Source organism: Loxodonta africana, chromosome 7 (genome assembly GCF_030014295.1).
Source record: "Loxodonta africana isolate mLoxAfr1 chromosome 7, mLoxAfr1.hap2, whole genome shotgun sequence".
Classification (NCBI taxonomy): domain Eukaryota; kingdom Metazoa; phylum Chordata; class Mammalia; order Proboscidea; family Elephantidae; genus Loxodonta; species Loxodonta africana.
This window is the reverse complement of record NC_087348.1, coordinates 90271450-90343538: the sequence shown is the minus strand read 5'-3', so window position 1 is coordinate 90343538 and position 72089 is coordinate 90271450. Positions and strand designations below refer to the sequence as shown.

Here is a 72089-nt window from a genome sequence, read left to right as displayed (position 1 = left end):
GTGGGTTTGGTTTTGGTTTGGTTTGGAATGTGACTGAAGATAATAAAAACACTTGGACAAACGAAAGAATGGGGGATCGTTCATGTGGGACAGTGCCTCCCTGGAAAGAATCTAAAGCTTTAAAAGACTTACTTTAGAAGGAAAAACCTTCCTATGTTGTAATTCTCTTAAGAAATCGCCCTGAGCTTTCAGTGAGGAAATTCACCTACAGGTGATGTGGAGGTCTTGTGGAGTCATCCGGGCTCCAGGCAGAAGGTGTCAGCTCACTGAGCGCAGCACTACTCTGAGCTACTGTAAGTGAGAAACACAGAGAGAGGCTGCTTGGTGCGAACTGCTTAGGTTTTGGTTACCAGCCAAACTCTTAACCACTGAGTAACCAGGGCTCCTTTGAGTGAAACTAGGGAAGGCGGAATGCTCTGAGGTCAAGAGATCAGGCAGAGACAGAATTATAGCCCTGAGTAATCACATAAAGAGACGGGTACACCCACTTGATAAATGCTGATATTCTAAATACATCAGAAGGTTTCCTCCCCCATAAAGGGAGCCAGCTAAAGGACAGAGGTTCCCAGAAATGAGTGATTTACTTAGGAAGTATAGAGCCAGGGCCTGGGGAGAAAGATTTTAAATTGTGCTGCGACACTCTTGAAAGAAGTGCTGAATATGCAGGCCTCTGAAGCTGAGAGGCAGAGAAGGAAGGCCGAGAAGTCTCCCGGGCAACATGAGAGTAGCTGGGCCTTCTAGGTCAAAATTTCCACTCTGCACCCACAAGCACCCACTGTGGACACACTATGCACACATTAAAAAAAAAAAAACCATTGCTGCTGAGTCGATTCTGACTCATAGCAACCTTATAGGAAGGACAGAGTAGAACTGCTCCTTAAGTTTTCCAAGTAGCAGCTGGCAGATTTGAACTGCCGAGCTTTTGGTACGCAGTTGTAGCTGTTACCACTGTGGCACCAGGGCTCTAAATGCACACATAACAAAGAGAAAAAGCCTCGGAAAATGTGCTGTGACTCTACTGACTCTTGCCAAGAGTAGCACAAGAAGATGCTACTGAACTGGGAAACAGAAGATGCATTTCTGGGAAGAAATGAATATGATCTCAGCCTTGGGAAGGGTAGGACAGAATGGAACAACATTAAGATATTAGTGTTCTGAAATAATATTTTTCTGTGAAACAAAGATATAACCATAAGCCTGAAACTGCATTATGTGAAGCGTCTGGTGTTTGGAGTTGATTTTTGATTCATAGAGACCCCATGTGAAACAGTAGTGTTTTCTATGTTGTTCTGTTTCCATTAAACTGGTTTTCCCTCCCCCTTATATTATCATCTTTTTTTTTTTTTTTAAAGTAATTGCATGGAGTCTTTAAACAATAAGGCATCTCAGGTCCTCAAGAAATTCCAAGCATTATTTCTCAGGAAAATAGCAAAGGCCAAAATACATTGGGTAAGGTTAAATTCTTTGCACAAGATAAACTTTACGCAAGTTTTTGGTTAAGAGATGTCATGTCACCAAAAGGAATTTGCACAATTTCGTAGTCACTGTCTCCCCTTATTCCTGTTTATTTGTTCTTGGTTGCATTCCACATTGGTCAGTAAGCTTTGTGAATTTTCCTATGTACTCAGAGCAATCTGTCCATTTCTCTGGTCCTCAGTTTCTCTATTTAACAATGACTCACCTCTTGGTCATACTGTTAAAAAGTTTGAAAGTTTGAGTAAGAATCTGAATCACCATTTAGTACAGAACTTCATGTAAGCAATCTGAAGTCTGATCCTGTCCTTCCAGCAGCATATGTAGAGTAATAATGTTGGATATTATTTGTAATCTTAGAAGCTGCTCACATGTACCTATGATCCTTGAGATTATGCATTTCAGGAAGACTATTACAGTGAAGGAAACCCTGGTGGCGTAGTGGTTAAGTGCTATGGCTGCTAACCAAAAGGTCGGCAGTTCAAACCTGCCAGGCACTCCTTGGAAACTCTATCAGGCAGTTCTACTCTATCCTGTAGGGTTGCTATGAGTCGGAATCCACTCAACGGCAGTGGGTTTTGGTTTTATTATAGTGAAGAGCCCTGGTGGAGAAGTGCTTAAGAGTCTGGCTGCTAACCAAAAGGTCAGCAGTTCGAATCCACCAGCTGCTCCTTGGAAACCCTATGGGGCAATTCTACTCTGTCTTATAGGGATGCTATGAGTCAGAATCGACTTGACGGCAACTGGTTTGGTTTTTTATTATAGCGAGAGTGACTAAGAGGACAATACCCAAGGTTTGAAAATTTCTCTGAGCCGAGGACCCGAAGTACCAAGATTTAGACAGGAGAATAAAACCCTTGGACTTTCCGTTTTTACTTTGCCCCATTTGGCTGCTTGTTGTACATGGGCTTCAGGGTAGTAACTTTGATGAATTTTGTGCTGGTGTCTTGTATGGACACAGCATTGTTACCCAATCAAAGCACAAGCACCTCCCTGTGAGGTCATCCCATAATCTAAAGCTTGTCTATTCTGTAAAGTCATTTCAGGAATTTCAGATTATCCTTCAGATAGGGTAAGGCTGGCTTGTCTGAGTTGTGACAGAGTCTTAATTCTAATGCTACCTTGTCTAACGCCGTTTGTAACCTTAAAGTGTTTCTTCTCATGCTAGAAATTCTAGCTCCTGAGACAAAGGGAGCTAGTCTCATAATGGAGCATCCTGTAAGTTTGCTTTTGGTTAAATGCTCTTTTCTGACTTCAACTTAGTGTTACATCTAAACAAGAAATAGTTTGTTCTCTTGTTTCTACAGAATGGTCTCTCATACTCCTATTTTTTCCTTGGCTAAATGATTGTGTATTTACACATGCTGTTGTTATTGTTGTTGCCAGGTGCCTTCGAGTCGGTTCTTACTCATAGTGACCCTGTGTATAACCTAATGAAACACTACCCGGTCCTGCATCATCCTCACACTTATTGTTAAGCTCGAACTCATTGTTGCAACTGCTGTGTCAATCCATATCGTTGAGGGTCTTTCTCTTTTTTGCTGACCCTCTACACTACCAAGCATGATGTCCTTCTCTAGAGACTGGTCCCTCCTGATAACGTGTCCAAAGTATGTTAGACAAAGTCTTGGAATCCTCACTTCCAATGAACATGCTGGCTGTACCTCTTCCAAGACAAATTTGTTTGTTCTTTTGGTAGTCCATGGTATATTCAATATTCTTCTCCAACACCACAATTCAAAGGCATTGATTCTTCTTCAGTTTTCCTTATTCTTTGCCCAGCTTTCACATGCATATAAGGCAATTGAAAACACCATGGTTTGGGTGAGGCACACCTTAGTTCTCAAAGTGACGTCTTTGCTTTTAAAGCTTTAAAGAGGTCTTTTGCAGCAGATTTGCCCAATGCAATGCATCTTTTGATTTCTTTTTTTTTTTTGTAGTTTTTTTTTTTTATTAACTTTTATTAAGCTTCAAGTGAACATTTACAAATCCAATCAGTCTGTCACATATAAGTTTACATACATCTTACTCCGTACTCCCACTTGCTCTTCCCCTATTGAGTCAGCCCTTTCAGTCTCTCCTTTCGTGACAATTTTGCCAGCTTCCCTCTCTCTCTATCCTCCCATCCCCCCTGCAGACAAGAGTTGCCAACACACTCTCAAGTGTCCACCTGATATAATTAGCTCAGTCTTCATCAGCATCTCTCTCCCACCCGCTGACCAGTCCCTTTCATGTCTGATGAGTTGTCTTCGGGGTTGGTTCCCGTCCTGTGCCGACAGAAGGTTTGGGGAGCTTGGCCGCCGGGATTCCTCTAGTCTCAGTCAGACCATTAAGTATGGTCTTTTTATGAGAATTTGGGGTCTGCATCCCACTGATCTCCTGCTCCCTCAGGAGTTCTCTGTTGTGCTCCCTGTCAGGGCAGTCATTGATTGTGGCCGGGCACCAACTAGTTCTTCTGGTCTCAGGATGATGTAGGTCTCTGGTTCATGTGGCCCTTTCTGTCTCTTGGGCTCTTAGTTGTCATGTGACCTTGGTGTTCTTCATTTTCCTTTCCTCCAGGTGGGTTGAGACCAATTGATGCATCTTAGATGGCCGCTTGTTAGCATTTAAGACCCCAGACGCCACATTTCAAAGTGGGATGCAGAATGTTTTCATAATAGAATTATTTTGCCAATTGACTTAGAAGTCCCCTCAAACCATGTTCCCCAGACCCCCGCCCCTGCTCAGCTGACCTTTGAAGCATTCATTTTATCCCGGAAACTTCTTTGCTTTTGGTCCAGTCCAATTGAGCTGACCTTCCATGTATTGAGTGTTGTCTTTCCCTTCACCCAAAGCAGTTCTTATCTACTGATTAATCAATAAAAAACCCTCTCCCTCCCTCCCTCCGTCCCCCCTCGTAACCACAAAAGTATGTGTTCTTCTCAGTTTTTACTGTTTCTCAAGATCTTATAATAGTGGTCTTATACAATATTTGTCCTTTTGCCTCTGACTAATTTCGCTCAGCATAATGCCTTCCAGGTTCCTCCATGTTATGAAATGTTTCACAGATTCGTCACTGGTCTTTATTGGTGCGTAGTATTCCATTGTGTGAATATACCACAATTTATTTACCCATTCATCCGTTGATGGACACCTTGGTTGCTTCCAGCTTTTTGCTATTGTAAACAGAGCTGCAATAAACATGGGTGTGCATGTATCTGTTTGTGTGAAGGCTCTTGTATCTCTAGGGTATATTCCGAGGAGTGGGATTTCTGGGTTGTATGGTAATTCTATTTCTAACTGTTTAAGATAACGCCAGATAGATTTCCAAAGTGGTTGTACCATTTTACATTCCCACCAGCAGTGTATAAGAGTTCGAATCTCTCCGCAGCCTCGCCAACATTTATTATTTTGTGTTTTTTGGATTAATGCCAGCCTTGTTGGAGTGAGATGGAATCTCATCGTAGTTTTAATTTGCATTTCTCTAATGGCTAATGATCGAGAGCATTTTCTCATGTATCTGTTGGCTGCCTGAATATCTTCTTTAGTGAAATGTGTGTTCATATCCTTTGCCCACTTCTTGATTGGGTTGTTTGTCTTTTTGTGGTTGAGTTTTGACAGAATCATGTAGATTTTAGAGATCAGGCGCTGGTCTGAGATGTCATAGCTGAAAATTCTTTCCCAGTCTGTAGGTGGTCTTTTCACTCTTTTGGTGAAGTCTTTAGATGAGCATAGGTGTTTGATTTTTAGGAGCTCCCAGTTATCTGGTTTCTCTTCATCATTTTTGGTAATGTTTTGTATTCTGTTTATGCCTTGTATTAGGGCTCCTAGGGTTGTCCCTATTTTTTCTTCCATGATCTTTATCGTTTTAGTCTTTATGTTTAGGTCTTTGATCCATTTGGAGTTAGTTTTTGTGCATGGTGTGAGGTATGGGTCCTGTTTCATTCTTTTGCAAATGGATATCAAGTTATGCCAGCACCATTTGTTAAAAAGACTATCTTTTCCCCAATTAACTGACACTGGGCCTTTGTCAAATATCAGCTGCTCGTATGTGGATGGATTTATAACTGTGTTCTCAATTCTGTTCCACTGGTCTATGTGCCTGTTGTTGTACCAGTACCAGGCTGTTTTAACTACGGAGGCTGTATAATAGGTTCTGAAATCAGGTAGAGTGAGGCCTCCCACTTTATTCTTCTTTTTCAGTAATGCTTTACTTATCCGGGGCTTCTTTCCCTTCCATATGAAATTGGTGATTTGTTTCTCTATCCCCTTAAAATATGGCATTGGAATTTGGATTGGAAGTGCATTACATGTAGAGATGGCTTTTGGTAGAATAGACATTTTTACTATGTTAAGTCTTCCTATCCATGAGCAAGGTATGTTTTTCCACTTAAGTATGTCCTGTTGAATTTCTTGTAGTAGAGCTTTGTAGTTTTCTTTGTATAGGTCTTTTACATCCTTGGTAAGATTTATTCCTAAGTATTTTATCTTCTTGGGGGCTACTGTGAATGGTATTGATTTGGTTATTTCCTCTTCGGTGTTCTTTTTGTTGATGTAGAGGAATGCAAGTGATTTTTGTATGTTTATTTTATAACCTGAGACTCTGCCAAACTCTTCTATTAGTTTCAGTAGTTTTCTGGAGGATTCCTTAGGGTTTTCTGTGTATAAGATCATGTCATCTGCAAATAGTGATAACTTTACTTCCTCCTTGCCAATCCGGATACCCTTTATTTCTTTGTCTAGCCTAATTGCCCTGGCTAAGACTTCAAGTACGATGTTGAATAAGAGCAGTGATAAAGGGCATCCTTGTCTGGTTCCCATTCTCAAGGGAAATGCTTTCAGGTTCTCTCCATTTAGAGTGATATTGGCTATTGGCTTTGCATAGATGCCCTTTATTATGTTGAGGAATTTTCCTTCAATTCCTATTTTGGTAAGAGTTTTTATGATAAATGGGTGTTGGACTTTGTCAAATGCCTTTTCTGCATCAATTGATAAGATCATGTGGTTTTTATCTTTTGTTTTATTTATGTGATGGATTACATTAATGGTTTTTCTGATATTAAACCAGCCTTGCATACCTGGTTTAAATCCCACTTGATCATGGTGAATTATTTTTTTGATGTGTTATTGGATTCTATTGGCTAGAATTTTGTTGAGGATTTTTGCATCTATGTTCATGAGGGATATAGGTCTATAATTTTCTTTTTTTGTAATGTCTTTACCTGGTTTTGGTACCAGGGAGATGGTGGCTTCATAGAATGAATTGGGTAGTATTCCGTCATTTTCTATGCTTTGAAATACCTTCAGTAGTAGTGGTGTTAACTCTTCTCTGAAAGTTTGGTAGAACTCTGCAGTGAAGCCATCTGGGCCAGGGCTTTTTTTTGTTGGGAGTTTTTTGATTACCATTTCAATCTCTTTTTTTGTTACGGGTCTATTTAGTTGTTCTACTTCTGAATGTGTTAGTTTAGGTAGGTAGTGTTTTTCCAAGAATTCATCCATTTCTTCTAGGTTTTCAAATTTGTTAGAGTACAGTTTTTCGTAGTAATCTGAAATGATTCTTTTAATTTCATTTGGTTCTGTTGTGATGTGGTCCTTCTCGTTTCTTATTCGGGTTATTTGTTTCCTTTCCTGTATTTCTTTAGTCAGTCTAGCCAATGGTTTATCAATTTTGTTAATTTTTTCAAAGAACCAGCTTTTGGCTTTGTTAATTCTTTCAATTGTTTTTCTGTTCTCTAATTCTTTTAGTTCAGCTCTAATTTTTATTATTTGTTTTCTTCTGGTGCCTGATGGGTTCTTTTGTTGCTCACTTTCTATTTGTTCAAGTTGTCGGGACAGTTCTCTGATTTTGGCTCTTTCTTCTTTTTGTATGTGTGCATTTATCAATATACATTGGCCTCTGAGTACTGCTTTTGCTGTGTCCCAGTGGTTTTGATAGGTAGTATTTTCATTCTCGTTGCATTCTATGAATTTCCTTATTCCCTCCTTGATGTCTTCTATAACCCAGTCTTTTTTCAGGAGGGTATTGTTCAGTTTCCAAGTGTTTGATTTCTTTTCCCTCGTTTTTCTGTTATTGATCTCTAGTTTTATTGCCTTGTGGTCTGAGAAGATGCTTTGTAATATTTCGATGTTTTGGACTCTGCAAAGGTTTGTTTTATGACCCAATATGTGGTCTATTCTAAAGAATGTTCCATGTGTGCTAGAAAAAAGAGTATACTTTGCAGCAGCTGGATGGAGAGTTCTGTATAAGTCAATGAGGTCAAGTTGGTTGATTGTTGTAATTAGGTCTTCCGTGTCTCTATTGAGCTTCTTACTGGATGTCCTGTCCTTCTCCGAAAGTGGTGTGTTGAAGTCTCCTACTATAATTGTGGAGGTGTCTATCTCACTTTTCAATTCTGTTAAAATTTGATTTATGTATCTTGCAGCCCTGTCATTGGGTGCATAAATATTTAATATGGTTATGTCTTCCTGATCAATTGTCCCTTTTATCATTATGTGGTGTCCTTCTTTATCCTTTGTGGTGGATTTAAGTCTAAAGTCTATTTTGTCAGAAATTAATATTGCTACTCCTCTTCTTTTTTGCTTATTGTTTGCTTGATATATTTTTTTCCATCCTTTGAGTTTTAGTTTGTTTGTGTCTCTAAGTCTAAGGTGTGTCTCTTGTAGGCAGCATATAGATGGATCGTGTTTCTTTATCCAGTCTGTGACTCTCTGTCTCTTTATTGGTGCATTTAGTCCATTTACATTCAGCGTAATTATAGATAAATAAGTTTTTAGTGTTGTCATTTTGATGCCTTTTCATGTGTGTTGTTGGCACTTTCATTTTTCCACTTACTTTTTTGTGCTGAGACGTTTTTCTTAGTAAATTGTGAGATCCTCATTTTCATAGTGTTTGACTTTATGTTAGTTGAGTTGTTACGTTTGTCTTGGCTTTTATCTTGAGTTATGGAGTTGTTATACCTTTTTGTGGTTACCTTATTATTTACCCCTATTTTTCTAAGTAAAAACCTAACTTGTATTGTTCTAAGTCGCCTTGTATCACTCTCCATCTGGCAGTTCAATGCCTCCTGTATTTAGTCCCTCTTTTTGATTATTGTGATCTTTTACCTATTGACTTCCATGATTCCCTGTTATGTGTATTTTTTTTTTTTAATTAATCTTAATTTGTTTGTTTTTGTGATTTCCCTGTTTGAGTTGATATCAGGACGTTCTGTTCTGTGACCTTGTGTTGTGCTGGTATCTGATATTATTGGTTTTCTGACCAAACAATATCCTTTAGTATTTCTTGTAGCTTTGGTTTGGTTTTTGCAAATTCTCTAAACTTGTGTTTATCTGTAAATATCTTAATTTCGCCTTCATATTTCAGAGAGAGTTTTGCTGGATATATGATCCTTGGCTGGCAGTTTTTCTCCTTCAGTGCTCTGTATATGTCGTCCCATTCCCTTCTTGCCTGCATGGTTTCTGCTGAGTAGTCTGAACTTATTCTTATTGATTCTCTCTTGAAGGAAACCTTTCTTTTCTCCCTGGTTGCTTTTAAAATTTTCTGTTTATCTTTGGTTTTGGTGAGTTTGATGATAATATGTCTTGGTGTTTTTCTTTTTGGATCAATCTTAAATGGGGTTCGATGAGCATCTTGGATAGCTATCCTTTCGTCTTTCATGATGTCAGGGAAGTTTTGTGTCAGGAGTTCTTCAACTATTTTCTCTGTGTTTTCTGTCCCCCCTCCCTGTTCTGGGACTCCAATCACCCGCAGGTTATCCTTCTTGATAGAGTTCCACATGATTCTTAGGGTTTCTTCATTTTTTTAAATTCTTTTATCTGATTTTTTTTCAGCTATGTTGGTGTTGATTCCCTGGTCCTCCAGATGTCCCAGTCTGCATTCTAATTGCTCGAGTCTGCTCCTCTGACTTCCTATTGCGTTGTCTAATTCTGTAATTTTATTGTTAATCTTTTGGATTTCTACATGCTGTCTCTCTATGGATTTTTGCAACTTATTAATTTTTCCACTATGTTCTTGAATAATCTTTTTGAGTTCTTCAACAGTTTTATCAGTGTGTTCCTTGGCTTTTTCTGCAGTTTGCCTTATTTCACTTGTGATGTCTTGAAGCATTCTGTAAATTAGTTTTTTATATTCTGTATCTGATAATTCCAGGATTGTATCTTCATTTGGGAAAGATTTTGATTCTTTCGTTTGGGGGGTTGGAGAAGCTGTCATGGTCTGCTTCTTTATGTGGTTTGATATGGACTGCTGTCTCCGAGCCATCACTGGGAAACTAGTTTTTCCAGAAAATCTGCTGATTGGTACGCTGGCTCCAGGCTCTGAAAACAATCGCTGCCTCCCCGTATTTGTTCGTTCTCCGTCTCTAAATCTGTGTTTGTTGTTCAGGGTTCGTAGATTGTTATGTATGTGATCGATTCACTTGTTTTTCCGAGTCTTTGTTGCAAGAGGGATCCGCGGTAGTGTCCACCTAGTCCGCCATCTTGGCCCCGCCTCTCTGAATTGTTGCGTTTTTAAATACATTTTAGATATTAGACTCATATCGATCAGCTTTTTTGTTGTCATGCCTCACAGTATGGTTGTAATGGGAATCTATAAAGTATCATATAGATAACACATAAACTAAGTCTGCAAAACTTCATCATTGAGAGAAACCTCAATAATTCATTATCCTTCTTCTTTGAACACATACTTTGTTCCGGTTTGTGTTCATTATGTGCACCTACATTAACTTATTTAAACCTCAGAAGCCTAAAACATAACAACTGATGTTGCTGTTGTCCTTAGTTGCCATGAAGTCGTTATGACTCAGCGTTATTTTACGTAAAGCAAAGTAGAACTTTGCCCAGGCCTACGCAATCTTCATGATCATTGGTAGTTTGCATCCGTTGTTCTATTAGGTCAATCCATTGCGACGAAGCTTTCTTTGTTTTCGTTGACCCTTTCCTAGCAATTGGTCTTTGCTGATGAAGTGACCAAAGCAAGCAAGGTGAATTCTTGCCACCCTGCTTCTAAGGAGTGTGTGGGCTTCATGGACTTCAAAGAAAGACGTTTGGATGTAGAATTGACTGGTAATTTCAGCCTTCACCCCTTCAAAGGTGAGGAAAAAATACTTGTTGAGCAAACTTTGACAAGAAAATGAAATGGGAACTCCTCTGGGAAACTCGCCCTGAATTCTCTGAGTTTTAGGTCATTAGGTAAGATCTACATGATCATATTTAAAAAAAGAAAGAAAAAAGAAAAACCCAAATCTTTACCATCGAGTCAGCTCTGACTTGTCTTGTCCTTATATGACAGAATAGGACTGCCCCTTAGAGTTTCCAAGGAGTGGATGGGTGGATGGTAGATTTGAACTGCTGACCTTTTGGTTAGTAGCCGAGCTCTTAACCACTGCACCATCAGGGCTCCACTGTGCACATAGTTCTTATTAAAAAACTCAGCAGTCCTCCAGATAACGTTCCCCATCTTCTACAGTCACTGTCAAATTATTCAGGAATTTTTCTGAGATTTACCTCTACGAATTAAGTTTAATCACTATTTCTGATGCATCGTTGTTTGACTTATCTATGGAATTACTAATATGATAGATGAGGATTCACCTCTCTTGCACATTCCCCTTCCTCTCTTTCCATGTTCTCAGTATAGTCATTACTCACTGTTGGGTAAATCAATATTCACTCATCAGTTCAGATATTGATTGAATGACTCCGGGGATTGCCAAAGAGAAAAACTGAGGACCAGAAAATTTTACAGATGTCTCTCAGTACCTGGAAAAATTCGCACAGGTCACCGACCGTTGTGGAATGTACCCAAGAACACATAAAAAGGAATAAGGAGACACGGTGCCTATCAAATTGTGCAAATCTTTTTTGTGACATGACTTCAGCTAACCACAAACTTGCTTAAAGTTTGCCTTGTAGAAAGAATTTAAATTTACCCAATGTTATTTAGCTTTTGTTCTTTTCTCTGAGAAAAAAACCTTTGGAATTTCTTGAGTAACTGAGGTGTCTTTTTTATTTGATACCTCCTGACAACATCTGAGAATTTGTTCTAATGAATCCAGGCTGGCCTCCCCCCCCCCCGCCAAGTACCACCTGGTGGCCAATATCAACTAACCCCAGGAAGGGCAGGGGGCATGATTCAAATTCATCATGCTAAGGTTAGCCTTTTAACTTAATTTTGTTCTACATTTCCTCTCTCTTCTCCTTACGACTTGTTGTAACTGGCCTAAGATGAATCTCCCTGTTTGTCTGAACAGAGAGGTCTTCCTGTGTGCACGGAGATTAACTGATTGAGTAAACACTGTGTGCTTTAATTTCTTTGTGCTACTGTTACTGTTTTGTGTTGTGCAGTCTAAAATTGTGTTTGTCATAAAAAGGAGAATTATAGAGTAGAACACAGACCTAGGCTCCTTCGTCCTGTTGTTCGAGCTAGCCTCAGAGACAGGCTAGTCTGAAGTTCCTACCAGACCAACTTCCATTTGGACAAACTTTATTGTGGGTCACCTATAAAACTGCATGAGGTTTGCCTTCCATTTTTTTTGTTCTGAGAGCTTGCCATTGATCCAGAGAAAGCCTGCTCCCTGGTTTTCACTTGAGAGAGGATATAGACTCAGTTTTCTGTTTGGAGGTTGCCAACAATCAGGATGTGGCCCAAGAATCAAGATGCATAAGCATCTCATTCCTTCCCAACTTGCTAGCTCGCATGGGGTTATTGAAGTCTCAATCCTCTGCTATCCCTGAAAAGCCCTGCATTTTACATGTCCTCTCACTCCTAATTCTTGCATCTATCTTTCTAATAGCATAAGTTAACAAGGATAATTTGGGCCTGCAGCGGTTCCTTCGGAGAGTTTTTGAAATTGTTAAACTGATTTATTTAAGCAGTGCACTAGATAAAAGAGGATCGTTCACATGTCCAAGATATTTGGTGCTTATTTTGATTGGTATAGTGTGGCTTCTGAAAGAACAGTTCCAAAATTTCGCCTTAACAGATTCTTTCAAACATGCAGAAGACAGGGTTAAGTCACCTGACTTCAGGCGAAGTAAATTAGTGTTTCTATTCCCATAAAATCATAGTGGTATAGTGGTTAAGAACTAGAGCTGATAACCAAAAGGTCTGCAGTTTGAATCCACCAGGCGCTTTTCGGAAACCCTATGGGCAGATGTACTCTGCCTCATGAGGACTCTATGCATTGGAATCGACTCAATGGTGATGGGTTTGAGTTTCAGGTTATGTTATGTGTGTATATTTCATATTTTTTAACTCTGGGTGGTATTACCAAATTAGATTAGAATATCCTCTCAAGGAGTCGTATTTTGATTTCAAGATAAATGAGCACTTAAAAAGGATATAATCACAATATTTTCAGAAATTAATGAAAGTGAATTTGTAATGACAAAAAAGTTCTTTCAACTGCAATTATCTTCTTAGTATAACAGCTTGAATACAGTTTTCAAGTTTGTTTTGGTAGCTTAAAGCTTGGATTTAGTCTAGATTAGGTAATGTGTGCAAGATGGATTCTGTTAAAACTAGAAAGCAGTTTTCTCTAATGTAAAAAGAATCTAGTTGTTGTATGATCAAAAACCCATATGAAAATAGTAGATAGTTTGTGGTAAAGGGATGTTTTACGGTCAAAGCTGAGTGACACATGATAGAATTTTAAAAATCTTTTCTGTCAAAGAGTATGCAAAGCAAGAGTTTGGTTTTATCTCTGTGAAAACAACAAAAATTGTCTTTAATTACACAGTCGCTCTTAGGGAGAGCTTGTAAAAGTTTATTTTTTATATTCTTAGAATTCTGCCTTTATTTTTGAGGCAAAGTTCCTGATCTTATGTTGACGTTATGTCCTTGTGTGTTCAAGAAAATCCAAATCCTCCCATTCATGAAATGCTGAGTTTTTTTTTTTTTTTATCATATTTTCTTCCATATTTACTTTAACAATATTTCTCATTTTATAAATCTAGTTCCAATGAGATAGGAAGAAGCCATGAAAGAACATGGCTCCCTTGGCTGGCCACCGAGGAGAACAGAGCCAGGAATCTGGGAGGATTCAGGGTCATAGCTCCTTTCTGAGAAGGGAAATACGCCCTCCACCCGGGCTCTCATTGGCTGTCCCTCCAGGCTGGGGTTATAAAGCAGTGATTGTGGGTGTGTGAGGCACCTGTAGGCTCTATTTTCTGTCTTCTGCTCCTCCTTTGTGTTGGGTTCTGAGATGGATAAGCGCCTCCTGCTGCTGATGCTGGGCCTTTCCTTGCTTTTGGGCTTCCTGCAAGGTAAGTTATGGGATCATCTGGAAGGAGGGTGAGGGCTGAGTCTAGCTGAGCTGCAGTGATTGTGGATTATTGGTCCATGGGGAAGTGAGGAGTGAGGTGCAAGGATGGTCCTGACCTTCCCTTTAGTGGTGGTCTTCACAGGCTCTATCCCAACACCACTTGTTTTATTCCCTCCTAGGCCTCCACTGTTTTTTGCTTCCTCCTTCAGTTTTAGCCCAGATTTGCTCCTCTATATTTCTTCCTTCTTTCTCCTCTATTTCTTCAGGCTTATCCCACCTCCCATGTTGGTACTGTCCTAGAGAACTCACTGGACCAATACTCCAATTTGATATGAAAAAGAAATAAAATTTATTGAAGGAATGAACCACGTTAGAGCACGTGTTCAGTTTGGCTGTAGCGGTATGCTCCGCCTTACAGGGAAAACAAAGATATTTAACAAGTCAAGTCGGTACATATATAACAGTTTCACTTCAAAGCGATGGCAGGAAAGGAAATGAGATTTACAAGACTTGCAATTACCTGTAAAACTTTTTTTATATCAGTTTCTAGTGTAACACACCTCTCATAACTGATGCCTTTTAACTAAGGAAATACTTGTCACTGGAAAGTACAAAGAATTTTGACATGAAAGTGTAGCGATATATTTGTAGCTAGGCCAACTTAATTGGAATCTTTGGATACAGAACTGACCATTCGTGAAACCAGAAAAGCAAACCTGATGCTGTCAAGTCGATTCCAACTCATAGTGACCTCATAGGAAGGAGTAGAACTGCCCAGTAGGGTTTCCAAGGAGCACTTGGTGGATTCAAACTGGGAACATTCTGGTTAGCAGCTGAGCTCTTACCTACTGCACCACCAGGGCTCCAGCCATTACTTAGGGAATCATAAATAAAGTCTGCTTATTTAGCTGACAGAAAAAGATAATGCCTAGGCATTTGCTGAAGAACTTCTTTTAAGATAGTTAAAGCAACAGCTTTATCTATAGGCTCTAATTTACCTGAACAGCTCAGTGAAGCTTTCTCTAAGGCTAGCTGTGGGAACACTATTACATAACAAGGACAGCTGAGCTTTGTTTTCTAAACAGCAAAATTTAACAGAAGCCTAACGATCACCAGGATTGTAGAAGTAAAACCCTGAGTTTAATTTCAGAATGGAGTGCTTACTTTTAGTCTTCAAATATCCCCCAGTTAGACCTGCTGGCATCTCAAAATTTAAAAGTTCCTCACACAGTACTAGTTCTTGATACTTCCCAATTCCTCCAACTTTCTTTCTGGGGGCCCTAACTTTGAGTTGAAAGCGGTCTAGGAAGGCTCTTTGTGGGTGATGAGGCAGAGGATGAGGGTTGTTCTGAAAGGCTGAGAGGAGGGTTCCAGGGTCACAGGATGTGAGGCCTGGGGAAGTGGTAATGTAGGCCATGATTTTCTCCCTCCAGGAAGGCAGTCTAGTTCATAGAGAATAAGTACCTGTTAGTATAGAAATTCTGCCTGTAGTTGGGCACAGCCTTACTACACAGGCACACATGCCTCATCTCCACAATGGCCCTTGGTGCAGGCCTGCCAGAGATGCAGGAGAGGCTCCACTGAGGTAAACCAACCAGGAAAAATCAAACCACTCTTTTAGCATAAGAATTATGATAATGCCTGTGGGAACCTGACCATTGTTCACGCCCGGTGTGGGCCAGGTGGTGGGCACCATCTCATGAACAGAAGAAAAATAAATAAAGAGCCTCATGTACTGATTTTGGCTCTCCAGCTCTACAATGTTACAAGTGTCCTCGCATCATACATGATGGGACTTGCAAGGTTAACAGAACCACGTGTGTTGCCGGTGTTCGCGAGGATTGTTTTCTCTTCACCCGTTATAAAGGTAGGTGGAGACTGAGAAGCCCTCTTGGTGTGACCTTTGCCACATTTTCAGCAAAATAGTTCTCTCAGGTGCCCTGGGGTCCAGAGCAGAGAGTAAGGGAAGATTGTTTTCCTTTCCCTTAAAGAGTTGTAACAGTGTCTTCTTATTCTGGTGCTGTGTCGTCACTGACACTTAATGGAACCAGTAAATGTATCAGGAAAAAAAAGCTTTGCTGAAGGATTTTGGGGCCCTGGGTTCTGCAAGATCATCAGGGAAAAAGAGCCTGTTAGATTCTGAGGGATGACAGGAATTGGGCTAGAGATATTCCCCTGGGGCTTGTTTATGGTAGGACTTTTGGGAAATGAAGGCTCAGTAGGAAGGATTTGGGGCTGGGACAGGTTGACCCACCAAGGGCGCACCTCAGTCATTTCAGTCCCTTCCCACCAAGCCCTTGATGCTCAGGGCAATGTGCTCTTTAACCACTCTCATTGAGTCAGTGATTCTTCCTCTTCCAACAAATATTTATTGCTTACCTCTTAGGTGGCAAATGGTTGCCTTCCTGGAGTGGATTTTGAGGTGGAAATTAGAGATCCTTTTCTTTTTCTGTCTTCTTCAGGTAACAAGTTCCTGTATGGATCCCAGGACTGTCGGGACTTTCGCAGGAACCTCACCCTACTCCAATGTCCTTTGTATACAACTGTTAAATCTTGCAGAAAGAATTTCTGTAACAAGTTTAGGCGTTTGCAACTTAAGCGTGATCGTTGTCCGTCCAATTCAACCAATTCAAACAATTTAACCCCTCCTCCTTCTCGTGAATAAGCACCAGAAGACTGGGCTCTCTTTCCCCTACATTGTACAAGTCATGAAACCTGCTCTAACCAGGCTACAAGTCTTCAAATTTGAATAGCTCAACCCATCTGATAGATATTCCCTCCCTCCCACCACTTGTGGTACTCTCTTTTTTCTTAGATTCTAGTCTCATTCCCTTGCATTTTTCCACCCTTCTGTATAATTTACTCTGAGCTTTTCAGGCTTGTTTTATGGCCAATGTTATGGATTGAACTATGTCCCCCCAAAATATGTGTTATAAATTCTAACCTCTATGGCTGTGGTTATAATCCCATTTGAAGATGGGTTGTCTTTGTTATGTTAATGCGGCAGTGTTAATGTAGAATAGGGTATATCTTGAATCAATTCCTTTGAGATATAAAAGAGATTAAACAAGCAAGCAGAGCAGAGATGAGGTAAAATAAATGCGAAGACATATGGAGATCTTCAGGGAACCAGGAAGCAGAAGTTGAAGACGCAAGGACATTACGCCATAGTCAGGAGAGAGAGGGAGGCTTTCCCTTGAGCTGATGCTGTGAATTTGAGCGTCTAGCCTCTAAATGGTGAGAAAATAAATTTTTGTTTTTTAAAGCCATTCACTTGTGGTATTTCTGTTATAAAAGCACTAGATAACTAACACAGCCACAGTATAATCTATTCTCATGAATGTTCCAGAGCAATTGAAAGGAATGAATATTTTACTACCACCTGTAAATGCCAATTAGGACTGGTTGTTTGGCATTGTATCTAGATATGTCATCTTGTGATTTTTTTTTTTTGGTCAACCTGTTCTATTGAACGCTGAGACAAGAGTTTTGAATTCTCTAGCTAATATTAGGAATTTGTCTATTTCTCTATTTTCATTGTTGTTGCTTTATGCATTTTGACATGCTTTTGTTAGTGGATAAAACATCCTGGAGTATTATGCCTTCTTGGTGCATTGGCCTTTCTGTCATTAACTAATGTTCCCCTTTATCCCTGATAATATTCACATTCCTGATAATAAAGCCACTGCAGCTTTCCAAGGGTTAGTATTTACATGATAAATCTTTCTACATCCTTTTACTTTATCTATCTACATAACTTTCTATCTATATATCTTCATATTTAGAGTATTTTTCAGCACAGCATAGAGTCCTTCTTTATTATATAATTACACAATCTATGTCTTTTAATTGGCATGTTATATTCTTTACTTTGTTTTTTTTTAATTTTCTTTAGGCGAAAGTTTACAGAGCATACGTTTCTCATTAACTGGTTAATATAGAAATCCTTTTGTGACATTGGTTGCCAACCCTATGGCATGTCAATGGTCTCCCATTCTCCAAATTGGATTCTCTGTTTCCATTTGTCCAGTTCCTTTCTCTACCGTCCTTCTCCTCTTTGCTTTTTGGATGGTTGGCCCGTTAGTCTCCAATGGATGATCTGAACTATGAAGCAGGTTCCTCATATGTGTTATTCTTGGTCATGTAGACCTGTCTAAACTTTGGCTGAATGTTGAATCTCAGAAGTGGCTTCTATACTGAGTTAAAAGGGTCTCTGAAGGCCAAACTCTCAGGTTTTTTCTAGTCTCTGACAGACAGCAATCCTGGTCTTTTACTGTGGTGTGTGTGAATTAGGCTTTTTGTACATTTTTCTCCTTCTCTGTTGGACAGCCTCTGTTTTGATTCCTGCCAGAGCATTCGGTGGTGGTAACCAGCCACCATCTAGTTGTTCTTGGCTCATTCTGGTGGAGATTATGGTAGTTGTAGCACATTAGTCCTTTGGACTAATCTTTACCTTGTGTCTTTGGTCTTATTCATTCTCCTTTTTTTCAACCGGAATGGGACCAGTAGAGGTTGTTGCTCGCAGGCTTTTAAGACCCCAGATGCTACTTGTACAGACCTCAGCCCATTAGGCAGGACTCTCAAGTGGTTTGGTTGTGTCTGTGAAGCATCTGTGACTAGGCCCTGTTCAAGTTGTGCTGACTTACCCAGTATTGTGTGCTGTTTGCCCTTCACCAAAGTTACCACTTTTATACTATCTAGTTAGTGATTTTCCTTCCCCAGCCATCCAAACCCTCATAATCATCAAAGATTGTTTTTTTCTGTGTGGCAATATTTTCATGAGTTTTTATAATAGTGATGTCATACCATATTTTTTCTTTTGTGATTGACTTATTTCACTCAGCATAATGACCTCCAGATTCATCCATGTTGTGAGATGTTTCACAGGTTCATCCTCATTCTTTACCCTTAGCTGGTATTCCACTATGCCTATGGACCATAGTTCGTATACCCATTCATTTACTGATGAACACTTAGGTAGTATCCATCTTTCTGCTATTTTGAATAATACTGCAATGAACATGTGTGTGCAAGTGTCTATTTCTGTGACAGCTCTTCTTTCTCTAGGACAGATTCCTAGGAGTGGGATTGCTGCATCGAGCGATATTTTTATTTCTAGATTTTTTAGGAAGGAGCATATTATTTTCCAAAGTGTTCGTACCATTTTGCATTCTCACTATCAGTGCATAAGAATTCCAGATTCCCTGCAACCAATCCAACATTTGTTGATTTCTGGTTGGGTTGTTTTTGTTTTTTGATCCTCTCCAGTAATGTGGGGTGAGATGGTAGCTCATCGTAGATATGACTTGCATTTCTCTAAAGTGTCTGTCAGTTTGTTGGACCGTGGGGACTTGCTTGTTGCTGTGATGTTAGAAATTATGCCACCAGTATTGAAATACCAGCAGGGTCAGCCTGTTGTATAGGTTTCAGCTGTGCTTCCAGACTAAGGCTTCCAGACTCGGAAGAAGGACCTGGTGGTCTACTTCTGAAAGGAATTAACCAAAAACACCAAACCCGTTGCCGTCGAGTCAATTCCGACTTATAGTGACTCCATAGGATGGAGTAGAACAGCGCCATAGAGTTTGCAAGGATCACCTGGTGCATTTGAACTGTTGACCTTTTGCTTAGCAGCCGTAGCAATTAACCGCTACGCCACCAGTGTTTCCTGAAAAGAATGAGCCAGTGAAAATCTTATGAATAGTAGCAGAACATCGTCTGATATAGTGCAGGAAGATGAACCCCTCAGGTTGAAAGGCACTCAAAAGATGCTGTGGAAGAGCAGTCTCCTCAAAGTAGAGTTGACCTTAATGACATGGATGGGTAAAGATTTCAGGGCCTTTATTCGCTGATGTGGCAAGACTCAGAATGAGACGAAACAGCAGCAAACCTCCATTAATAATTGGAATGTGGAATGCACAAAATATGAATCTAGGAAATTGGAAACTGTCAAAAATGAAATGGAATTCATAAACATCAATATCCTAGGTATTAGTGAGCTGAAATGGACTGGTCTTGGCCATTTTGAATTGGATAATCATATGGTCTACTATGCCGGGAATGACAACATGAAGAGGGATGGTGATGCATGCATCATAAAATGAGCATTTCAAGATCTATCTTGAAGTGCAAATCTGTCGGCGATAGGATAAAATCCATACACCTACAAGGAAGACCAGTAAATATGACTGTTCCTTAAATTTTCCCACAAGCCACTAAGGCCTAAAAATTAAAGATATTTGACAACATCTGGATTCTGAAATCCATCGAACATGCAATCAGGATGCATTGATAATTACTGCTGATTGGAATATGAAACTTGGAAACAAAGAAGAAGGATTGGTAGTTGGAAAATATGGCCGTGGTAATAGAAATGATGCCAGAAATCACCTGAAAAATTTTGCAAGACCAACTAGTTCTTCATTGCATACACCACTTTTCAACAACAGGAACAGTGACTGTCCACGTATACCTCACCAGATGAATACACAGGAAGCAAATTGACTACATCTGTGGAAAGAGATCATGGAAAAACTCAATATCATCAGCCAGAGCAAGACCAGGAACTGGCTGTGTAACCACCATCAGTTGCTCACATGCAAATTTACGTTGAAGCTGAAGAAAATTGGAACATGTCCATGAGAGCCAAAGTATGACGTTAAGTATATTCCACTTGAATTTAGAGAGCATCTCAAGAAGATTTGACGTGTTGAACGCTAATGACAGAAGACCAGACAAGTTGTGCAATGACATTAAGGACATATGTGAAGAAAACAAGAGGTCATTAAAAAGATAGGAAAGAAAGAAAAGACCAAAATGGAAGTCAGAAGAGACACTGAAACTTGTTCTTGAACACTGAGTAGCTAAAGCAAATGGCAGAAATGATGAAGTAAAAGAGCTGAAGAAAAGATTTCACAGGGTGTATTGAGAAGACAAAGTAATATAATGACATATGCAAAGACCTGGAGTTAGAAAACCAAAAGAGAAGGACATGCTCAGCATTTCTCAAGCTAAAAGAACTGAAGAAATAATTTAAGATGCAATATTGAAGGGTTCTAAGGGAAAAGTATTAACATAGGAAGCAACAAAAGAAGATGGAAGAAATACACAGAGCCACTATACCGAAAGAATTGGCTGACACTCAACTGTTTCAGGAGGTAGCGTATGATCAGGAACTGAGGGTGCTGAAGGAGAGGTCCAAACTGCAGTGAAGGCACTGGCAAAAAACAAGGCTCCAGGAATTGAAGGAATAACAATTTAGATGTTTCAACATATATGCAGTGCTAGAATTGTTCACTCTTTTGTGCCAAGAAAACTGGAGAAGAGCTACCTGGCCAATTGCCTGGAAGAGATCCATATGTATGCCTATTCCAAAGAAAGGTCATCCCAATGAATGTGGAAATTATCAAGCAATATCATTAATATGACTGTCTTAGGCTGGGTTCTCTAGAGAAGCAAAACCAGTAAAGCATATAAATAGATACAGAAAGACATTTGTATCAAGGAAATGGCTCCCACGGTTTTTGAGGCTGGAACATCCCAATTCTGTGCATCAACATAGAGGCTTCTTTCGATTTATATAGACGCAGGGCTACGTACCCAAGATTGGCAGGTCAGAGACCAGGGCTCCTGCTCTCAGGCCCTGAAGATTGGGAAATTCCAAGATCTGTAGATAAGCTGATAGCTCAAGTCCCAAGAACCAGAGGTCAGATGAACAGAAGGCAGCTGCAGGACCCAGAGTGAGCAAAAAGCCAGAACGTCTGCTTAAATTCAGATGCAGGCCACACCCCCATGGAAACTCCCTTTCAACTAATTGGCTGCTCACTGAAGATTCTATTATGGGAGTGATCACATATAAACACTGAGAATCATGGCCCAGCCAATATAACACACAATATTAACCATCAGAGTCCACACCTTGTCAACTGGCACATGTAAAAATCTGCATAAATGATAATCTCTGAATAAAGACGATTTTAAAGTCATGCTTGCACCTAACATTATACCACTAACACACGTACAACCGAAAATGCACTAGCCCAGTTTACATCTTTTATTTTATTTTATGATTGAAGAAATCAAAAATATTTGATGCACACATGCAAAGCAGAAATACTGAAATGATTACAGTCCTCGTTTCTGCAATTGGTCATGTGGCTGTAACTGGTATTTACAAGGACCTTCTTCCACTAGCCGTTCCGTATTTCCTTTGCCCTCAGCCAGCACATCAGCTGGTCATGGTTCTTTGCCTGGTGGGGTGACCCAAACCTTCATTGCTGAAGAGTCTGGCTCATTAGTCGAAATTGGGTTGCTGTAGTTTTCCATTGACTTTAATCACAAGGCTCGGTCATACTAAGAGACGCCCTAAGGGATCTCCTGCATTGCAGACATACCCTTCTTTACCTCCATTATGTAATATCAATCCGATTTCCTCTTGGTAATCCAGATCAATCACACAAGACAGTATGGTAACCCCCTCCTTTGACTGTTGATCCAGAGGCATAAGAAGCCCAAAGTGGCCAAGTGGCATCCTTCATTTACAGGTCAATGGAATCAGTGATGTGTCTCCAGGTGGGAGCATTCCTCTCCTTGGAACTAAAATCTCTAGTCCTGCAGAGCATGAGGTCGCAGGGACAGGAAGCAAAAATCTTGTGAGTGGGTCACTAGGGGTAATAGTGATTGGTGCCACTCCCATTTCCACCCCTTGATTCCTGAACCTATGAATCCTGGCCATGGGGGAAACAGCACCATATATTGGATGCTTGTTTAGAGTGCATAGAGCCTCTTGGAGAACAGTGCCCCAACCCTACAAGATATTCCCACCTAGATGGAGCCATAATTGTGTCTTCAGAAGGCCATTGCATTATTCTGTCAAGCCAGTTGCTTCAGCATGACGAGGATCATGGTCAGACCAATAAATTCTATGAGCATGGTCCCACTGCCACATTTCATTTGCTATGAAGTGAATCCCTTGATCTGAAGCAATGTGGTATGGAATCCCATGAGGGTGGATAAGGCATTCTGTAAATCCATGGATTGGAGTTTTGGCAGAAGCATTGCATGCAGGGAAGGCAAATTTATATTCGGACTAAGTGTCTATTCCAGTAAGGACAAAATGCTGCCCTTTCCATGATGGGAGTGGTCCAATGTAATCAAGTTGCTACTAGGTTGCTGGCTTATCGCCTCAAGTGATGGTGACATATTGGGGACTCCATGTTGCTGGCAGATTGGCACTTAGCAGTGGCTGTAGCCAAGTCAGCCTTGGTGAGTGGAAGTCCATGTTGCTGGTCCCATGCATAACCTCCATTGCTGACAGCATGGTCACTTTGTTCATGACCCCTTTGAGCAATGGCGGGAGTAGCTGGAAAATGGATAACTGGATTCCACAGAACCCGGCATCCTATCCAGTTGATTCTTAAAATCATCCTGTGCTATGGTCACCCTTGGGTGAACATTCACATGAAACTTAAATATTTTCACTTCTTTGGCCAGTTCAGGGATGTCTAATCCACATACCTCTTCCCCATAAATCCTTGTCTCCAATTTTCAATCATGTCCCTTCCGTGTCCCTGATCATCCAGCCAAACCATTGACCAAGCCCATGAATCAGTATACAATTGCACAGCAGGCCATTTCTCCTTTCAAGCAAAGTGAACAACCAGGTGCATTGCTCGAAGTTCTGCCCATTGAGAGGATTTCCTTTCACCACTGTCCTTCTCTGAGGTCCCAGAAATGAGCTGTAGTGGTGCTGCTATCCACTTTTGAGTGGTGCCTGCATATTGCACAGAACCATCTGTAAACCAGGCACGGTTTTCTCTTCTTTGGTCAACTGATCATAAGGAACTCCTCATGAGGGCATAGGTGCAGACTGGTAGATGGATGGTAATGTGACAGGAATAGAGACCACAGTTATTTGGGCTACTTCCTCATGGAACCTACTTGTGCCTTTAGGTCCCGCTCGGGCCTGATCTCATATATACCACTTCCATTTAATGACGGAGTGCTGCTGTGCACGAGCAACTTTATGATTCTGTGGGTCAGACAACACCCAGTTCATGATGGGCAGTTCAGGCCACGTGGTGACTTGTTCCATGGTTAAGCATGGAGTCTCTACTAAGGCTCAGTAACAAGCCAAAAGCTGTTTCTCAAAAGGAGAGTAGTTATCTGCAGAGGATAGCAGGGCTTTGCTCCAAAATCCTCAGGGTCTGTGCTGTGATTCACCAATAGGGGTCTGCCAAAGACTCCAAACAGCACCTCTCTCTGCGAGTGACACTTGTAACACCACGGGATGAGCCAGATTATATGGCCCAAGTGGCAAAGCGGCCTGCACAGCAATATGAGCTTGTTGCAGAGCTTTCTTTTTTCTCCGCCCCCTCAAATGTAGCAGTTTTTCGAAGTCAGTTGATAAATAGATTGACGTAGCACACCCAAATGAGGGATGTGTTGCCTTAAAATCCAAAGAGGCCCACTAGATGTCGTGTCTCCTTTATAGTTGTGGGAGCAGCCAGATGCAATAACTTATACTCCACTTTAGAAGGAGTATCTCCACATGCCCCACACTACTGAACCCCTAGAAATTTCACTGTGGTGGAAGGTGCCTGAATTTTTAATTTTTAATTTCCCACGCTCTAGCATGTAAATATTTTATCAGTAAGTCCAGGGTCATTGACACTTCTTCCTTACTAAGTTCAATCGGCATAATGTTATCAATGTAATGGACCAGTGTGACATGTTGTGGAAGGGAAAAGAGATCAAGGTCCCTTTGGACTAAAGTATGACACAGAGCTGAGGAGTTGATGTAACTGTGAGGTAGGCAAGTGAAGGTGTATTGCTCGCTTTGCCAGCTGGCAGCAAAGTGCTTCTGAAGGTCCTTTGAAACTGGTATGGAGAAAAAGGCATTAGCCCGATCAATAGCTGCATACCAGGTACAAGAAGACGTATTAATCTGCTCAAGCAATGAAACTACAACTGGAGCAGCAGCTGCAGTAGGAGTCACCACTTGGTTAAGTTTTCGATATTCTACTGTCATTCTCTAAGATCAATCTGTATTTTGAACAGGCCAAAGAGGTGAGTTGATGAGGATATGGTGGGAATCAGTGCCCCTCTATCCTTCAAGTCCTTGACGGTGGCAGTAATGTCTGCAATCCCTCCAGGAATGCAGTGTTGCTTTTGGTTTAGTATTTTCCTAGGTAGGGGCACTTCTAATGGCTGCCACTTGGAATTTCCTACCATAATAGCCCTTACTGTAGTTGCCAGGGATCCAATGTGGGGATTCTGCCCGTTGTTAAGTATTTCTCTTCCAATTATGCATTCTGGAAGTGGGGAAATCACCACAGGATGGGTTCGGGGAACCACTGGGCCTGCTGTGAGACAGACATGAGCCAGGCTCCATTAATAGCCTGACTTCCATATTCCTGCACTCTGACTGGTGGGCCACAGTGATGTTTTGGGCCTCCTAGAAGTAGTGTTAGTTCAGAGGCAGTATCCCATAACCCCTAAAAAGTCTGATTATTTCCTTTTCCCCAAAGAACACTCTCGTAAAAGAATGTAGATCCCTTTGGAGAAGGCTAGGAGAAAGATTAGCAGTAGAAATTTTTGGTAGTGTATTGGAGTCCTTTCTAAATGGGACCCGGTCTCCCCTTCATTCAAAGTGTTGTGGGTCTTTAAACTCGCTGGAATCCGAGAATTGATTGAGGGACCATGACTCTGTGTTCTGGTGATTTGAGTTAGACTGCTGTTCACCTGATCTAGATTTTATCTGTTTGTACAGACCAAGTAAATATTTAGTAGATTTCCTATCTATTTCACTCTCAGGGACTCCATGACTGAGGAGCCAACGTCATCATTTCCTAGGATTCAGACTAGACTGATTCCTGCTTTGATTCTGCTGTCCATAACTCTAACCATGCCCACCCTGTCTTTGTCTATTGAGTATAGCCACTTGACCCCTGCTCTCATGGGGTCCATTCAGCCCCATTGTAGTTAGGTGTCTAAATTCAGCCAGGGCAGTTCCCCCTGTCAAATCTGATTTACAAACCATATATTAAGGCAGGACTGGTATTTCAACTTGATTTATTGTAGGCCACCTGGTAATCCATGGTCCGGCAACCCAACCAAATAAACTGTTAGATCCTTTCCTAAATTTTCAAGCTGAAACATTGGATGAAGCATCTGTGATTCCTGGACCATATCAACAGACTCAGCCTGATCTATCTTTATGTTCTTGCACCATTATCCCATGCCCTTAATAGCCATTCCCACACATATTCCCCAGGTTTCTCTTGGTGCATAGAAAATTCAAGCAGTTCCTTTGGAGTGTAGTGTACCCCCTACTGGGTCATACTTTGTACTTTACTCTTGGGGGTAGCTGGGACTTAAGTCTAATTATAGGTCTAGAAGCCAGAATTGCTAGTGTGAAATTGTTTTGAGAACATTTAGCATTTTGTTGTACAGCATCTGCCTCAGGCAATGTCCCAGACAAGGACTTGGGCAAGGCTTTTTAGAGTCAGTTGGAGTAGGGCTACTCTTATTAGATGGGAATGGAGGGGCTAATGGTGTTTTTTGGGCAGCATAGTTTAGGTGACAAACATGAAGTAATCCCTTCAGATGGAAGTGGTTCTGCTGGCAGCAGTGATTCAAGGGAATTTAGGTGCTTGGTATCTCTAGCTTTCTGATTATCTGTCCGTATGCCCCCATCCCAAGTTTCAGGATCCCATTTCTTCCCAACAAATGCCTTTAACTTCAGAAACCTCTTGAGGTTGGCAATTGAATTGACCTTCTAATTCAGCCACTCTTACAGTAAGGTTCTGGGGTTGGTTTTCACTAATTTCAACTCTGTTACTACAAGAAACAAGACTTTGTTTCAAAGCACAAGAGGAAACCTTAAGGTCATTTTTGCTTTAGCTTTGACTCTCAAGCCCTGAATACATCTCCTTCTTTCACTAGTTTGTCTAGCAAAAGTAGGACCAACCAACCAGCTTCCTTATACTTCTCATTCTGACAAAACTGTAGAAAGATATCACACATGTTCACCTGGATCTTTGCCTTTAACAAATACCTGATCTTCTGGTGATGATATTTTGTGTAATTGTATGGCCACCTCATGCCATGGATTAGCAGTGCCGTCCTCAATGTTGGAAGCAGAATCATCAACATCTTTAAGATTAACCAGACTTGAGAACCAATTTAGGAAACTCATCCTTACAATTTTGTTTCTCTAGAACCACTCTTGGTTCTAAAGGTCTTAGGCTGTGATGTCTAGAGAAGCAAAACCAGTAAAGCGTATAAATATATATACAGAGAGATTTATATCAAGGAAATGGCTCGTGTGACCGTAGAGGGTGGAATGTCACAAAATCCATGGATCAGGATAGAGGCTTCTCTCGATTCATGTGGCCACAGGGCTGGGAAATCCAATACTGGCAGGTCAGAGAGCAGGGCTCCTGCTCTCAGGCTCTGAAGATTGAGGAATACCAAGATTTGCAGATAAGCTGATAGCTCAAGTGCCAAGATCTGGAGGTCTGATGAACAGGAGGCTGTTGCAGGATCCAGTGTGAGCAAAAAGCCGGAACACCTGCTTATCTTCAGATGCAGGCCACGTCCCCACAGAAACTCCCTTTCAACTGATTGGCTGCTCACTGAAGAATCTATTATGGGAATGATCACATGTAAACCCTGATAATCATGGCCCAGCCAAGCTGACACACAATGGTAGCCATCACTATCACAATCAGGTAAAATTTTGCTGAAGATCATTCAAAAGCAACTACAGCAGTGTATCAACAGCAAAGTGCCAGAACTGGAGCTGGCTTCAGAGAGGATGTAAAACCAGAGATATTATTGCTGATACCAGATTTATCTTGGCTGAATGCAGAGAATACCAGAGGGATGTTTCCTTGCATTTTATTGACTACATAAAGGCATTCTACTGTGTTGATCATAAGAAAGTATGCATAATGTTACAAAGAATTTGAATCCCAGAACAGTTATTTGTGCTCATGAGGAACCTGTACACAGATCAAGAGGTAGTTGTTTGAAGGGAACTAGGAGATATTGTGTGGTTAAAAGTCAGGAAAGTTGTGCATCAGGGTTGTATCTTTTCACCATACTTATTCAGTCTGTGTGGTGAGCAAATAATCCAAGAAGCTGGAGTATATGAAGAAGAACGTGGCATCAGGATTGGAGGAAGACTCATTAACAACCTGCAGTATGCAGATGACACAACCTCGCTTGCTGAAGTGAAGAAGACTTGAAGCACTTACTGGTGAAGATGAAAGACTACAGCCTTCAGTATGGATTACACATCAACAGAAAGAAAACAAAACTCCTCACAATACACCAATAAGCGACATTATGATAGATAGAGAAAAGATTGAAGTTGTCAAGGATTTCATTTTATTTGAATCCAAAATCAACACTCATGGAAGTAGCTGTCAAGAATTCAAACGATGCATTGCATTGAGCAAATCTGCTGCCAAAGATCTCTTTAAAGTGTTGAAAACAAAAGATATTTCTTTGAAGACTAAGTTAAGGTGTGCCTGTCCCAAGCCATGGTATTTTCAATTGCCTGATATGCGTTTGATAGCTGGACAAGAATTAGGAAGAACTGACGGCTTTGAATTTGACCGACGCTGTGTCGACTTTGCTGCCTTTTCAAAGACTCAGCTATTGATTTTGTTGATTCTCTCAATTTTTTTCTACTCTCTAATTCATGTATTTCTCTTCTGATTATTATTATTTCCTTTCTTCTGGTGACTGTGGGCTTCTTTTGTTGTTCTCTATTTTTTCAAGTTGTAGGGCTAATGTTTTCATTTTTTCCTTTTGATTTGGTGCCTATTGGTATAAACTGACCCCTAATCATGGCCTTTGAGGTGTCCCGAGCGTTTTGGTATGATGTGTTTCCATTCTTATTGGATTCTAGGAATTTTTTGATTCCATCTTTGACTTCTTCTACTACCCAGTGGTTTTAAGGAAGGTGTTACTTTGTTTCCATGTATTCAATTTTTGTCCCTTGCCCTTCCTGGTATTAGTTTCTACTTTTATGGCATTGTGATCACAGGAGATGCTTTGTATGATCTCAATGTTTTGGATTTTGTTGAGGGTTGACTTGCGGCCTAAGATGTGGTCTATTCTGGAGAAAGTTCCACGTGCATTGTAAAAGAATGCATAATTTGCTGCTTAGAGTTTTCTGTATATGTGTATAAGGTCAAGATGATTGATTGTGGCCTTTAGATCTTCTGTATCTGTATTCTGAGTTTCTTCCTAGATGTTCTGTCGTTTTTGAAGAGTGATGTGTTTCAGTCTCTTACTATTATTGTGGAACTGTTGATTTCCCTTTTCAGTGCTTTTAGAGTTTGTTTTATGTATTTTGGAGCCCTGTGGTTGGGTGCAGACATATTTCTTATGGTTATGTCTTCATGTTGGATTGTCTCTTTAATCATTATCTAAAGTCCTTCCTTGTCTTTCCTGATTAATTTTGCCTTAAAGTATATTTTTCCTGAGATTAGTATTGCCACTTCTGCTCTTTTTTGGTTGCTGTTTGCTTGATATATTTCTTTCCATCCTTTGATTTTTAATGTATTTATGTCATTGTGTTTAAGGTGTGTCTCTTGCAGACAGCATATTCAGGGATCCTGCTTTTTTTTTACCCATTTGGTCATTCTCTGTCTCTTTATGGGTGCATTTAAGCCATTTACATTCTGTGTGATTATCAACGGGTGTGAATTTATTGCTGTCATTTTGCAGTGCTTTTTTTTTGTGGTGCTGATGTTTTCTTTGTTCCTCTCACTCTTTTGTGCTGAGTTCCTTTTGTTTGTGGATTTTCTTTTAGTTTCTTTCACCACTGTAGATTTTATGTTTCCTGAGACTTTATGTTTTTCTTCTTTATTTTGACGGCCCTGGGATGTGGCTTGGGTCCCCTTAGGGCAGTGGGGTAGAGGAGAGTGTTAGGAGGGGGATGAAGACAGGGACGTAAGGGGCTATATGGTAGAAGGCAATAGGATGGGATAGTACTGTGTTTCCCTACAGTTGGGGCTGTGGAGATATGGCTGTTATAGTGCTGTTCACTAGGGGGACGGGGGTTGTGGGAGTGTGTTCCTCTGGTTATCGGGTGAGAGAACTGGGCTCCTCCGTGAGTTATAGCCAGCAAACACGGTCTTGCTTAGCCCTGGGTGTGTCCGTGAGAAACCTCTACCTTCTATGGGAATTCCATGGAGGTGCGTTTCTGCACGCGCGGTTGTTGGTTTTATTCAAAGATGACCGGGCCATGTCATGCCCTTTGGCCAGAAACCTCCACTATGTATCTCTGTTCCTTCCCTGCTTACTATCAGTTTCTTCTTCTCATCAGTGACTTCTGACCTAATACTGTATCCCCTCATATAAGGTTCAGGACTCCAGGATTGACATCGGTATGTATTTTACTTAGCTTTTTTCAGGTCTTTGATTTAGTGGGATGCCTTAGTGTGTCTGAATAATCTGCCATCTTGGCTCTGCACTCCTATACTCTTTACTTTTAATGTAATTATTGATATCATTGGATTAAAATCTACCATCTTATTGGTTGGTTTTCTATTTTTCACATAAAAAAATAGAGACTTTACGTATTCCTTTAGATGGTGTATTTTTTTGTGATTCCATTTTATCTCTCTTATTATTTATTACTTATACCTCTTTTCTAAAATGTTTTAATGTTGGTTTAGAGCTTATAGTATCCATGTTACTTATCACAGTTTACCTTAAAATAATGTTATAACAGTGCAAATAATGTGAACAAATTTACAAAAATATACTTCCGATTTCTCTCTTTCTTTCTTCATGCTGTTATCATATGTCTTACTTGTGCAGTACCATACATATCATGACACATTTTTAGTATTTTTGCACTAGATAATTGATTTCTTTTTGGAACATTTAAGGGCAAGTAAGAGAATGTCTTTTACATTTACCTTCATTTATGCCATTTCTGGTGGTCTTTACAACCTTGTGTAGACCGAAGTTTCTATTTGGTATCATTCTCCTGTTTGAAGAACTTCCTTAAGATTTCTTGTAATATGCTCCTAGAAATGAACAATCTGAACATCTCTTTTTTTAGAAAATCTTTATTTTGCCTTAGTTTTGGAACTGGTTTTGCTGGTTATAGAATTCTGAACTTGAGCTTTTTCCATTGGAGTTTGAAAGCGGTCACTCCATTGTCTTACAGGGTTGCACAGTTTCTGATGAGTATTCTTGTATAGCTCCTATTTTTGTTTCTCATGACATAAAGAGTTTTTTTCTCTTGTTGTCCTCAACATTTTCACTTTATCTTTGATTTCCACCATTTTGATGACGGTGTTGTTTCAAAATTTATCATGTTTGGAATTCTCTGAGTTTTCTGATCCTGTGTTTTAATGGGTTTCGAAAATTATGGCCATTGTCTCTTTAAGCATACATTCTGCTTGATTCCTTCTTCTACTTTTGAGAAAGAGATCACGTATGTGAGATTCTTTCATGTTATCTCAAAGCTTGTGGATGTTCTGTGCTTTTCTTTTGTTCTTCTTGTCTTTTTATTCCTTTATCTTTTTGTGTTTGAGTCTGAATTCTTTCTGTGGCATTCTCTTCAAATTCACTGATTCTTTCCTCAGCTGTGGTTTTTCTGATGAGTCCATCATAGAAGTTCTTCACCTCAAATATTGTGTTGTTTTATTTCCATTGTTTCTCTTAGAGATTCTAATTCTCTTCAAATTCTTCATCTGTTCATCTTTGTCATCCAAATTTTCTTCTCAATCTTTTATCATACTAATTATAGTCATTTTAATGTCCTTCTTTCACCATGCCAACAATTGGACCATTGCTCCTTCTAGTTCTAGTGATTAATCTCTTGACAGCAGGGTGGCACTCTTTTTTTGTGTGAATGTCTTGTCATTTTTTTTCTAATATTGGGCATTGTGTGAGAAAGAGATAGAGACTGAGGTTAATAGTGCCGATGCGTAGAAGTGTACATTCCTCTTCTGTGCACCCTGTTAGTGTGAGGATTTGGTCAATCTAGTCAAGAGTTGTCCTAGATTGGTCTTTGTTGTTCTTATCATTACTTTCAGTGCACGACAGGCTGCAAAATCTTTTTTTGGCCGGTTACTGTTGTCTTGTGCTTGTGAGGATGTCAGAGCTGCTGGATAGCTTTACTTTGTCTTTATCTCCTCACCAGCTTTCAGCCATCCCTTCATGACTACACCACAGAAGAGGTATCTCTTCAGGAGACTGCTCCTTTCTCATTGGTATACTACTTCTGCTTATTATTCAGTGCTACGTTATGGTTCAGACAAAGGATTCCCTGTTGTTCTATTTCAACCACATTTGAATGTATAATGAAATGAATGGGAAGAATTTATCAAAGGAATGTGAGCTGAATTACAAATGCACATTTTCCTCACATGAAATGAGACTTAAGTCTTCACGCAGGAAAGGTGTAGTAAATCTCAACTAAGATTAAAAAAAAAGATCCCATTTCCACATATCATTGTGAAAATTCATAGTGCCAAGTATAAAGAAAAATGACTCTACTTTCCTAGAGGGGGAAAAAAAACCACCCAAATCTAAACCTGTTGCTGTCAGGATGATTCTGATGCATGGCAACACCATGGATTGTAGAGTAAAACTGCTTTATAGGGTTTCCTCACCTTTATTTCTATGGAAGAAGATCACCAGTCCTTTGTTCTGTGGCAATTTTTGGTGCACTCATATCATCAACCTTTAGGTTACCAGTTGAGCACAAAGGTTTCTGCCACACAGGGATGTTTTCTGGAGAGACAGAACAGATAAACTATAAAGAAATGAGAATAAAATCAACATTTTTCTCAGTAGCAGCCCTGGAATCTGACATCACTAGAGTAATGTAATTGACATTCTCATGAGGTCTTGCAGGTTTTTAGATGACAGAGGAAAGGTGTCAAAGATTGAATTATGTTCCCCCAAAGTATGTGTCAACTTGGCTAGTCCAAGATTCTCAGTATAGTGTAATTGTCCTTCATTTTGTGATTTGATGGAATTGTCTTCCATTTTGTGGTATTGTACAATTATCCTCCATTTTATGTGTTGCAAATCCTGAACCTCTATATGTTGATAGGGCAAGATTAGAATAGGGTATCCTGTTATTAAAGGGCATGACTCAAGTCACAGACTTAACCATGTCACAACTGTACTCAAATCTTGCCCTTACTCAAGTCATAGCCTTAAATCCCTGTCTTACGAAGTGATGCCCTTGCTTGAATCACAACTTTTGTCTTCAAAGAGATAAAAGGAGAGAGAAGTCAGATACAGGAGAGGTAGTACATTTGGTCTTTTTTTGTGTGTGAGTTAGAATTTTATTCTACATTTTTTCTAGTTCTTTCTGAGACCTTCTAATGTGATCCCTGTCAGAGCAGTCAGTGGTAGAAGGCTTTAAATCTTTACAGAAGTAGACTGTTGCACCTCTTCCCCCAGAGCATCTAGTGGGTTCGAACAGCTAATCTTTTTGTTAAGAGTCAAACACTTCAGGAGGACGGGCCAAGACGGGAGAGTAGTCCTACGCTTCTGGTGGTATCTCTTACAACAAAGACCCCAAAAGAGAAATGAAACAATTATACATGTGACAAGCTAGGAACCTTGAAAGTCAAGGGAAAGGTCAAGAATCAGAGTGAGTTGCGGGGGAGGGAGAGACGGTTCAGAAGCAGCAAGGAGTTGCCAGACCTGACTCAGCAGGAACTGGTGCCTCTCAGCACCGATCCCCTGATGTGACCACAGTGGGGCTGGCGGTAGCATCTGGGATACAGTTACTTCAGTGAAAGAAGGTAAGCAAAGTGGCACTGGTACTACTGGGGTGTGGCCAGCGGTAGTGGTTGGGAAAGTTTCCATAGGCACAGAGACAGCGGCACAGAATCTAGTCATGCCTCTGGAATGAGGAAAAAGGAGTGGTCTCAGCATAAGATCAGTGATTTTGTCTAAGATACTTCACGGATCTACTATCCGATCCCTCCTCCCTTTGTTCCGAGCTTGCTTCAGTGACAGTTGACTTCCCTAGGCCTGAGAGAAGCCCTGCCATGCACCGTAATCCACCCTCCAGGCCTTGGAGAAGGAAGAAATTAAAAAATAGGGAAAAAATAATCTGTCGACTCCCCTAAACTGGCAACCTAGGGCAGAAGTGGCTCCTGTCCATGTACTAGTGGTCCACAGATTCTGAGTTCTTTTCACACTTTCAGCGACCCAAGAGGCCCCATTTCATCATCTAGACCCTTGTTGTTATTTTGCAAGGGTGTATGTGCCTGAGATCTGACTTCAACTTTTGCTGCTGTGCAGAGGGGAGGTGGCTTTTTGATATTTGACACCACTCTGCCTTTTCAGCAGGATCTTCACCTACCTACATCAGGGGCCTGAGGGCTGGTAGCTGCACCCACACCACCTAGCCACCAAGACAGAGGTCCAAGGATATGTGATGCCTCCCGGTCCTTACAGTTAAAACCATTGGGTGCATATGGTATGGCTTCAGAGCCTAACCACTTATGTGCTCTAGAGAACAGAGACCCACTTTCCCTAAAGACACTTGGGGGAAGTTTTCCAACACCCTACCTTGCTCGGAGTGTGACCCCCTGTTGCAAGAAGAAACCTGTGCATACACAAATCACCACTGCTCCTCTAAGATCGTAGGTGAGAGCTTGCACCACACCCTTGGTCACCGACTACCTGGACACCTGAGCTGAATCTATACAAGAATAGTGAATGGAATCCTAGGCTCATATACTTCGTAACAGCTCTAGCCTTGTGGTGAAGGACATTATAGCTTTAAAGTCTCCAATAATGTAGTTAGCTCACACGTGCGGCCTTTTCGGGCATATCAAAAAATAAAAAAATCAAGAAGCAAGGACACAGTAAGGAAACATAAAATAAATTAATACAATAGCTTATAGATAGCTCAGAGACAACAGTTGATATGAAATCACACAAAGTAGCAGAGAATGATCGCTTCAATAAACTCCCAAAACAAAGATTCAAGGAATCTTCTGGATGAAGATAGACTCCTGGAATTACTAGGCGCAGAATACAAAAGATTAATATACAGAACTTTTCAAAAGGTAAGAAGGAGATCAAGCAAAATGCAGAACAAGCTAAGGAACACATAGATAAAACAATTGAAGAAATTAGGAAGGTTATTCAAGAGCATAATGAAAACTTTAACAGGCTGAAAAAATCCATAGAGAGACAGCTATCAGAAACTCAGGAGATTAACAATATAATTTCAGAATTAGACAACTCAGTAGACAGCCAGAGAGCAGAACTGTGGAATTGGAAGTCAGAGTTAGTGAGATAGAGGATAAGACACTTGGCACCAATATAGCCAAAGAAAAATCCGATAAAAGAATTAAGAAAAGTGAAGAAACCCTAGAATCATATGGGACTCTATCAAGAGAAATAACCTGTGAGTGATTGGAGCACTAGAACAGGAAGGGAAAACAGAAAAAACAGAGAGAAGTGTTGAAGATTTGTTTGCAGAAAACTTCCCTGATAACACAAAAGATGAGAAGATATCTACCCAAGATGCTCATCAAACCCCATACAAGGTAGATCCCCAAAAGAAGTCACCAAGACATATTGTAAAGGGTTGAGCACTTTAACCGCTGTGCTGCCAGGGCTCCTCAGCCCTCCCCCTACTGTTCCCTGATTGCCAGGGAGACTGCTGTTCTCACCCAAAAAGGTACTGGAGATTCTTTCTATGGAGAAAATGACCCCTGCAAAATGAGAGAACTGCAAATACAACTACAAATCTAGGGCTCCCTCCCTGCAAAAGTCATCTTTGCTGGCCTTCCCACAGTATAGACCACCAATCACAAAGCCCTGTCCTTTCTCATAGAGCTTCTAGTCAGCTTTCTAGTACCTCATTATTAAAGTTCGAAAGCTGAGTTATATTTTAGGAAATCCTTTTACAACAGAGAGCAAACCAAAATCAACTCATTTTTTAAAAAGTAACTTAGATAAAGAGAAATCTAAAACCATCTTCTGAAAATTACTAATATATTGAGAGATAATCATAAATATTTTTAATTAATAGCAAATGGAAGATAAAGTTGGTCAAAACCACCAGATATTAAAAAAAAAAAAAAAATGAAGAAAAACCTGATGTGCTGGACAACAGAGAAAGTCAATCTGCTGGAGTCAGACTTGACTCGTCTCTTTCTCTCACAACCCACATCCTGTCCATTAATAAATTCTGTGAACTTTACCTTCAGAACCTACCCAGCCTTGGTCCTATCACAACCTCCAGTGCTACCTCTGGTATACCACCAACATCCTTCACCTGCAATGCTGCAATAGCCTCCTAGTCTCCCAGCTTCCTGGCTACCTTACCTCCCATCCCAGCCATAGTTCATGCCTCACATCTGCAGCCACAGTGCTTCTTTTGAAAGATGTGCAGACCAGGTCAATCCTCTTCTGAACACCTCTCATTTGTTCTCCATTGTCCTCAGAGTGTAGGTGAAATCTTTACAGAGGTCTGCAGCAATACAATAGAAGTTCTGTGTTCCCTTTACCGCTCTGATCTAATCTCGTCTCCCCTCACTTCAGCAGATCTCAGCCTCCTTGCTGTTCTTCAAAACCCCCAGCAAAATAGTCCTTCAGAAGTTTTGCACTTTCTGTTCTGCCTGCTTTGAAATCTTTCCCCAGGCAGCCTCCAGCCTCATTCCCCTCGTGTCCTTAGTTCTCTGAAGAGATATCACCTTTTCGATGACATCTACTCCATGAACCTACAGCAAGATAACATCATTTGTGCTAGTCTTTGTCAGCTCTACTAAAGAATCCCATGAATGGCATTATGGCAACCACATTTATATCTATCGGGTAAACAAAACAAAACAAAACCCAGTGCCTTCGAGCATATTTGGTAAAGTATTAGATAATATACCTACACAGAAACAATTTTCAAGACTTCCTTTCACTGAGAATTAAAAAGTAGTGATAATTATAAGCTCAAAGAAGCAATAACATTTGTACATTTATGCTTTCAATATCACATAGCCTTATTAAGAAAAAAATTTTTAAAAACTACTAAAAATTCACCCATATTCATTAGCCATTTTAGGCTGTTTTAGGGATCTGAAAGTTGGTGTTGTAGCCAACCTCCATGAAGGCCCCCAGTGATCCTCACCTTATGTGCAGAACACAGTTAGTGGGCTTGGTTTGGGGTTTCAGATTGAAGTATGCCCTAACTGGCGTACTGAGGAACATATGGGAGCAGACAGGGTTTCAGTGTTCCTCTAAGTGAGGAAGTTGTTGACATTCCCTGGAGAAAAGTGACAGGCAGAATGAAGCCTTGGCATTAGGTCAGATAAGACTTGTGAGAAGTGTGTAGGAAACCTGCCACCGGGTCTTAGAGATCCAAACCCAGTCTGTTTCAAGTGTTTCAAAACTGTGATAACAGGCATCCTTTTCTTTAATGATTTGAATGACTGAAGATAACGAACAGAAGAAAGAATGGGGTGTTGCTCATGCGGGCACTGCCTCCTTGGAAAGAATCTAAAGCTTTAAAAGACGTACTTCAGAAGGAAAAGCATTCCTATGTTGTAATTCTCTTAAGAAATTGCTCTGAACATTCAGTAAAGAAATTCACCTATATAGGTGATGTGGAGGCCCTGTAGAGCCATCTGGGCTCCATGCGGAAGGTGTCAGCTCACTGAGTGCAGTGGGATTTGGAGTTGCATGTGAGGAACAGAGGTATCAGAGTGGGAAGCATAGTGAAGCGGGGGCTACAGGGAAAGGATTAGGAGAGGATTCACAAATGAGGAGGGATATGAGAGAGAGAATATGAAAGTTGATTATTTCAAGGATTTCTGCCCTCTAACAAAAATGGTACAAAGAAAGAAAGAAAGAAAGAAAGGGAGAATCTATACACTTGAGTTCCTTCTGTAAAAAGGGAATAATTATTTTTCCCAGTGTAATTTCTTGAGTCATTTTGTGTAGAGGTCGTCTGATGGTCTAAGCACTGTTGCCAATATGACGTAGATAGTCCCCTAGTTCTATACCTACTCTGATCCTGAGAATGGCTGTTAAATAGAAATGTGAGGATTAGCTTATACGGTAGAAGCAGGTTTCTTTTTCTAGTAAAGAAAAATATCAAAATCCTAATTAAACTTTATCACTTATACAGCATTTTCAATTATATGTTTACTTTTCAGTACTTCAAGGAATTTCCTTAAATTCAGTTACATCCACAACTTTTCAGCAACTATTAAAATAATTAGAATACCAAGAAATTGAATCATAAGTTTTATTTTGAGCAGTCACTCCATATGCAAGCAGGGAGATCATTATTTTCTACAAACAAGTGGCTCAAAATAGAGTAGTTACAATTGTGAAAAACCAAATATTTCAATTAGTTGAAAAGAATAATGATTGTTTTTTCATGATTTAATATACGATTTGCAAATAGAAGGAGTGTGAGTCTCCCAGCATGGAGAACATGATCTAAGAAGGAGTTAGAGCTAGGTATATGATAAGGACAAAGAAAGACATTGTTGTGCATAATAAAAGGAGGAAAATTAAGATTCCAGAAAATCTGTGGTCTCCAGGGTTCTAGAGAAATGAGAAAGTTGGAGAAACTAGAGAAGAGTCTTGAGTGGGAGGTGGCCAAGCAATGTGGCAGTATAAAAACCTCCTGTTTAATGCCCAGCTTTTCAAAAGTTCTTGTACTCTTAAATGCCTATTTTAGTTTGGTGGCCAAGGGGTGAATAGAGAAAAGGAGCTAAATTTCCTGGGTGAAGTTGTGATGAGGGAAACTAAACCCTTTGCAGTTGAGTTGATTCCAACTCATAACGGCTCCACAGGACAGAGCAGAAATATGTCTAGGATTTCCAAGCTGTAAATCTTCGTGGAAGCCAATTGCCAATCTTTCTTCTGGAGTGCTGAAAAGTGGGGTCAAACTGCTGACGTTTTGGTTGCGAGCTGAGCTCTTAAGCACTGTGCAACCAGAGCTCCATTGAGAGAAGCTTGGGAAAGTGAAATGTCTGTGAGGTCAAGAGACCACAGAAAGAAATATTTAGAGCCCCAAATGAGTGTACAAGTATAAGTGATGTATACATCCACCTTATGGATGCAGATATTCATAATCCTTCGGAAGACTTCCTGGTTAGAGGCAAGCAGGTGGATACCAAAAGAGCTTGGATTAGTATGAGATTTCCATTCTGTTCCAGCTGCAGACACAGGACCCATTAGAGTTGGGCAGGTTCCCATAAAGGGAGCCCAGCTGGAGGACAGATGTTACCAGAAATGAGTGGCTTACTTAGGAAGTACAGAGCCAAGGACTGGGAAGAAAGATTTTAAATTGTGCCGCACCTCTCTACAAAGACTTGCTGAACATACAGGCTTCTGATGCTGAGAGGCAAAGAGGAAAGGGTGAGAAGTCTCCCAAGGAAACATGAGGGCTGCTGGGCCTTCTAGGTCAAAATTTCCACTGTGTACATATATGCACACACTATGAACACACTATGCACACATAGGAAAGAGAAAAGGCCTCTGAAAATGTGCTGTGACCCTAGTGACTCTTGCCAAGAGTAGTACAAGAAGGTGCTATTGAACTGGGAAATAGATAAAAGATCCATTTCTGGCAAGGAATGAATAAGATCTCAGCCTTGGGAAGGGTAGGACAGAATTGTCAACATTAAGGTATTAATGTTGTGAAATGACATTTGTTTGTCTGTGAAACAAGTATATAACTGTAAGCTTCAAACCGTGTTATCTGGAGTGTTGTGATTTGGTGCCTTCGAGTTGATTTTTGATTTGTAGAGACCCGATGGGAAAGAGCAGAATTGTCCCAAAGTGTTTTCTAGGCTCTAACATTACAGGAGCAGATCATCAGTTTTTCCTCCCACAGCAATGACGTGTGGGTAACGATGACCAAGCTGGTAAGGATGACCAGCTGAGTGCTTAACCATTGGAGCACCAGGGCTCCTTATTCAAGGGTTAGAGGAGAGGTAACTGATTTAGCAGAGTAGAAGAAAGGAAATGTAAGTGTTTATGCAGGGGGATAGCAGCAAGTATCATGTTGGTGCACTTAAGTACAACCAGAAGAAGGTGAAAGTTATGTCGATTATACCTCCAACAAGATTGTCTATAAGTATGTATAAGAACAAGTAAGACCCTCTGGTCCCCCCTCTCTCCTGGGTTCCGACCCTCGTATAGAACTACCAGCCACCCCCATTCCAATCATCTAGGTACTCACCCACATATACTCCCTTCGGGGAAGGAAGGTATATTCTTTGGGAAATTAAACCAGAGAGGCTTGAGGTGGGGAGCACTAGGTACAGGATTATACACATTACACCTGTTGCTGTTGAGTCAATTCTCAGTCATAGTGACCCTATGGGCAGAGTACAACTGCCTCATAGCGAGGTACAGGATTAAGGTAGTGGAGGTGAGGTATGTGGATATTAAGTCAAAGTCAGAATGCTGAATGATAAGACCTATAGTTCTCTTCTTTTTTCAGCTTCTAGAAGGCTGGTAGTCAGGCTCTGCCAACTCCTTCCTAGCTAGGCAAGAGATTAGAAGATTTTTCTCTGAAAATTTTGGTTCTAGAAAAAGACCTACGGGTTTTGATATTTGGGAAAACCAAAAAAGTGTTGTTTGTCCAGTTGACCTCCATTATCTAAAGTAAGCTTCATGTATTCATGACCCATCTCCTCGCCTATGCACACAGGGCTTGCGGTGGCTTCTTAGAATCTCTATCTGAAATGTGAACACAGAGCCAATGTCACTAGTTATGGAGGAAAATTTCCGATATGAGAGAGAAACATAAACTGATACGAAGAAATGCCATGGAGGGAATAGAAATAACACAGGGAAGAGTTAAAATCTTTTATATATGATATCCTTAGTGATAAAATTTCCACCCACCAGGGATAAATAGAAGATACTAAGAGTTTACAGAGAGAAAACAGTATGGTTAAGAGCTACAGCTGCTAACCAAAGGAATGGCAGTTCAAATCGTCCAGCCGTTCCTTGGAAATCCTATGGGCAGTTGTACTCTGTCCTTCCGGGTTGCTATGTTTTGGAATTGACTAAGTGGCAACGTGTTTGGTTTTGGTTTATAGTAAGGATCAGGAGAAAAACAAAACAGACAAATAAAGAACAACAAAAAACAATAGTGTTAAAGTTCTCAAAAGCAAAGTGAGAAAGTAAAAGAAAATAGAGAATTAAGAACAAAACAATAATTAAAAATGATTTTCTACTTATGTTTCTTTACTCAGTTTAAGACAATGTCTTTTCAGAAAACCAAAGACTAACAAAAATTATTATAATAAATAAAGACAGAAATGGTTCCTTGTATAAATCATGAAACACCAAACTGACCCAGTGCCGGTGTACCCGGGGTTAAAAAAAAAATAGGGATTTGTTTTCTCACATAGTAAGAACTCTGGAGGAAAGCAGCTGCTAACACCATACCAGGGCTTGAGTGTCAATCAAGTGTCTAAATTCTTTTGCACTTGCCCTGATTCTTTTTTTCTTTCTAAAACTTTTTATTGTGCTTTAAGTGAAAGTTTACAAATCCAGTTAGTCTCTTATACAAAACTTTATATACACCTTGCCATATACTCCCAGTTGCTGTCCCCCAATGAGATAGCACACTCCTTCTCTCCACTCTCTGTATTTGTGTCCATTCTGCCAGCTTCTGACCCCCTCTGCCCTCTCATCTCCCCTCCAGATAGGAGCTGCCCACATAATCTCATGTGTCTACTTGCCTTTATTCTTGTTCTTCAGAGTCCCAAATTGAGTGCCCAAAAGCAGGTCTCACACCTGTACTCAAGGTGGTGCCTGAACATGAGGTACATGTGCCAGGAATTGAACACAGAGTCTCTCTCATGGGTTTCCCATAAAGAATTTGAAAATTCTAGCACTGAAGCACCACTGCCTCTTGCTTTTATCACTAGTTGACTTTATATTATATTTCAGTTTGTGTGTTTTTTTTTCTTAACTTTTATTATCAGGTTTTATCTGAGGTTTCATTACTTTATCCAGTCAAAATTATCAAAGTACAGAGAAAATAAAACATGAAGAAAGCAAGGGGTCAGGAAAAGATAGAAAAGAAAGAAATGACCAAGATGAATATCAGAGGAGACTCTGAAATTGGCTCACGAATGTTGAGCAGCTAAAGCAAAAAGAATAAATGATGAAGTAAAAGAACTGAACAGAAGATTTCAAAGGGAGGCTTGAGAAGACAAAGTGAAGTATTATAATGACCTGTGCAAAGAGCTGGAGATAGAAAACCAAAAGAGAACAACATGCTTGGCATTTCTCAAGCTGAAAGAACTAAAGAAAAAGTTCAAGCCTCGAGTTGCAATAGTGAAGGATTCTATAGGGAAAATATTAAATGACGCAAGAACCATCCAAAGAAGATGGAAGGAATACACAGAGTCATTATACCAAAAAGTACAAGTCGATATTTAACCATTTCAAGAGGTAACATATGATCAGGAATCGATGGTACTGAAGGAAGAAGTCGTAGCTGCTCTGAAGGCCTTGGCAAAAAACGAGGCTCCAGGAATTGATGGAATATCAATTGCGAAGTTTCAACAAACTGATGCAGGATTGGAGGTGCTCACTTGTCTATGCCAAGAAATATGGAAGACGGTTTCCTGGCCAACTGACTGGAACAGATCCATATTTATGCCTATTCCCACGAAAGTTGATCTAACCGAATGCGGAAATCGTAGAATAATATCATTAATATCACATGCAAGGGAAATTTTGCTAAATATCATTCAAAAATGGTTGTAGCATTATATTGACAGGGAACTGCCGGAATTTCAGGCCAGTTTCAGAAGAGGACGTGGAACCAGGGATATCATTGCTGATGTCAGATGGATCCTGGCTGAAAGCAGAGAATACCAGAAGGATGTTTAGCTTTGTTTTTATTGACTATGCAAAGGCATTCAACTGTGTGGATCATAACAAATATGGATAACATTGCAAAGAATGGGAATTCCAGAGCACTTAGTTGTGCTCATGAGTCCCTGGAGAAGGACATCATGCTTGACAAAGTACAGGATCAGCGAAAAAAGAGGAAGACTGTTGACGAGTTGGATTGACACAGCTGGTGCAATAATGAGCTCAAGCATAACAATGATTGTAAGGATGGTGTCTCCAATGTGTTTCCTTATTCCTGTTTATTTGTTCTTGGTTGCATTCCACATCAGTCATTTACCTTTGTGAATTTTCCCATGTACTCTAAGGAATCTGTCCATTTCTCTGATTTTCAGTCTCTCTATTTGACAATGACCTGCCCTTGGTCATACTGTCAAGGAGCTTAAGTAGTAATCTGGATCACCAGTTAGAAGACAACTTCATGGGAGCAATCTGGAGTCTCATCTTGTGGTTCCATTAGCTTCTGTAGACTGATTATTTTGGATACCATTTGTAGTCTTGGTGGTTGCTCACAGGCATCTATGATCCTTGAAATTACGCATTTTAGGAGGGCTCTTCGTGAGAAAGCCCTAGTGGTACAGTGGTTAAGAACCATGGCTGCTAACCAAAACTTTGGTAGTTCCATTCCACCAGCTGCTCCTTGGAAAACTTATGGGGCAATTCTACTCTGTCCTACATCATTACTATGAGTCAGAAATGAATCGATGGCAACTTGTGTTTTTTTTTTTGTTGTTGTAAATTATAGTGAGGGGGACTAAGAGGATAATACCCGAGGTCTGAAAAATTGGCAGACCTGGGCCGGCAGGAAGCAGCACCTCACAGGCTGATTCTGCAGCCGCAAGCACGGTGAGGCAAGCAGAGGCATTCTGGACGTATTTTCCAAATTGGGAGGGGCTGAACAGTGGGGAGTCTATTCAATCCTCCAGAGCAATCAAGAAGTGATCCTCAATCGGGAAACGATAAGTACCTGCGTTTAACCCACTGCCCTCCAAAACTACCCCTTGAGAATAAACCTCTGTCTCACCTACCTGCTCCCTTCCCACTCTGCACTGTGTTCCAGCAGGCTGCATGCCCTGGGCCGGATGAAGGATTCTGCACTTGACCTGAGCCATTCTCCAGGCCTTGGAGAGGGAACAAATTAACCAACAGGAGACAAAGTAATCTGCCAGCTCCCCCAAGCAGGGAACCCAGGGCAGAAACAGCTTCTTTGCCTAGGCACGGGCATAAGGGGTTCAGAGACTTTGAATGCCTTTCGCCCCTGCATACACCTGTGTGGGCCCATTTCAACAGCGTAGGCCCTGATTTCAATCACCGCTTATGCATGCGAAAGCTAGGACAATGAAGAAGGAAGACCAAAGAATTGAAGCCTTTGAATTATGGTATTTGCGAAGAATCATGCCTATACCATGCACTGTCAAAAGAAAGAACAAATCTGTCTGGGAAGAAGTAACAGACAGAACTCTTCTTAGTGGCCAGAATGGCAAGACTTCATCTCACATACTTTGGATCTGTTATCAGAAGGGTCGAGTTCCTGGAGAAGGACATCAAGCTTGGTAAAGTAGTGGTCAGTGAAAGACAGGAGATTCTCAACAATGTGGATTGACATGGTGGCTGCAACTATGAGCTCACACATAATGAATGTGAGCATGACCCAGTAATGGGCAGTGTTTCATTGTATTGTGCATTGAGGCCCTGTGATTGGGAACTGACTGAAGGCACCCAACTAGAACAACAGGGTGGTATTCTCAGGGAGTCCTCTGTTCTCTACTGCCCCAGTCTGTCTGGCTTTTTAAGACAAGAATTTGAGTTCTGCTCCACATTTTCCTCCCATTCTTTCCAGAATCATCTATCATCACCTCAAGTCAGGACAGTCATTCGTGGTAGCCGGGTCAATTTAGTTCTTCCGTTTTCGTGGTAGATGATGCCGTGGGTCTTATAGACTTGTTTCTTCTCTGAACTTTTAGTTAACTTTTACTGTTTGCTCCTGTCTTGTAGAGACCTGTCGTTGTGTCTCAGATGGCCTCTCCCAAGGTGCTTTTCACTTCACTAGGATGCAGATCATGATTGTTGTGAACTATGTTATGCCAATTGACTGAGTTGTCTAAAGAGACAAGGGCCCTAACCTTTCAAACCCAGAAAAATAATCTTGGAAGGTATTTGGTTACGTCTGTGGAGTATGTGTATTTGTGTATCCAACTAATATATGTGCCTGCATCCGCACGTTTGTATTTACACATACCCGTACATACTTCTATCTGTTCTCATCTATGTATGCACCTATACCTACCTGTATACCAATATACCTATATCCATCCATATGTGCTCAAGCATTCGATTTTCCTTTGGTTGTGCTGTGCTGACTACATCCACATTAGGTGTCGCTATTCCCATCACCAAAAAAATTAACAAGTCTCTACAATCCAAATTATACTTTCTTCTCTCCACCTTTTCTCCCTGGTAATCACCAATAAACATTGGTCTCTGTCTTTAAGCTATTCTTGTTTTCTTATAAAAGAATCCTGGAATATTTATCCTTATGTGATTGACTTATTTCACTTAGCATTATGCCCTCCAGATCCATCCATGTTATAATATGTTTTGCGGACTCATCATTGTTCTTGATTCTTGTGTAGAATCCCACTGTATTTATGTACCATAAGTTGCTTATCCATTCTTCAGTTGATAGGCACTTCGTGTATTTCCATTCATTTGCTATTGTGAATAAAGCAGTAATGAACATGAGTGCATATGTCTGTGTCATTCTTTCTAGGTCTCTGGGGTATATACCTAAGAGTGGAATTGCTAGATCATAGGGTAGATGTAACTCCATTTTTTTGAGGAAGGGCCATAGAGTTTACCTTAGTGGGTGTGCCATTTTATACTTATACCAACAATAGGTAAGGGTTCCAATGTCCCCTCACGCTTGCCATTACTTGTTGTAATCAGTCTTTTTTTTAAAGCAGTGCCATATCAGCCAGCATAAGATGGTTATCTCACTGTAGTTTTGATTTGCATCTCTCTATTTTTAATTTTTTTTTTTTTTTTTTTTTAATAGTTAAGGATTGTGAACATCTATTCACATGCATGTTGGCTGCTTGAATGTCCTCTTAAGTTAAGGTTCTGTTCATATCGTTTGCTCATTTTGCGGTTGGGTTGTTTGTCTTTTTGATGCTGAGTTGTTGCATTTTTTAGTAGATTGTAGAGATTAGACTCTTACATTGATCAGCTTTTATATCGTCATGCCTCACAGTATGGTCGTAATGGGAATCTATAAAGTATTATATAGGTAACATATAAATTAAGTGTTGAAAACTTAATCATTGAGGGAAACCTCAATAATTCATTACTGTTCTTCATGAAACACCTACTGTGTTCAGGCTTGTGTTGAGTATGTTCACCTGTTGTTGTTGTTGTTGTTAGGTGCCATCGAGTCGGTTCCGACTCATAGTGACACTATGCACAACAGAATGAAACACTGCCCGGTCCTGCGCCACCCTTACAATCGTTGTTATGCTTGCGCTCATTGTTGCAGCCACTGTGTCAATCCACCTCGTTGAGGGTCTTCCTCTTTTCCACTGACCCTGTGCTCTGCCAAGTATGATATCCTTCTCCAGGGACTGATCCCTCCTGACAACATGTCCAAAGTATGTAAGACACAGTCTCACCATCCTTGCCTCTAAGGAGCATTCTGGCCACGCTTCTTCCAAGACAGATTTGTTCGTTCTTTTGGCAGTCCATGGTATATTCAATTTTCTTCGGCAACACCACAATCCAAAGGCGTCAACTATTCCTCGGTCTTCCTTTTTCATTGTGCAGCTTTTACATGCCTATGAGGCGATTGAAAATACTATGGCTTGGGTCAGGTGCTCCTTAGTCTTCAGGGTGACATCTTTGTGCTTCAACACTTTGAAGAGGTCCTTTGCAGCAGATTTGCCCAACGCAATGCGTCTTTTGATTTCTTGACTGCTGCTTCCATGGCTGTTGATTGTGGATCCAAGTAAAACGAAATCCTTGACAACTTCAATCTTTTCTCCGTTTATCATGATGTTGCTCACTGGTCCAGTTGTGAGGATTTTTGTTTTCTTTATGTTGAGGTGTAATCCATACTGAACATTGTGGACTTTGATCTTCATTAGTAAGTGCTTCAAGTCCTCTTCACTTTCAGGAAGCAAGGTTGTGTCATCTGCAGAATGCAGGTTGTTAATGAGTCTTCCTCCAATCCTGATGCCCCATTCTTCTTCATATAGTCCAGCTTCTCGGATTATTTGTTCCGCATACAGATTCAATAGCTGTGGTGAAAGAATAGAACCCTGATGCACACCTTTCTTGACTTTAAACCAATCACTATCCCCTTGTTCTATCCGAACAACTGCCTCTTGATCTATGTAAAGGTTCCTCATGAGCACAGTTAAGTGTTCTGGAATTCCCATTCTTCGCAGTGTTGTCCATAGTTTGTTATGATCCACACAGTCAAATGCCTTTGCATAATCAACAAAACACAGGTAAACATCCTTCTGGTATTCTCTGCTTTCAGCCAGGGTCCATCTGACATCGGGAATGATATCCCTGGTTCCATGTCTTCTTCTGAAACCAGCCTGAATTTCTGGCAGTTCCCTGTCAATATGCTGCTGCAGCCATTTTTGAATGATCTTCAGCAGATTTTGCCTGCGTGTGATATTAATGATATTGTTCTATAATTTCCACATTCGGTTGGATCACCTTTCTTGGGAATAGGCATAAATATGGATCTCTTCCAATCAGTTGGACAGGAAGCTGTCTTCCATATTTCTTGGCATAGACGAATGCGCACCTCCAGTGCTGCATCTGTTTGTTGAAACATCTCAATTGATATTCCATCAATTCCTGGAGCCTTGTTTTTCGCCAATGCCTTCAGAGCAGCCTGGACTTCTTCCTTCAGTACCATCGGTTCCTGATCATATGCCACCTCTTGAAATGGTTCAATATCGACCCATTCTCTTTGGTATAATGACTCTGTGTATTCCTTCCATCTTCTTTTGATGCTTCCTGCATCATTTAATATTTTCCCGAGGAATCCTTCACTACTACAACTCGAGGCTTGAATTTTTTCTTCATTTCTTTCAGCTTGAGAAATGCCGAGCGTGTTCTTCCCTTTTGATTTTCCATCTCCAGTTCTTTGCACAGGTCGTTATAATACTTTACTTTGTCTTCTCGAGAGGCCCTTTGAAATCTCCTGTTCAGTTCTTTTAGTTCATCAATTCTTCCTTTTGCTTTAGCTGCTCGACGCTCAAGAGCAAGTTTCAGAGTCTCCTCTGACATCCACCTTGCTGTTTTCTTTTTTTCTGGTCTTTTCTTTCTTTCTTGTCTTTTCAGTGACCTCTTGCTTTCTTCATGAATGATGTCCTTGATGTCATTCCACAAGTCTAAAACATAACAAGTGATGTTGCTGTTGTCCTTAGTTGCTGTGGAGTGGTTCTGACTCAGCATTACTTTATATATAACAGAATAGAAGATTGCCCAGACCTAGACAATCTTTATGGTCCTTGGTAATTTGCATCCATTGTTCCAGCTATTAGGTCAATCCATTGCATAGAAGGTTTCCTTGTATTTTTTGGTGCATTCCTAGCAATTGGCCTTCCCTGATATGTGACCAAAGCAAGCAAGGTGAATTCTTGCCATCCTGGCCTCTAAGGAGCATTTGGGTTCGTGGACTTCAAGGAAAGACGTTTGGAAGTAGACTGGACCAGTGATTTCAGCCTGTACCCCTTCAAATGTGAGAAAGAAATGCCTGTTGAACAAGCCATGACAAGAAAATGAAACGGGAACTCCTCTGGGAATCTTGCCCTGAATTCTCTGAGTTTTAGGTCATTAGATAAGATTTACATGTTCATATTAAAAAAAAAAAAAAAAGGAAGGAAAAAACCCCAAACCTTTACCATTGAGTCAATTCCGACTCATATCGTTCCTATATGAGAGAATAGAACTGCCCGGCTGGGTTTCCAAGGAGTGGCTGGTGTATTTGAACTGCTAACTTTTTGCTTAGCAGCTGAGCTCTTAAACACTGTGTCAGCAGGGCTCCGCATGTACACATAGTGCTTATTAAAAAACTCAGCATTCCTCCGGATAGATACCTTTCACTATCTTCTACAGTCACTCACAACTTGTTTAGGAATTTTTCTGAAATTTACCTTATGAAATAATAAATTTATATCACTGTTTCTGATGCATCGTTGGTTGATATTATCTATGGAATTACTAGTATGATAGATGAGGATTCACCTCTCTTGCACATTCCCCTTCCTCTCCTTCCATGCTCTCAATATAGACATTACTCAATATCAGGTAAACCAATATTCCCTCATCAATTCAGATACTGATTGAATGACTCTGGGAATTGCTAAAGAGAGAAACCGAGGGTCAGAAAATTTGACAGATGTCTCTCAGTACCGGGAAAAATTCACAAAATTCACTGACCAATGTGGAATGTACCCAAGAACACATGAAAAGGAATAAGGAGACACGGTGACTATCAAATTGTGCGAATACTTTTTGTGACATGACTTCTAACCCCAAACTTGCTTAAAGTTACCTTGTAGAAAGAATTTAACTTTATCCAATGTTACTTAGCTTTTGTTCTTTTCTCTGAGAAACAACCTTTGGAATTCCTTGAGTAACTGAGGTGTCTTTTTTATTTGATACCTCCTGACAACATCTCAGAATTTGTTCAAATGAACCCAGGCTGCCCCCGCGCCAAGTACCACCTGGTAGCCAATATCAACTAACCTCAGGAAGGGCAGGGAGCACGATTCAAATTCTTCATGCTAAGGTTAGCCTTTTTACTTCATTTTCTTCTACATTTCCTCTCTCTTCTCCTTACGACTTGTTGTAACTGGCCTAAGATGAATCTCCCTGTTTGTCTGAACAGAGAGGTCTCCCTGTGTGCACGGAGATTAACTGATTGAGTAAACACTGTGTGCTTTAATTTCTTTGTGCTACTGTTACTGTTTTGTGTTGTGCAGTCTAAAATTGTGTTTGTCATAAAAAGGAGAATTATAGAGTAGAACACAGACCTAGGCTCCTTCGGCCTGTTGTTTGAGGTAGCCTCAGAGACAGGCTAGTCTGAAGTTCCTACCAGACCAACTTCCATTTGGACAAACTTTATTGTGGGTCACCTATAAAACTGCATGAGGTTCGCCTTCCATTTTTCTTTTTGTTGTTGTTGTTCTGAGAGCTTGGCTTTGATCCAGAGAAAGCTTGCTCTCTTGTTTTCACTTGAGAGAGGATATAGACTCAGTTTTCTGTTTGGAGGTGGCCAACAATCAGGGCATGGCCCAAGAATCAAGATGCGTAAGCATCTCATTCCTTCCCAACTTGCTAGCTCGCATGGGGTTATTGAAGTCTCAATCCTCTCCTATCCCTGAAAAGTCCTGCATTTTACATGTCCTCTCACTCCTAATTCTTCCATCTATCTTTCTAATAGCATAAGTTAACAAGGATAATTTGTGCCTGCAGTGGTTTCCTTTGGAGAGATTTTGAGATTGTTAAACTGATTTCTTTAAGCAGTGCACTAGATAAAAGACGATCGTTCACATGTCCAAGATATTTGGTGCTTATTTTGATTGATATAGTGTGGCTTCTGAAAGAACAGTTCCAAAATTTCCCTTAACAGATTCTTTAAAACATGCAGAAGACAGGGTTAAGTCACCCGACCTCAGGACAAGTAAATTAGTGTTTCTATTCCCATAAAATCATGGTGGTATAGTGGTTAAGAGCTAGAGCTGATAATCAAAAGGTCTGCAGTTTGAATCCACCAGGCACTTCTCGGAAACCCTATGGGCAGATGTACTCTGCCTCACGAGGACTCTACGCATTGGAATCGACTCAATGGTGATGTGTTTGAGTTTCAGGTTATGTTAAGTGTGTATATTTCATATTTTTTAACTCTGGGTGGTATTACCAAATTAGGTTAGAATATCCTCTCAAGGTTTTATATTTTGATTTCAAGATAAATGAGCACTTAAAAAGGATATAATCACAATATTCTCAGAAATTAATGAAAGTGAATTTGTAATGACAAAAAAGGTATTTCAACTGTAATTATCTTCTTAGTATAACAGCTTGAATACAGTTTTCAAGTTTGTTTTGGTAGCTTAAAGGTTGGATTTTGTCTAGATTAGGCAATGTGTGCAAGATGGATTCTGTTCAAACTAGAAGGCAGTTTTCTCTAATGTAAAAAGAATCTAGTTGTTGTATAATCAAAAACTAAGTAAGGGGCAAAGCTCTACCCATATGAAAAGTAGTAGATAGTTTGTGGTAAAGGGATGGTTTACAGTCAAGCTGAGTAACACATGATAGGATTTTAAAAATCTTTTCTGTCAAAGAGTATGCAAAGGAAAAGTTTGGTTTTATCTCTGTTAAAATGACAAAAATTGTCTTTAATTACACAGTCGCTCTTAGGGGGAGCTTGTAACAGCTTATCTTTATATTCTTAGAATTCTGCCTTTATTTTCTAGGCTAAGTTCCTGATCTTATGTTGATGTTATGTCCTTGGGTGTTGAAGAAAATCCAAATCCTCTCATTCATGAAATGCTGAGTTTTTTTTTTACAATCATATTTTCTTCTATATTTACTTTAACAATATTTCTCATTTTATAAATCTAGTTCAAATGAGATAGGAAGAAGCCATGAAAGAACATGGCTCCCTTGACTGGCCGGGGAGGTAAGCAGAGCCAGGAATCTGGGAGGATTCAGGGTCATAGCTCCTTTCTGAGAAGGGAACTACGCCCTCCACCCGGGCTCTCATTGGCTGTCCCTCCAGGCTGGGGTTATAAAGCAGTGATTGTGGGTGTGTGAGGCACCTGTAGGCTCTATTTTCTGTCTTCTGCTCCTCCTTTGTGTTGGGTTCTGAGATGGATAAGCGCCTCCTGCTGCTGATGCTGGGCCTTTCCTTGCTGTTGGGCTTCCTACAAGGTAAGTTCTGGGATCATCTGGAAGGAGGGTGGGGGCTGAGTCTAGCTGAGCTGCAGTGATTGTGGATTATTGGTCCATGGGGAAGTGAGGAGTGAGGTGCAAGGATGGTCCTGACCTTCCCTTTAGTGGTGGTCTTCACAGCCTCTATCCCAAACACTGCTTGTTTTATTCCTCCTAGGCCTCCACTCTCTTTTCACTTTCAGCCCAGATTTGGTCCTCTTTATTTTTTCCTTCTTTCTCCTCTATTTCTTCAGGCTTATCCCACCTCCCATGTTGGTACTGTCCTGGAGAACTCACTGGACCAATACTCCAATTTGATATGAAAAAGAAATAAAATTTATTGAAAGAATGAACCACGTTAGAGCATGTGTTCAGTTTAGCTATAGCGGTATGCTCTGCCTTACAGGGAAAACAAAGATATTTAACAAGTTGAGTGGGTACATATAACAGTTTCACTTCAAAGCGATGGCAGGAAAGGAAGTGAGATTTACAAGAGTTGCAATTACCTGTAAAACTTTTTGTATATCAGTTTCTAGTGTAACACACCTCTCATACCTGATGCCTTTTAACTAAGGAAATACTTGTCACTGAAAAGTATAAAGAATTTTGACATGAAAGTGTAGCGATATATTTGTAGCTAGGCCAACTTAACTGGAATCTTTGGATACAGAACTGACCATTCGTGAAACCAGAAAAGCAAACCTGATGCTGTCAAGTCGATTCCGACTCATAGTGACCTCATAGGAAGGAGTAGAACTGCCCAGTAGGGTTTCCAAGGAGCACTTGGTGGATTCAAACTGGGAACATTCTGGTTAGCAGCTGAGCTCTTACCTACTGCACCACCAGGGCTCCAGCCATTACTTAGGAAATCATAAATAAAGTCTGCTTATTTAGCTGACAGAAAAAGATAATGCCTAGGCATTTGCTGAAGAATTTTTTTAAGATAGTTAAAACAACAGCTTTATCTATGGGCTCTAATTTACCTGAACAGCTCAGTGAAGCTTTCTCTAAGGCTAGCTGTGGGAACACTATTACATAACAAGGACAGCTGAGCTTTGTTTTCTAAACAGCAAATTTTAACAGAAGCCTAACGATCACCAGGAGTGTAGAAGTAAAACCCTGAGTTTAATTTCAGAATGGAGTGCTTACTTTTAGTCTTCAAATATCCCCCAGTCAGACCTGCTGGCATCTCAAAATTTAAAAGTTCCTCACACAGTACTAGTTCTTGATAGTTCCCAATTCCTCCAACTTTCTTTCTGGGGGCCCTAACTTTGAGTTGAAAGGGGTCTAGGAAGGCTCTTTGTGGGTGATGAGGCAGAGGATGAGGGTTGTTCTGAAAGGCTGAGAGGGGGGTTCCAGGGTCACAAGATGTGAGGCCTGGGGAAGTGGTAATGTAGGCCATGATTTCCTCCCTCCAGGAAGGCAGTCTAGTTCATAGAGAATAAGTACCTGTTAGTATAGAAATTCTGCCTGTAGTTGGGCACAGCCCTTACTACACAGGCACACATGCCTCATCTCCACAATGGCCCTTGGTGCAGGCCCGCCAGAGATGCAGGAGAGGCTCCACTGAGGTAAGCCAACCAGGAGAAATCAAACCACTCTTTTAGCACAATAATCTATGATAATGCCTGTGGGAACCTGACCATTGTTCACGCCCGGTGTGGGCCAGGTGGTGGGCACCATCTCATGAACAGGAGCAAAAATAAACACAGAAAGAGCCTCATTTACTGATTTTGGCTTTCAAGCTCTACGATGTTACAGGTGTCCTCACATCATACATGATGGGAGTTGCAAGACTAAAAGAACCACGTGTGATGCCAGTTTTGGCAAGGAGTGTGCTCTCTTCATGCGTTATGAAGGTAGGTGGAGACTGAGAAGTCCTCTTGGTGTGACCTTTGCCACATTTTCAGCAAAGTGGTTCTCTCAGGTGCCCTGGGGTCCAGAGCAGAGAGTGAGGGAAGATTGTTTTCCTTTCCCTTAAAGAGTTGTAACAGTGTCCTCTTGTTCCGGTGCTGTGTTGTCACTGACACTTAATGGGCCCAGTAAACCTATTAGGATAAAAAAAGCTTTGCTGAAGGATTTTGGGGCCCTGGGTTCTGCAAGATCATCAGGCAAAAAGAGCCTATTAGATTCTGAGGGATGACAGGAATTGGGCTAGAAATATTCCCCTGGGGCTAGTTTATGGCAGGACTTTTGGGAAATGAAGGCTCAGTAGGAAGGATTTGGGGCTGGGACAGGTTGACCCACCAAGGGCCCACCTCAGTCATTTCAGTCCCTTCCCACCAAGCCCTTGATGCTCAGGGCAATGTGCTCTTTAACCTCACTCATTCAGTGATTCTTTCTCTTCCAACAAATGTTTATCGCTTACCTCTTAGGTGGCAAATGGTTGCCTTCCTGGAGTGGATTTGGAGGTAGAAATTAGAGATCCTTTTCTTTTTTTTGTCTTCTTCAGGTGACACGCTCCTGTATGGATCCCAGGACTGTCGGTACTTTGGCAGGAACATCAGCATACTCGAATGTCCTTTTTATATATCTGTTTCAGTTTGCACAAAGAATTTCTGTAACAAGTTTAGGGATTTGCAACTTAAGCGTGATCGTTGTCCGTCCATTTCAATCCTTTTCCCTTCTCACGAATAAGCACCAGAAGACTGGGCTCTCTTTCCCCTACATTGTACAAGCCATGAAACCTGCTCTGACCCAGCTACCAGTCTTCAAATTTGGATAGCTCATCCCACCGGATAGATATTTCCTCCCTCCCACCACTTGTGGTGCTCTCTCATTTCTTAGATTCTAGTCTCATTCCCTTGCATTTTTCCACCCTTCTGTATAATTTGCTTTGAGTTTTTCAGGCTTGTTTTATGGCCAATGTTATGGATTGAACTATGTCCCCCCAAAATATGTGTTATAAATTCTAACCTCTATAGCTGTGGTTATAATCCCATTTGAAGATGGGTTGTCTTTGTTATGTTAATGAGGCAGGGTTAATGTAGCATAGGGTGTATCTTGAGTCAATTCCTTTGAGATATAAAAGAGGTTAAACAAGCAAGCAGAGCAGAGATGAGGTAAAATAAATGCGAAGACACATGGAGATCTTCAAGGAACCAGGAAGCAGAAGTTGAAGAGACAAGGATCTTGCTCCATAGTCAGGAGAGAAAAAGCCAAACCTTTCCCTTGAGCTGGTGCTGTGAATTCGAACTTATAGCCTTCTGAATTGTGAGAAAATAAATTTTCGTTTTTTAAAGCCACTCACTTGTGGTGTTTCTGTTATAAAAGCACTAGATAACTAACACGGCCACAGTATAATCTATCTTCATGAATGTTCCAGAGCAGTTGAAAGGAATGAATATTTTACTACCACCTATAAATGTCGATTAGAACTAGTTGTTTGACAGTGTATTTAGATATTTCATCCAGTGATTCTTTTTTTTTTTTTTTTGGTCAACTTGTTCTATTGAACACTGAGAGAAGAGTTTTGAATTCTCTAGCTAATGCTAGGAATTGGTCTATTTCTCCATTTTCATTGTTGTTGCTTTATGCATTTTGACATGCTTTTGTTAGTGCATAAAACATCCAGGAGTATTATGCCTTCTTGGTGGATTGGCCTTTCTGTCATTAATGTCCTTCTTTATCCCTGATAATATTCATATTCCTGGTAATAAATCCACTGCAGTTTTCCATGGGTTAGTATTTACGTGATACATCTTTCTACATCCTTTTACTTTATCTGTCTGTATAACTTTCTATCTATATCTTCATATTTAGAGTGTTTTTCAGCACAGCATAGAGTCCTTGTTTATTATGTAATTACACAATCTATGTCTTTTAATTGGCATGTTATATTCTTTACTTTTTATTTTTTAATTTTGTTTAGTTTGCAGAGCATGTAAGTTTCTCATTATCTGGTTAATATAGAAATCCTTTTGTGACATTGGTTTGCCAACCCTGTGGCATGTCAATGGTCTTCCATTCTCCACATTGGATTCCCTGTTTCCATTTGTCCAGTTCCTTTCCCTACTGTCCTTCTCCTCTTTGCTTTTTGGATGGTTTGCCCATTAGTCACCAATGGATGATCTGAACTATGAAGCAGGTTCCTCATGTGTGTTATTGTTGGCCATGTAGACCTGTCTAAACTTTGGCTGAATGTTGAATCTCAGAAGTGACTTCTATACTGAGTTAAAAGGGCCTCTGAAGGCCAAACTCTCAGGTTTTTTCTAATCTCAGACAGACAGCAATCCTGGTCTTTTACTGTGGTGTGTGTGAATTAGAGTTTTTCTGCATTTTTCTCCTTCTCTGTCGGAGAGCCTCTGTTTTGATCCCTGCCAGATCATTTGGTGGTGGTAACCAGCCACCATCTAGTTGTTCTTGGCTCAGTCTGGTGGAGGTTATGGTAGTTGTAGCGCATTAGTCCTTTGGACTAATCTTTACCTTGTGTCTTGGTCTTCTTCGCTCTCCTTTTTTTCAACTGGAATGGGACCAGTAGAGATTGTTGCTCACAGGCTTTTAAGACCCCAGATGCTACTTGCACAGACCTCAGCCCATTAGGCAGGACTCTCAAGTGGTTTGGTTGTGTCTGTGAAGCATCTGTGACTAGGCCCTGTTCCAGTTGTGCTGACTTACCCAGTATTGTGTGCTGTTTGCCCTTCACCAAAGTTACCACTTTTATACTATCTAGTTAGTGATTTTCCTTCCCCAGCCATCCAAACCCTCATAATCATCAAAGATTGTTTTTTTCTGTGTGGCAATAATTTCATGAGTTTTTATAATAGAGATGTCATACCATATTTTTTCTTTTGTGATTGACTTATTTCACTCAGCATAATGACCTCCAGATTCATCCATGTTGTGAGATGTTTCACAGGTTCATCCTCATTCTTTATCCTTAGCTGGTATTCCACTATGCCTATGGACCATAGTTTGTATACCCATTCATTTGTTGATGAACACTTAGGTTGTATCCATCTTTCTGCTATTTTGAATAATACTGCAATGAACATGTGTGTGCAAGTGTCTATTTCTGTGACAGCTCTTCTTTCTCTAGGACAGATTCCTAGGAGTGGGATTGCTGCATTGAGCAATATTTTTATTTCTAGATTTTTTAGGAAGGAGCATATTATTTTCCAAAATATTCATACCATTTTGCATTCTCACTATCAGTGCATAAGAATTCCAGATTCCCTGCAACCAATCCAACATTTGTTGATTTCTGGTTGGGTTGTTTTTGTTTTTTGATCCTCTCCAGTAATGTGGGGTGAGATGGTAGCTCATCGTAGATATGACTTGCATTTCTCTAAAGTGTCTGTCAGTTTGTTGGACCGTGGGGACTTGCTTGTTGCTGTGATGTTAGAAATTATGCCACCAGTATTGAAATACCAGCAGGGTCAGCCTGTTGTATAGGTTTCAGCTGTGCTTCCAGACTAAGGCTTCCAGACTCGGAAGAAGGACCTGGTGGTCTACTTCTGAAAGGAATTAACCAAAAACACCAAACCCGTTGCCGTCGAGTCGATTCCGACTTATAGCGACTCCATAGGATGGAGTAGAGCAGCGCCATAGAGTTTGCAAGGATCACCTGGTGCATTTGAACTGTTGACCTTTTGCTTAGCAGCCGTAGCAATTAACCGCTACGCCACCAGTGTTTCCTGAAAAGAATGAGCCAGTGAAAATCTTATGAATAGTAGCAGAACATCGTCTGATATAGTGCAGGAAGATGAACCCCTCAGGTTGAAAGGCACTCAAAAGATGCTGTGGAAGAGCAGTCTCCTCAAAGTAGAGTTGACCTTAATGACATGGATGGGTAAAGATTTCAGGGCCTTTATTCGCCGATGTGGCAAGACTCAGAATGAGACGAAACAGCAGCAAACCTCCATTAATAATTGGAATGTGGAATGCACAAAATATGAATCTAGGAAATTGGAAATTGTCAAAAATGTAATGGAATTCATAAACATCAATATCCTAGGTATTAGTGAGCTGAAATGGACTGGTCTTGGCCATTTTGAATTGGACAATCATATGGTCTACTATGCCGGGATTGACAACATGAAGAGGAATGGTGTTGCATTTATTATAAAATGAGCATTTCAAGATCTATCTTGAAGTGCAAATCTGTCGGCGATAGGATAAAATCCATACACCTACAAGGAAGACCAGTAAATATGACTGTTCCTTAAATTTTCCCACAAGCCACTAAGGCCTAAAAATTAAAGATATTTGACAACATCTGGATTCTGAAATCCATCGAACATGCAATCAGGATGCATTGATAATTACTGCTGATTGGAATATGAAACTTGGAAACAAAGAAGAAGGATTGGTAGTTGGAAAATATGGCCGTGGTAATAGAAATGATGCCAGAAATCACCTGAAAAATTTTGCAAGACCAACTACTTCTTCATTGCATACACCTCTTTTCAACAACAGAAACAATGTCCACGTATACCTCACCAGATGAATACACAGGAAGCAAATTGACTACATCTGTGGAAAGAGATCATGGAAAAGCTCAATATCATCAGTCAGAATAAGACCAGGAACTGGCTGTGTAACCACCATCAGTTGCTCACATGCAAATTTACGTTGAAGCTGAAGAAAATTGGAACATGTCCATGAGAGCCAAAGTATGACGTTAAGTATATTCCACTTGAATTTAGAGACCATCTCAAGAATAGATTTGACGTGTTGAACGCTAATGACAGAAGACCAGACAAGTTGTGCAATGACATTAAGGATATATGTGCAGAAAACAAGAGGTCATTAAACGGATAGGAAAGAAAGAAAAGGCCAAAATGAATGTCAGAAGAGACACTGAAACTTGTTCTTGAACACTGAGTAGCTAAAGCAAACGGAAGAAACGATGAGGTAAAAGAGCTGAAGAAAAGATTTCACAGGGTGTATTGAGAAGTTAAAGTATTATAATGACATCTTTTTATTGAGAAGATAAAGTATTATAATGACATATGCAAAGACCTGGAGTTAGAAAACCAAAAGAGAGGGACATGCTCAGCATTTCTCAAGCTAAAAGAACTGAAGAAATAATTTAAGATGCAATATTGAAGGGTTCTAAGGGAAAAGTATTAACACAGGAAGCAACAAAAGAAGATGGAAGGAATACACAGAGCCACTATACCGAAAGAACTGGCTGACACTCAACTGTTTCAGGAGGTAGCATATGATCAGGAACTGAGGGGGCTGAAGGAGAGGTCCAAACTGCAATGAAGGCACTGGCAAAAAACAAGGCTCCAGGAATTGAAGGAATAGCAATTTAGATGTTTCAACACATATGCAGTGCTAGAATTGTTCACTCATTTGTGCCAAGAAAACTGGAGAAGAGCTACCTGGCCAATTGCCTGGAAGAGATCCATATATATGCCTATTCCAAAGAAAGGTCATCCCAATGAATGTGGAAATTATCAAGCAATATCATTAATATGACTGTCTTAGGCTGGGTTCTCTAGAGAAGCAAAACCAGTAAAGCATATAAATATATAGAGAGAGACATTTGTATCAAGGAAATGGCTCCCACGGTTTTTGAGGCTGGAACATCCCAATTCTGTGCATCAACATAGAGGCTTCTCTCGATCTACATAGCCGCAGGGCTACATACCCAAGATTGGCAGGTCAGAGACCAGGGCTCCTGCTCTCAGGCTCTGAAGATTGGGAAATTCCAAGATCTGTAGATAAGCTGATAGCTCAAGTCCCAAGAACCGGAGGTCAGATGAACAGGGGGCAGCTGCAGGCCCCAGAGTGAGCAAAAAGCCAGAACATCTGCTTATATTCGGATGCAGGCCACACCCCCCATGGAAACTCCCTTTCAACTGATTGGCTGCTCACTGAAGATTCTATTATGGGAGTGATCACATATAAACACTGAGAATCATGGCCCAGCCAATATGACACACAATATTAACCATCAGTGTCCACCCCTTGTCAAGTGGCACATGTTAAATAATCTCCATAAATGATAATCTCTGAATAAAGACGATTTTAAAGTTATGCTTGCACTTAACATTATACAACTAACACATGTACAACCGAAAATACACTAGCCCAGTTTACATCTTATATTTTATGAGTGAAGAAATCAAAAATATTTGATGCACACATGCAAAGCAGAAACACTCAAACGATTGCAGCCCTCATTTCTGCAACTGGTCATATGGCTGTAACTGGTATTTAGAAGGACCTTCTTCCACTAGCCGTTTCATATTTCCTTTGCCCTCAGCCAGCACATCAGCTGGTCACGGTTCTTTGCCTGGTGGGGTGACCCAAACCCTCATTGCTGAAGAGTCTGGCTCATTAGTCGAAATTGGGTTGCTGTAGTTTTCCATTGACTTTAATCACAAGGCACAGTCATACTAAGAGATGCCCTGAGGGATCTCCTGCATTGCAGACATACCCTTCTTTACCTCCATTATGTAATATCAATCCAATTTCCTCTTGGTATCAGGATCAATCACACAAGACAGTATGGTAACCCCCTCCTTTGACTGTTGATCCAGAGGCATAAGAAGCCCAAAGTGGCCAAGTGGCATCCTTCATTTACAGGTCAATGGAATCAGTGATGTGTCTCCAGGTGGGAGCATTCCTCTCCTTGGAACTAAAATCTCTAGTCCTGCAGAGCATGAGGTCGCAGGGACAGGAAGCAAAAATCTTGTGAGTGGGTCACTAGGGGTAATAGTGAGTGGTGCCACTCTCACTTCCACCCCTTGATTCCTGAATCCATGAATCCTGGCTATGGGGGAAACAGCACCATGTACTGGATGCTTGTTTAGAGTGTATACAGCCTCTTGGAGAACAGTGCCCCAACCCTGCAAGATATTCCCACCTAGATGGAGCCATAATTGTGTCTTCAGAAGGCCATTCCATCATTCTGTCAAGCCAGTTGCTTCAGCATGTTGAGGGTCATGGTCAGACCAATGAATTCCATGAGCATGGTCCCACTGCCACATTTCATTTGCTATGAAGTGAATCCCTTGATCTGAAGCAATGTGGTATGGAATCCCATGAGGGTGGATAAGGCATTCTGTAAATCCATGGATTGGAGTTTTGGTAGAAGCATTGCATGCAGGGAAGGCAAATTCATATTCAGAGTAAGTGTCTATTCCAGTAAGGACAAAATGCTGCCCTTTCCATGATGGAAGTGGTCCAATGTAATCAGGTTGCCACCAGGGTGCTGGCTTATCACCTCAAGTGTTGGTGACATATTGGGGAGTCCATGTTGCTGGCAGATTGGCACTTGGCAGTGGCTGTAGCCAAGTCAGCCTTGGTGAGTGGAAGTCCATGTTGCTGGTCCCATGCATAACCTCCATCACTGACAGCATGGCCACTTTGTTCATGACCCCATTGAGCAATGGCGGGAGTAGCTGGAAAATGGATAACTGGATTCCACAGAACCCGGCATCCTATCCAGTTGATTCTTAAAATCATCCTGTGCTATGGTCACCCTTGGGTGAACATTTGCATGAAACTCAGATATTTTCACTTCTTTGGCCGGTTCAGGGATGTCTAATCCACATACCTCTTCCCCATAAATCCTTGTCTCCAATTTTCAATCATGTCCCTTCCGTGTCCCTGATCATGCAGCCAAACCATTGACCAAGCCCATGAATCAGTATACAATTGCACAGCAGGCCATTTCTCCTTTCAAGCAAAGTGAACCACCAGGTGCATTGCTCGAAGTTCTGCCCATTGAGAGGATTTCCTTTCACCACTGTCCTTCTTTGAGGTCCCAGAAGTGAGCTGTAGTGGTGCTGCTATCCACTTTTGAGTGGTGCCTGCATATTGCACAGAACCATCTGTATATCAGACAAGGTTTTCTCTTCCTTGGTCAACTGATCATAAGGAACTCCTCATGAGGGCATAGGTGCAGACTGGTAGATGGATGGTAATGTGACAGGAATAGAGACCACAGTCATTTGGGCCACTTCCCCATGCAACCTACTTGTGCCTTCAGGTCCTGTTCGGGCCTGATCTCATATATACCACTTCCATTTAATGATGGAGTGCTGCTGTGCACGAGCAACTTTATGATTCTGTGGGTCAGACAACACCCAGTTCATGATGGGCAGTTCAGGCCGCGTGGTGACTTGTTCCATGGTTAAGCACGGAGTCTCTACTAAGGCTCAGTAACAAGCCAAAAGTTGTTTCTCAAAAGGAGAGTAGTTAGCTGCAGAGGATAGCAGGGCTTTGCTCCAAAATCCTCAGGGTCTGTGCTGTGATTCACCAATAGGAGTCTGCCAAAGACTCCAAACAGCATCTCTCTCTGCGACTGACACTTGTAGCACCACTGGATGAGCGAGATTATATGGCCTAAGCGGCAAAGCGGCCTGCACAGCAATATGAGCTTGTTGCGGAGCTTTCTTTTTTCTGCGCCCCGCTCAAATGTAGCAGTTTTTCGAAGTCAGTTGATAAATAGATTGACGTAGCACACCCAAATGAGGGCTGTGTTGCCCTAAAATCCAAAGAGGCCCACTAGATGTCGTGTCTCCTTTATAGTTGTGGGAGCAGCCAGATGCAATAACTTATACTTCACTTTAGAAGGAGTGCCTTGACATGCCCCACACTACTGAACCCCTAGATATTTCACTGTGGTGGAAAGTGCCTGAATTTTTAATTTCTTTTTTTTAATTAACTTTTATTGAGCTTCGAGTGAACGTTTACAAATGAAGTCAGACTGTCACATATAAGTTTATATACACCTTACTCCCTACTTCCTCTTGCTCTCCCCCTAATGCGTCAGCCCTTCCAGTCTCTCCTTTCGTGACAATTTTGCCAGCTTCCAACTCTCTCTATTCTCCCATCCCCCTCCAGACAGGAGATGCCGCTACAGTCTCAAGTGACCGCTTGATATAATTAGCTCACTCTTCATCAGCATCTCTCACCTACCCACTGTCCAGTCCCTTTCATGTCTGATGAGTTGTCTTTGGGGATGTTTCCTGTCCTGTGCCAACAGAAGGTTTGGGGACCATGACCGCCGGGATTCCTCTAGTCTCAGTCAGACCATTAAGTATGGTCTTTTTATGTGAATTTGGGGTCTGCATCCCACTGATCTCCTGTTCCCTCAGGAGTTCTCTGTTGTGCTCCCTGTCAGGGCAGTCATCGATTGTGGCCGGGCACCAACTAGTTCTTCTGGTCTCAGGATGATGTAGGTCTCTGGTTCATGTGGCCCTTTCTGTCTCTTGGCCTCTTAGTTGTCGTGTGACCTTGGTGTTCTTCATTTTCCTTTGATCCAGGTGGGTTGAGACCAATTGATGCATCTTAGATGGCCGCTTGTTAGCATTTAAGACCCCAGACGCCACATTTCAAAGTGGGATGCAGAATGTTTTCATACTAGAATTATTTTGCCAATTGACTTAGAAGTCCCCTTAAACCATGGTCCCCAAACCCCCGCCCTTGTTCCGCTGACCTTTGAAGCATTCATTTTATCCTGGAAACTTCTTTGCTTTTGGTCCAGTCCAGTTGAGCTGACCTTCCATGTATTGAGTATTGTCCTTCCCTTCACCTAAAGCAGTTCTTATCTACTAATTAATCAGTAAAAAACCCTCTCCCACCCTCCCTCCCTCCCCCCCTCGTAACCACAAAGGTATGTGTTCTTCTCAGTTTATACTATTTCTCAAGGTCTTATAATAGTGGTCTTATACAATATTTGTCCTTTTGCCTCTGACTAATTTCGCTCAGCATAATGCCTTCCAGGTTCCTCCATGTTATGAAATGTTTCAGAGATTCGTCACTGTTCTTTATCGAAGCGTAGTATTCCATTGCGTAAATATACCACAATTTATTTACCCATTCATCCATTGATGGACACCGTGGTTGCTGCCAGCTTTTTGCTATTGTAAACAGAGCTGCAATAAACATGGGTGTGCATATATCTGTTTGTGTGAAGGCTCTTATTTCTCTAGGGTATATTCCGAGGAGTGGGATTTCTGGGTTGTATGGTAGTTCTATTTCTAACTGTTTAAGATAACGCCAGATAGATTTCCAAAGTGGTTGTACCATTTTACGTTCCCACCAGCAGTGTATAAGAGTTCCAATCTCTCCGCAGCCTCGCCAACATTTATTACTTTGTGTTTTTTGGATTAATGCCAGCCTTGTTGGAGTGAGATGGAATCTCATCATAGTTTTAATTTGCATTGCTCTAATGGCTAATGATCGAGAGCATTTTCTCATGTATCTGTTGGCTGCCTGAATATCTTCTTTAGTGAAGTGTGTGTTCATATCCTTTGCCCACTTCTTGATTGGGTTGTTTGTCTTTTTGTGGTTGAGTTTTGACAGAATCATATAGATTTCAGAGATCAGGCGCTGGTCGGAGATGTCATAGCTGAAAATTCTTTCCCAGTCTGTAGGTGGTCTTTTTACTCTTTTGGTGAAGTCTTTAGATGAGCATAGGTGTTTGATTTTTAGGAGCTCCCAGTTATCTGTTTTCTCTTTGTCATTTTTGGTAATGTTTTGTATTCTGTTTATGCCTTGTATAAGGGTTCCTAAGGTTGTCCCTATTTTTTCTTCCATGATCTTTATCGTTTTAGTCTTTATGTTTAGGTCTTTGATCCACTTGGAGTTAGTTCTTGTGCTTGGTGTGAGGTATGGGTCCTGTTTCATTCTTTTGCAAATGGATATCCAGTTATGCCAGCACCATTTGTTAAAAAGACTATCTTTTCCTCAGTTAACTGACTCTGAGCCTTTGTCAAATATCAGCTGCTCGTATGTGGATGGATTTATATCTGGGTTCTCAATTCTGTTCCACTGGTCTATGTGCCTGTTGTTGTACCAATACCAGGCTGTTTTGACTACTGTGGCTGTATAATAGGTTATGAAACCAGGTAGAGTGAGGCCTCCCACTTTCTTCTTCTTTTTCAGTAATGCTTTGCCTATCCGAGGCTTCTTTCCCTTCCATATGAAGTTGGTGATTTGTTTCTCTATCACCTTAAAAAATGACATTGGAATTTGGATCGGAAGTGCATTGTATGTATAGATGGCTTTTGGTAGAATAGGCATTTTTACTATGTTAAGTCTTCCTATCCATGAGCAAGGTATGTTTTTCCACTTAAGTATGTCCTTTTGAATTTTGTAGTTTTCTGTGTATAGGTCTTTTACATCCTTGGTAAGATTTATTCCTAAGTATTTTATCTTCTTGGGGGCTACTGTGAATGGTATTGATTTGGTTATTTCCTCTTCAATGTTCTTTTTGTGGATGTAGAGGAATCCAAGTGATTTTTGTATGTTTATCTTATAACCTGAGACTCTGCCAAACTCTTCTATTAGTTTCAGTAGTTTTCTGGTGAATTCGTTGGGTTTTTCTGTGTATAAGATCATGTCATCTGCAAATAGAGATAATTTTACTTCCTCTTTCCCAATCCGGATCCCCTTTATTTCTTTGTCTAGCCTAATTGCTCCAGCTAGGACTTCTAGCACAATGTTGAATAAGAGCAGTGATAAAGGGCATCCTTGTCTGGTTTCTGTTCTCAAGGGAAATGCTTTCAGGTTCTCTCCATTTAGAGTGATGTTGGCTGTTGGTTTTGCATAGACACCCTTTATTATGTTGAGGAATTTTCCTTCAATTCCTATTTTGGTGAGAGTTTTTATCATAAATGGGTGTTGGACTTTGTCAAATGCCTTTTCTGCATCAATTGATAAGATCATGTGGTTTTTGTCTTTTGTTTTATTTATGTGGTGGATTACATTAATGGTTTTTCTGATATGAAACCAGCCTTGCATACCTGGTACAAATCCCACTTGGTCGTGGTGAATTATTTTTTTGATGTGTTGTTGGATTCTATTGGCTAGAATTTTGTTGAGGATTTTTGCATCTATGTTCATGAGGGATATAGGTCTGTAATTTTGTTTTTTGTAATGTCTTTACCTGGTTTTGGTAACAGGGAGATGGTGGCTTCATAGAATGAGTTGGGTAGTATTCCGTCATTTTCTATGCTTTGAAGTATCTTTAGTAGTAGTGGTGTTAACTCTTCTCTGAAAGTTTGGTAGAACTCTGCAGAGAAGCCGTCCGGGCCAGGGCTTTTTTTTGTTGGAAGTTTTTTGATTACCGTTTCAATCTCTTTTTTTGTTATGGGTCTATTTAGTTGTTCTACTTCTGAATGTGTTAGTTTAAGTAGGTAGTGTTTTTCCAGGAATTCATCCATTTCTTCTAGGTTTCAAATTTGTTAGAGTACAATTTTTCGTAATAACCTGATGTGATCCTTTTCATTTCAGTTGGGTCTGTTGTGATGTGGCCCATCTCGTTTCTTATTTGGGTTATTTGTTTCCTTTCCTGTATTTCTTTAGTCAGTCTAGCCAATGGTTTATCAATTTTGTTAATTTTTTCAAAGAACCAGCTTTTGGCTTTGTTAATTCTTTCAATTGTTTTTCTGTTCTCTAATTCATTTAGTTCAGCTCTAATTGTTATTATTTGTTTTCTTCTGATGCCCGATGGATTCTTTTGTTGCTCACTTTCTATTTGTTCAAGTTGTAGGGACAGTTCTCTGATTTTGGCTCCTTCTTCTTTTTGTATGTGTGCATTTACCGATATAAATTGGCCTCTGAGCACTGCTTTTGCTGTGTCCCAAAGGTTTTGATAGGAAGTATTTTCATTCTCGTTGCATTCTATGAATTTCCTTATTCCCTCCTTGATGTCTTCTATAACCCAGTCTTTTTTCAGGAGGGTATTGTTCAGTTTCCAAGTATTTGATTTCTTTTCCCTAGTTTTTCTGTTATTGATTTCTAGTTTTATTGCCTTGTGGTCTGAGAAGATGCTTTGTAATATTTCGATGTTTTGGATTCTGCAAAGGTTTGTTTTATGACCTAATATGTGGTCTATTCTAGAGAATGTTCCATGTGCGCTAGAAAAAAAAGTATACTTTGCAGCTATTGGGTGGAGTGTTCTGTATAAGTCAATGAGGTCAAGTTGGTTGATTGTTGTAAGTAGGTCTTCCGTGTCTCTATTGAGCTTCTTACTGGATGTCCTGTCCTTCTCCGAAAGTGGTGTGTTGAAGTCTCCTACTATAATTGTGGAGGTGTCTATCTCACTTTTCAGTTCTGTTAAAATTTGATTTATGTATCTTGCAGCCCTGTCATTGGGTGCATAAATATTTAATATGGTTATGTCTTCCTGATCAATTGTCCCTTTTATCATTATGTAGTGTCCTTCTTTATCCTTTGTGGTGGATTTAAGTCTAAAGTCTATTTTTTCAGAAATTAATATTGCTACTCCTCTTCTTTTTTGCTTATTGTTTGCTTGATATATTTTTTTCCATCCTTTGAGTTTTAGTTTGTTTGTGTCTCTAAGTCTAAGGTGTGTCTCTTGTAGGCAGCATATAGACAGATCGTGTTTCTTTATCCAGTCCGAGACTCTCTGTCTCTTTATTGGTGCGTTTAGTCTATTTACATTCACCATAATTATAGATAAATAAGTTTTTAGTGCTGTCATTTTGATGCCTTTTTATGTGTGTTGTTGACAGTTTCATTTTTCCACCTACTTTTTTGTGCTGAGACGTTTTTCTTAGTAAATTGTGAGATCCTCATTTTCATAGTGTTTGACTTTATGTTTGTTGAGTCGTTACATTTTTCTTGGCTTTTATGTTGAGTCATGGAGTTGTTAAACCTCTTTGTGGTTACCTTAATATTTTCCCCTATTTTTCTAAGTAAAAATCTAACTTGTATTGTCCTATATCGCCTTGTATCACTCTCCATATGGCAGTTCTATGCCACCTGTATTTAGTCCCTCTTTTTGATTAGTGTGATCTTTTACGTATTGACTTCAATGATTCCCTGTTTTGAGCATTTTTTTTTAATTAATCTTAATTTGTTTTTGTGATTTCCCTATTTGCGTTGATATCAGGATGTTCTGTTCTGTGACCTTGTGTTGTGCTAGTATCTGATATTATTGATTTTCTGACCAAACAATTTCCTATAGTATTTCTTCTAGCTTTGGTTTGGTTTTTGCAAATTCTCTAAGCTTGTCTTTATCTGTAAATATCTTAATTTCACCTTCATATATTAGAGAGAGTTTTGCTGGATATATGATCCTTGGCTGGCAGTTTTTCTCCTTCAGTGCTCTGTATATGTCATCCCATTGCCTTCTTGCCTGCATGGTTTCTGCTGAGTAGTCTGAACTTATTCTTATTGATTCTCCCTTGAAGGAGACTTTTCTTTTATCCCTGGCTGCTTTTAAAATTTTCTCTTTATCTTTGGTTTTGGGAAGTTTGATGATAATATGCCTTGGTGTTGTTCTTTTTGGATCAATCTTAAATGGGGTTCGATGAACATCTTGGATAGATATCCTTTCGTCTTTCATGATGTCAGGGAAGTTTTCTGTCAGCAGATCTTCAACTATTTTCTCTGTGTTTTCTGTCCTCCCTCCCTGTTCTGAGACTCCAATCACAGGCAAGTTATCTTTCTTGATAGAGTCCCACATGATTCTTAGGGTTTCTTCATTTTTTTAAATTCTTTTATCTGATTTTTTTTCAGCTATGTTGGTGTTAATTCCCTGGTCCTCCAGATGTCCCACTCTGCATTCTAATTGCTCGAGTCTGCTCCTCTGACTTCTTATTGCGTTGTCTAATTCTGTAATTTTATTGTTAATCTTTTGGATTTCTCTATGGATTCTTGCAACTTATTAATTTTTCCACTATGTTCTTGAATAATCTTTTTGAGTTCTTCAACAGTTTTATCAGTGTGTTCCTTGGCTTTTTCTGCAGATTGCCTTATTTCATTTCTGAGGTCATCCCTGATGTCTTGAAGCATTCTGTAAATTAGTTTTTTATATTCTGTATCTGATAATTCCAGGATTGTATGTTCATTTGGGAAAGATTTTGATTCTTTTGTTTGGGGGGTTGGAGAAGCTGTCATGGTCTGCTTCTTTATGTGGTTTGATATTGACTGCTGTCTACGAGCCATCACTAACGTAGCGGTTTATTCTGTAATTGCTCGCTAAGTCTTATCTTGTTTTGTTTTCTTTCAATATAAGTGGATGGGCTACTAGATTGTGCTGTCTTGTTTGTCGTAGCCCTTGACTTACTTATGACCTATTCCCCGCTGGTTTGGGCTGTTGCCAGATATATATGCCTGAGTCTATTCACTATTCTTGAGTAGAATCTGATTTTGGGTCAAGTGTGTGCTGCACCCTAACACCTATCCACCTCGAGAAGTAGTGGTGATAGTTGTGAGCACCAGATTCTATTAGCAGCTGGGGGTCACCCTCTGGGGGGGGCAGGATGCTGACAGGCTTCCCCCAAGTGTCGGTGAGGTAGGTGTGTCTCTATTCCTGTAGCACCTTGATGGGAGGGCACTGCAGCTCTACCTTAGGGCCCCAATGCAATTATCTCTACTGATTGGTAGGTGTCACCCTCCTTAGACCCCTAAGGCAAGAGGCTAGGTGGTCTGGGGGGAGCTTCAGCCGTCAGTTCCCTGTTGTGGGTCAGTTAGGGCTCTGTTGAATAAGCAGAGATATTAGACCTGGGAAACTTGTTTTTCCAGAAAATCTGCTAAAAAAAAAAATGCAGTCAGATCCCTATCAGAACTGCCTTTGGATTATAACCGCCCCCTTGTTCCCTGTAAGGATGAAAGTCCGAGATTTGAATCATATATGCTTGGCTGGAGCTGTTTCTGTGTTTTTAGTCCAATTAGGGATGGATTTTTGGTCCCTGGGTTTTTTGTGGTTCCTTCTCTCAGGCCGGAAGAATGGGTTAGGAAGAGACCAAAAAAAAAAAAAAAAAAAGGGAAAAGCAAAGCCACCACGGAGCCGGAGCTGATCTCCCTCTGGCTCAGGAAATTCCAATGTTAATGAAGCCACCTGGGAGGGGTGGGGAGGGTTCAGAGAAACAGGATGGTTGCATCCTGGAATATAGCCAAAGTTGCTTGGAATGACTATTTTATCTGAGATTCCCGAGGGGTGTGTCGCCTATGTGTGCTGGCTGTGTGGAGTTTGCCCCCAAGGGTCTGGCCCTCTGAAGCCGCAGTCAGATCCTCCACTGCCAGTCCAAAGCCCAGCGTCAAGGTTCCCCTGCTGGGATGGTGTACTCCCGGCTCCCAAATCAGTTGCTGCCTCCCAGGGACTTCTCGTCCCGCCAGCTGCGTCGCTGCGCCACCTCCGCGGACAGGCTGGGCCCCCTCCTGGGGTTAGTTCAGGGTAGTTGGGCTACGCTCCGTGCTTGCTCCGTGAAAGCGCCCAGTCAAAAGCCTGGCGCCAAGGTTCCCAGGCTGGGACGCTGCACTCCCAGCTCCAAAACCAGTCACTGCCTCCCGGGGACTTCTTCCACCAGCCGCGTCACCACACCGCCCGTGCGGACTGGCTGGGTCCCCTCCCGGGGTCAGTTCAGGGAGGTAGGACTGCGCCCCTTGTTTGCGCTGTCACAAGATTTTGCGTTCAGCTTCCCTGGGCCCAGACCTAAGCCCGGCGCCAAGGTTACCTGACTGGGACGTTGGCTCCAGGCTCCAAAAACAGTCGCTGCTTCCCCGTATTTGTTCGTTCTCCGTCTCTAAATCTGTGTTTGTTGTTCAGGTTTCGTAGATTGTTATGTATGTGATCGATTCACTTCTTTTTCCGAGTCTTCGTTGCAAGAGGGATCCGCGGTACTGTCTACCTAGTCCGCCATCTTGGCCCCGCCCCTCTGAATTTTTAAGTTTTAATTTCCCACCCTCAAGCATGTAAATATTTTACCAGTAAGTCCAGGGTCATTGACCCTTCTTTCTTACTAAGTCCACTCAGCATAATGTTATCAATGTAATGGACCAGTGTGACATCTTGTGGAAGGGAAAAGAGATCAAGTTCCCTTTGGACTAAAGTGACACAGAGCTGAGGAGCTGATATAACTCTGAGGTAGGCAAGTGAAGGAGTATTGCTCACTTTGCCAGGTGGCAGCAAAGTGCTTCTGAAGGTCCTTCGAAACTGGTATGGAGAAAAAGGCATTAGCCAGATCAATAGCTGTGTACCAGGTACCAGAATATGTATTAATTTGCTCAAGCAATGAAACTACAACTGGAACAGCAGCTGCAGTTGGAGTCACCACTTAGTTAAGTTTTCGATATTCTACTGTCCTTCTCTAAGATCCATCCGTATTTTGAACAGGCCAAAGAGGTGAGCTGATGAGGATATGGTGGGAATCAGTGCCCCTCTATCCTTCAAGTCCTTGACAGTGGCAGTAATGTCTGCAATCCCTCCAGGAATGCAGTGTTGCTTTTGGTTTAGTATTTTCCTAGGTAGGGGCACTTCTAATGGCTGCCACTTGGAATTTCCTACCATAATAGCCCTTACTGTATTTGTCAGGGATCCAATGTGGGGGTTCTGCCCGTTGTTAAGTATATCTGTTCCAATTATGCATTCTGGAAGTGGGGAAATCACCACAGGATGGGTTTGGGGAACCGCTGGGCCTGCTGTGAGACAGACATGAGCCAGGCTCCATTAATAACCTGACCTCCATATTCCTGCACTCTGACTGGTGGGCCACGGTGATGTTTTGGGCTTCCTAGAATTAGTGTTAGTTCAGAGTCAGTATCCCATAATCCCCAAAAAGTCTGATTATTTCCTTTTCCCCAAAGAACAGTCACTCTCGTAAAAGACTGTAGATCCCTTTGGGGAAGGCTAGGAGAAAGATTAGCAGTAGAAATTTTTGGTAGTGTATTGGAGTCTTTTCTAAATGGGACCCGGTCTCCCCTTCATTCAAAGCATTGTGGGTCTTGAAAGTAGCTCAAATCTGAGGGACCATGACTCTGTGTTCTGGTGATTTGGGTTAGTCTGCTGTTCACCTGACCTAGAATTTATCTGTTTGTACCGACAAAATAAATAGTAGATTTCCTATCTATTTCACTCTTAGGGACTCCATGACTGAGGAGCCAACGTCATCATTTCCTAGGATTCAGACTAGACTGATTCCTGCTTTGATTCTGTTGTCCATAACTCTAACCACGCCCACCCTGTCTTTGTCTATTAAGTATAGCCACTTGGCCCCTGCTCTCATGGGGTCCATTCAGCCCCATTGTAGTTAGGCGTCTAAATTCAGCCAGGGCAGTTCCCCCTGTCAAATCTGATTTACAAACCATATATTAAGCAGGACTGATATTTCAACTTGATTTATTGTAGGCCACCTCATAATCTATGCTCCGGCAGCCCAACCAAATAAACTGTTAGATCCTTTCCTAAATTCTCGAGCTGAAACATTGGATGAAGCATCTGTGATTCCTGGAGCCATATCAACAGACTCAGCCTGATCTATCTTTATGTTCCTTGCACCATTATCCCATGCCCTTAATAGCCATTCCCACACATATTCCCCAGGTTTCTCTTGGTACATATTAGAAAATTCAAGCAGTCTCTTTGGAGTGTAGTGTACCCCCTACTGCATTATACTTTGTACATTACTTTTGGGGTAACTGGGACTTAAGTCTAGTTATAGGTCTAGAAGCCAGAATCGGTCCTGTGGAATTGTTTTGAGAACATTTAGCATTTTGTTGTACAGCATCTGCCTCAGGCAATGTCCCAGACAAGGACCTGGGCAAGGCCTTTTAGAGTCAGTTGGAGTAGGGCTACTT

The 72089-nt window shown here is 40.9% G+C and overlaps 1 protein-coding gene and 1 long non-coding RNA gene across 3 annotated transcripts; one reads left to right on the top strand and one right to left on the bottom strand.

Moving 5' to 3' along the window:
- Nucleotides 1-25380: 25380 nt before the first annotated feature.
- On the bottom strand, nt 25381-36561 carry LOC135231737 (uncharacterized). The gene is made up of 3 exons (XR_010322486.1): nt 36063-36561; nt 32366-32486; nt 25381-27361 (listed from the first exon to the last, which is right to left on the bottom strand). It is a non-coding gene; the product is annotated as an uncharacterized LOC135231737 (long non-coding RNA).
- Nucleotides 36562-49218: 12657 nt separating this feature from the next.
- On the top strand, nt 49219-54221 carry LOC135231736 (prostate and testis expressed protein 14-like). 2 transcript variants are annotated; one of them, XM_064288664.1, is made up of 3 exons: nt 49219-51575; nt 53321-53434; nt 54028-54221. In XM_064288664.1, the coding sequence occupies exons 1-3, from the start codon at nt 51515-51517 to the stop codon at nt 54210-54212; spliced, it is 360 nt and encodes a 119-aa protein (XP_064144734.1). In that variant the 5' UTR covers nt 49219-51514; the 3' UTR covers nt 54213-54221. The 2 variants fall into 2 exon arrangements, 1 of the variants encoding a protein (XP_064144734.1); XR_010322485.1 differs by having other exon boundaries at nt 49222-51575; nt 53337-53434.
- The last annotated feature ends 17868 nt before the right edge of the window (nt 54222-72089 follow it).

Bases quoted from the DNA above. Each gene is read 5' to 3' on its own strand.
- LOC135231736 (XM_064288664.1), top strand. From the start codon at position 51,515: ATGGATAAGCGCCTCCTGCTGCTGATGCTGGGCCTTTCCTTGCTGTTG. The intron at 51,576-53,320 runs GTAAGTTCTGGG...TTGGCTTTCAAG, and splicing joins GCTGTTGGGCTTCCTACAAG to CTCTACGATGTTACAGGTGT. The intron at 53,435-54,027 runs GTAGGTGGAGAC...TGTCTTCTTCAG, and splicing joins TCTCTTCATGCGTTATGAAG to GTGACACGCTCCTGTATGGA.